Below are 72,089 nucleotides of genomic sequence, written 5' to 3'. Positions count from 1 at the left end.
ACTTCCACTCATTAATTTGTAGAAATCTAACTCTAATCTAATGCTTACAAATAGGAACCTAGATAACAACGAAAATCCCCAAAACAAATATAACCATCATCTTACAAATTAAAAAAGGCTTCTAGCATATATAGTGCACTTGCACTTCATAAGTTTACCAACTCCGGTCGATAATTTATGCTTGCAATTTAAGAACATTAAATTGACCAAACAATTTGCTTAACAGTTTACTTACTTCCAAAGTCTAGCTTTAGGTCTTCCTTCCATGAGACATTCTAGATATAAAATATTTTAATGTGGGGTGAATGGGACAATGAAGAAGAAACATGCAAGAACCATAAATTGTAAATGCACTATTTTTATAGATATGAATTCATATTAAAAAAGGATGTTCACCACAAGTATAGAAATTTTACTTATAAGTTACAGGAATTTGCATGGATGATTAAGTGTGATGCTTTCAGTTGTAGACACGAATTTTAAGAACAACCTACATGCTATCATTTTTTTGTTGAGGTTACAATGCACATTGTTATCACACAACCATGGGAACCCATTCATAGAAAATTCTTCTAAACAAGTATCAATTAAAGCATTGGAATTAGTTGAATATACATACTTGTAAAGAGTTTTCAAGATCATCACGTGCTTCATTAATATTTTGGTTTATGAGATTTGAATTATGATTGGGGAAAGGCAACGATTTTGCCAAATTGTAACCATTTTCACTTTTAAAAGAATCAAGATAAAAATTCATAATAACATCATTTGTACCTGGATATATTCCATCGTGTATTTTAGATTTCTCTTTGGAACTAATGACATGAGAATATGACACAACCATCACTATAGAGTGAATTGTCTGACTATGATCAACATTCAAAAGTTCATCGAAAATAACTCATTTCTCTTCCCTAATACAATATAGGTAACCAAATGATATATATATATATATATATATATATATGATTTTCCAAAGTTATCCATGAAATGATCATTTGTTATTTGATTATTCTAAACATGGCTAATTGAAAGTTCATGATTATGTTGATTCAAAATAGTTCCTTCATCTTCAAAAATTGAATGAGTGCATAATGGAACCTCTAAATGCAATGATTCAAAAACATTTGAATTGTAATCAATAGATACATCAGGGTATAGAGAAAATTCACTATTAAAACAAATGTAATTAAATGTCTCCCTATTCTTGAAATAGTCATTAGTATTAATGTTTAGTATCTAGGTTTCAAGTTTTGATTATAAATAATTCTCTTTAAGACAAACAAGGAGTTCATGAAAATTTAAAATTATTCTAGGGGTGGGACTAATTTGAGCAAATACACCTTCACATCCCTGAAATTAAGCATTAATATTGTCTAAATCATGGGAGTGTTCTAAAGAATCAACATCAATAGTTGTTGTAGCATTCATCTCAACATTGTCTCTATATCCATCATGATTATTATATAATTGTATACAAGGAAGAAAGCAAAGGTATAGAAACCATTTCATTGTCTATATCAGATGGTTTGTCATCAATGTGAAATTTAAAACAATTAATCTAAATTTGATAAGAAAAATTTCTGCAAAATCACCTTCATACCTGCGTAAATCGACAAGTTCCAAATACAATTCATCATAATTATAATTTCAAAAAGAATATAAGAATTTATTCACAAAATGTTCCCAAATGTGAATTGATGAAGTCAATATTTTTATCACATCACTTTCTTTCTCAGCCTACAAAAACCAAAATGAATATCTTGCACATGATATCTTCGTGAAACATATTATGAGAAATACAATTATGGACAGATTGGGAAGCATGTTTAGATGCGATAATTTTACTTTCGCCATCAAACTTAATTTTTGACAATAGATTGACTATCTTTAATGGAGTGTATAATGGTCGTCTAGATATACATCTCAAAATATGAAGTTGGGGAGGAGCCATTAAAAATGAAACTGTTAAAGTGTAAAGCTCCATAGGGTCAACTTATCACTCGACCATTCTTCTAGTGCCAATTCGTGACAGAACAAGAAAAATTTTCACCTGCAACTAGGAGATACCACTCGATCAGGGCCTCTATTAGACCCCTACTCATTTGGTGTGTCAGTACTCATCGATATAAAGGAAAAGTTTCTTCTACCTAACCTAACTTGCACTAATTACCTAAACTTATTTAAATGATTAAACTAATATAATCATAAATATTTATTCCTAACCAAAACTACTATAATTATTGGTGTATGGAATGTTTGTTGGTATCAACAATAAGGAGGAGAACTATCAAATTGCATATTCAAAATGGAATTACAGATGTTCAAGATGGCAATTATGTGTGACTGAAATGTGGGCTCATCCAAGCCACTGAAAGTTTATGCTCCAAAGAGATAGTTGACAGAAAATGCGTGCTTTTATGATTTTGAAATATATTTATATGCAATTATAATCTAAGATTCAATGAACAAAATAATTTATCTTAATAATGAGAATCAATCATATGAATATCAGATAAAAGATAATTAATCTAAGGACTTAGAAATAATCTGAAATTTTAATAAATTATGAAGACATAACTCAATTATAAAAATGAAATAAATACTTTGATATTTATAATAGGAAACCATTCATTGAATTTGTATCTCGCATCAAATAAATACATGAATGTAAATAATATACCACATACACACTTTATTACACAAGAGGGGCTATGTGACAAGCTTCCAGATCCTCTAAAATTAATCAAAATGACTGGTAAGAAATACCAATTTCTTTTGAATTATATCAGATCAACAAACACTCTGATAGAAAATTCCACTTTGAAGCATGAATATTAGGCAGAAATACAATTGATTTAATTACTTATAAATAATTCAAAACTCAAATAAATCTTATTCATGAATACTCATTTCAATTGTAAAATCAAAACAAGAATGCTAACATTCATATCTAGAAATATAATTCATTAAAATCAATTCTTCCTTTCAATGAAAAACAAAAATGTACATAACAATATATCACATACCGAGATCCATTGCACAAAAATGAGATTACTTGAAAAATTCCTTCAGATCTTCAAAATGATCAAAATAGCTAATAGGAACTAATAGCTTCCTTCAATACATATTCCTCTGCCTAAAGACCCTTTGGCCGATTGACCGAACCCCCTCTCTGCTTGAGGAAAGACATATATATAGACAAAAGTCTTTAAAAATGATACACAAATGTTTACAACTATGTACTTAAAATAAAACATGGAAGTGTTGACGGTGTTGGACCTGCCAACATGTTAGGGGATCTCCCCGGTAAGAAGTCCCAATTAGACCTCAGACTGTTTGGTGTAGGAGTCCCAGCAGTGGGTCGTACGGTAATGCCTTGACCGTGATTTCGCATAGAGATAAGTAAGATAACTTTGTTGGTAGCAAGGGTGTGACAGTTGCAGTGAGCCAAGGAAGGTGCATGAGAGGTTCTAACACACGGGGTTGAGATGAGTGTGCCCTTGGAAACCTGTGATAGCATGGAGTTAAGAAGGGAACACACGAGCGAAGATGCATCACAACATGGAAGGAAAGTTAGCTAGCAATCCAAAGTGATGTTTAAACCAATAGCACATTTCAGAAAGATTCATACATACATACATAGATAGCTATACATGCATGCGTAAGAAAACAAATACATATATCATTTAGAGTAAACAGATAGCTGAAATACAATACAACATATGCATGAAACGTGTTGGCTCTTATTATATTAAGAAGTGTAAGTTCCAGTCATACAATACATCCATGTCCAACCACTAGTTCCGACAGCAGAACATTACAGCCACAACCGCCTGCTCCTCCAAAGAGATGTACTAGCTCTACGTAGTGGAGAAGCCAAGGCTCATTACAATATTGTCCAAGCTCTCTCTAAGATAGTCCTATCGGAAGCTTGGCTGACCAAAAGCCTTTACAATGAGTTATGAGGGACTATTTATAGCAAAGGGTGGGGTGACCCTTGACATTCCCCTTTGTGATAGTTCACCTACCCTCATGACTCTTCATCTACTCTATGATTGTTACATCCAACTATCGACACTTGACTTACACTTGACATGACGTTACATTACAATGCACATGTACCCATGTGAGACAAAATGGCTTGAGCAAGCCATGCTAGACATCACTATGACTCGGACAACTGTTGGAAGACCAACTCTTCAACATCTTCATTATGGTTGACAGTAGCGAACTGATGCCAAGATCGGTAGTCCGCGATGGTGTCTTTGTGCTCCAAGGTGACATCTTTCTGGAACCTGACTCTTGCCTCCATAGCATCTGGGTACACTGCTCGGCTCCTCTGTCCAACTCGTTTGAAAGCATGTGCATCATTGTCTTCAATGCGGTCGGACTAGCAACATACTTGTGCATGGTGTCTACACTGATTGGAAAGTCTGGGCTGGTGGCTATGCACATCAACTTGTCAAAGTACGAGTCAAGCTCTAGTGGACCTGTGCCTTTGTCTTCGCTTGGGTGAGAGTCCCAATAGATGGGATTGCATGTGCGCACACCACAACATCCATACTCTTGAATACACGTGCATGGGAAGCCTGTAGACTAGTGATGAGCTACGGGAGCTCTTCATAGTTCCGGATCTAACTCCGAATGCGTGCCTTCAACTCGACCGCTTTGGGCTTCATCATCTTAGGCAAGTGAAGTAGGGCTCCCTTGTATCTCATCGTCCATGTTTGCATGTAATCAACAGTAGCATGCACGTTCAACAAGATATGTGCTCTTCTAGCACATCGTTGTTGCCATCTGTTGAGATGGACGACTGCCTTATGCATGGTACCAAACTTGGAATACAATGCCCACATAATTGTGTCAAGGGACAATACTTCATCTAGTATTTCCTTCTTCAGTTCAGCTCGGGTGGATGTTGTAACCAACTCTCCTCCTTTCTTGGTCATCTGAAGCTCCTTAGCCATTCGCTCATTCTCAGCTATCAGAAAGTGAACACTTGAGCTAGTGGCTTCGGCATATGCTCTAGTAGCATCAGCCAAGGCTGCTGGATGTTTGCGCATGTAGACACGATCACTCGTTCCTCAACTTGCGCAGGAGATGTATGATCATCCGGAGTCGACACTCTCTGAGACTGCCCAACTCTATGTTGAGACTCGTTGAATCAGATGTTGTGCATCTCTCCTTCCAGCAAACCTCCAAGGATCTGAGTGTCTCCTTGGTCGCTTGGGACTTGCTCCTCTTCTGGATGCGGTGAAGTTGGTAGGTAGACCTCTTGGTGATGAGCATGGGGTCAATGTCTTGCTCTAACTCTTGTTGCTCCAAATTCATATCCATCTGTTCAAGTGCTTGCTCTATCTCCGAGCAAAGTCCTGCTCCTACAATGGTTCAACATGTCTGCCTAATGCCAGATGCTCTGATTAGGACACTACCTGTACGGGTGTTGTTTCATCTATTTGCACATGTTGTGCCCCCTTCTATATCTATTTTTGCTGTGCTTCCCTCTCCTATTTGCGCAACTCCTGTTCCTTATGGAGTTGCTCCTTCAACTCATGCAACTCCTTTTCTGTCTCTTCCATCCTTCATTTCTCCTTTGCCTTCCCTTTGCCTTTGCATGATTCGCTTGTCACGTTGTTTCCTCTTTGCCTCTATAGCCATAGCTTCTTTCTCCACAAGTGGATCTTCTTAGAACTTGCAGCTTTTCTCTTCCTCCATGCGATCGAAAATCTTCCTCTTGCCCTTGTCATGCACTGGTATGCTTACCTTTGTTGTTGTTGCTGCTTCTGGTGCTCTTCGGGATGCTGCTTCACGTTGCTTCGCTAACCACTCCACAACGAAGCCAACCTGTTCATTGGGTCTGGAGAAACTGTAGCAATATCTCCATGGGTCCTCCTCTGCCCAATGACATGCCCCGTGGATCCAGTTGAACTGTACTCTCACGCAGTGATCTTTCACAAGGCAATGCGGGTCATATGGATTGTAACTCCGAAGGTCGAATTCATAATTCTTCATCTACTCTACTTTGACATTAGTATGCTTGAAACTTTGTGTCTCGTATAACCTGATGTGCAGCGAAAGAGTAGGCCAAGGTGTCTTCTTCTTCCGGTGGAGCCTAGTTCTTAATCCTACCGAGATGTGATATGCTACTACCTGCATGACAAGTACGTCCAAGGCAAACTTCGGTAGAACATGCAGAGGTTTCTTCACGTTGTACATTCATATGAAGGTGTCAGACGGTGAGGCGTGCCAATCAGCTATGTTTATCAGTGCCTCCATTGCTTCCTTCGACATGCAGATTGGATCCTGTTCGAATATCATCTTGTAAACTGGAGTGACAAAATGGTTGGAAAGTCGTGTGATAACTCCTCTGAAGTTGTATTTCGAACAACACTTTGCAATAAGTGTTCACAACAATCTTCGTTGGTGACCATGCCCACTTCAAGCTCGGGAACTCCTTTCAGGCACAGATTGCATCTAAGATATAGGCTAACATGTAGATTTCTTCTTGCATACGTTTGGGAAACTGTCGATCCCTTGATACCTATTCCTTCAGCTGATGAGCCAACATGTCGAACTAGTTACATGGTTTTCCTTCTCTGGCCAGTTGGTCTAGTGCAATCACCCAACTCTATGGGAAGGTTTCCATGATTTCTTGGCCATATAGTCGACATGCAAAGATGACCAAGTATTGATACACCTTCTGCAGTATCTTCATCTTGTAGATCTGGTTGGGTGTCATCCTGAATCTAGTCGGCTCCTTCACCCAGTTCTTCAAGATTTCTCTGGAGTTGGCACTGCTGTTGGGTATGCTGAAGGGAATCTTCGTGATGGTCACGAGCTCTGACATCTAATACATCTCATCATAATCCTCTTCCCTAAAGCTTGCAATCTTCGTCTCGCTGACACTTCTCAAGTCATTGTCTCAAGGTCTGTGTGCGAGATGATCCAATGTATCATGTCCACGCATTGGAACGCAGGGTATTTGCATGCAATCCAGTACAAGTTGGACTTGTGAATGTTCACATAATTCTGGTGGTCTTCGAGGTCTTCCCAAAATGTTCTTGAAAATGCATCATTAACCTCTTGCCATTTCAACTTGATGTCCTTGTCTAGAAACATCTTGGTATCTTCATAGATCAGTAGACTTAAGGACACTTGCTCAATTGCTGCTCCAGTTGCACTTCCGTCAGTGTCCTTTGATCCTGCTCTCTTAGAGGCCATTGATCCTATACTGCTAAGAGGTGGATGAACACCTAAAAGATCTGGAGACAAAGTGACATGCATGGAAAGAAATCTGTCAGTGAAAACCAAAGCAAACTTGAGGAACAATACAACACATACCTGGGGAATGTCTGGCAAGGATTGCGCAATTTCTTCTGGGAGGCTGGGTGACAGGTTGCCAGAACTATGCAAAATGCAGTCTGGGCTGTCTGGGAGGCATGACAGGCTACTGGAATTTCACAATGTGCAATCCAAGTTGACTGCTGACTACTGGAATCGCACAACGCACAATTCCAGTTGGCAATGACTGCAGGCTCAGTGACTGCATTGCACAATTTTCTAGGCCAGCAATCATTTTCCCTAATATTTATGCAAAGCAAGCCTAGAGGACAGTCACTACATAGAAATGCACATTTCCTAAGAGGAAGATAGAGCCTTCCTTCTCCAGATTACATAATGTTGTCTTGGTGAGGTAGAGCCCGGGTCAAGGCTGCCCAGACCCGCCAACGGGCAACTAAAAGAAAATGTGAAAGTGAATGCATGGCAACACTGAGTGTAAGTAGAAGTGATTGATCATGCATAAAACATTGAATGAAAGATTCAGAAAATGGAACAACATGCATGTGGGTGAAGTGAGTTGTTGAATCAACAATCGTTCATGTAAAACAATTTCATGCATGCGAAAGCAGTGAGATGCTAACGAAAACTAAAATGGTGCTAGTACAAGCTAGTATGCATGTAAACGGTAGTAAGAGTTCAAATAAATCAAGAAAACAGCACTCACACAAGCGAAAACACAAAAAACAATAGAAATATTGAAAAAGACAAGTTGAGACCACTTACCCGCGAATAGCTGAGCTGGATGTGTCAAAGAGTCCTGGATGTTTTGTGGGATGTCAGAGCTCCAAGTTTGATGTAAATGAGTGAAATTTGAAGCATCTAATAAATAATTTTGATGCTCATGACGTGCATGCCACAAATCTAGGAAAAAGCGACACTTGGAGGAAAGATTTTAAACGATCTTTGCATGTAACCTCCAGCTACTAAAAGTAGCTCCCTAAATCATGGGATGCCTTTTGCATGTTTCCTTTTGCTATTCTGGGAAAAATCAAGTCATGCATGAAAGTCAAGTTTCCTTGGTCTCGGGTGGAACTGGTCAACCCAACTGCACATGCAATAGCCCACTCAACTGTTGGGAGAAAATGTGCATTTATGAAAGGGAGTTGGGCTGGTTGCCCAGAATATTTGCACAATTTCTGGGCAGAGCAGTTAACTGCTACCCAGGATTGCACAAATTCTGGGCTGAGCAACCCTGCTGGGAGGAATTGCGTAATTTTCTGGATGAAGCCTGACTGGCATATTTATGCAATTCTAGAGCCCAGCAAGCCGTCAAACAGAATTGTGCAATTTCTGGAGGGAAGGCTGGTTTCCCTCCAAAATTGCACAATTTCTTGAGGGAGTTGCTCAGCCTGTAGTTGGACCAAGTCCAAAAGAACAACCTGTGAGGGGAGTGCAACAAGCTCTGATGAACATGTTGTCTTTCTGCAAGAAAATCACTAAAGCTTGTGTACTTGACGAAGAAAGACATACTGTTGTGAAAGGTTGGTAGGGAGGCTCGAAAACGAAGCTAAGGAAAAATTTTGGAGGGTGGTTGTAGTCGCTACAACACTTGGCGACACATTGGTAGAACTCCAGCTCTCTAAATGGACCTTGTTCGTGAAAAGCAAGTCTAACACCTCTGGAAGTATTGTTCAATTCTCAGTTCATCTTAGTTTCCACACTTGCTTTATTGTAGGATGTAGCATCTGTCAAGCTCTTAGTCGATTCACACACATTCCAAGACAAGGAAACACAGTTGTTTCGATTAGGGTTGAGGGTTATATTGATGCACAAGTAGTATAGTCGTCAGAGTCTTAGTTTCATATCTGGTGTTGCTTCGCTGCCAGCAAGCCTAGACAATACCCTGGCGGAGTCACATAGGAACAAGCATGGCTCCACTGCCAGTGAGCCTGGTCAGGACCCCGACAAAGTTACTTGCATCACCTATCTATGTAGGAAGCCTTTCTCTTCCTTCACAGTAGTATTCATTTTGAAATTTTGAAAATTTTCACTTTTTTTCATTTTCATTTTTATAACTGTGCATAGCACTTATTCATTTAGAGGCGGAAGAGGGATCCCAACTTATTTAGAGCAGAAGAGGTTGTTCCTACAGAGAAGTAGTTTATTATACCTCTGACATGCTTTTTAATGTTTTCCCACTCACCTTACTCTACTTGACTGAGCTGACAAGGGTTAACCCAAAAAAAACTAGCTAGAGTGGGTGACACTAGTTAGTGCGCAAGCGTTGTGTTTTCACGAAGGTTCACTTCGAACAGTATGTATTTTCCATCGACGTATCATGGACTAAAAGTAACAAGTTCTTCATATGGAGGTAGGATGACAGATAACCAAGTAGTGATAGTTACACAAGGCCTCTTGTACTTTACCCAGCTTGTTTCAAGAGTCATAATGGTTTCATGTGAAACTAACCTACAAACGAAACAAGAAAAATGACAAACAACAAAGCAAAGCAAAGGTAGAAGTAAAAGTGAAAGCAAAGCGAGTAAGAAAGAAAGCAAGCGAACAAACAAACAAACAAAGCAAGTAAGCAAACAAGCATGCAAGAAAACACTACTCCTACTCCTAAGCTAATGGTGCATGGGCCTGATCACGTGAAGTGATATTTCCAATGCAGCCACCAGCACATTGGTTGACCCATGTTGGCGAAGGCTTGGTCCGCGAGTAACCTAGTTGTGTGAACCAGCAAACAAGAAAGATATAACAATGAAGACAAACGCACTTTATGTTTCAAAGTGCCCACAGGACATAAGGGAGGGCGAGTACATGACAAGCATTCCATGGACTTATCATGCTATTGTGAGACATTGCGTCTAACTATGAAGCATACACACATTCTTGATTTTGACATGCAAGCAAACGAAAGAAACAAAGACAACTTGCATTGTGCACATGTGCTTTCAATGTAAGATTTCTCCAATGCATGAGCGATAGGATCGTGTAGTTCAAGTGGAGGAAGCATTATCTTTGTGTGATATTGATCTTCAATGCAAACATATGAGTGATGAGGAGCCTCAGGTGATTGAATAATTTCTTGATTGGAAGTGAAACCGGACTCTGGATAGTGAGGGCCTAACATAACCATCAGCTCGGGCTAAAGTGCCTCGATAGTATGGGATGTTTCGACTTCATCGTCAGATAAATCATCATAAAATGGTGGCTTCGAAAAGATTAGTTGTGATATAATCATGATATTGCTCGAATATGGGAGTAAATGGATCACAATAGCCATGATCAAAAAAATTGATGATTTCATCGGCATCCTCATGATCTGATGAATCAAACAGAGGGGTAGATGAGAAGCGAACAAATTCATCCTCTGTGTTTCCGGAAAAGGCAGATGAAATATCAAGTGGATTTTCAATGAATAACTTATCCTCTTCGTTGTCAGATGATGGACTGACATCCAGTGTATCCTACGAGTGATCAACAATGGGTGCATCCGTAGATGAAGATACACATGTGAAATCATGGATGGAAGTTCACCAAAGATGTCAGGAAAGAATGGAGTAGGCTCGAACAGAAGGGAGTCATCATTCGCTAAGTGTTGATACTCAAGCTCCCAATCATATTCTTCATGAATGACAACGCATGTTGGTTGTGCAACACCAACTCCATCAGTGGCTTGATCCTTGTTCACAACAAGTGTAGAGTCTGGAATGGAAGAACACAAGATAGTATCATCCGGAGGATTAGCTGAGTATGAAGACGGAGGTTGTGGTACAAAATTCATATGACAACTCGATGGACTCACAACCAAATTTGTTCGAAAATTAAGCGAAGTGATGTTGGGAGGATGTGACAGCTGAACTAATGTGTGAGCATGATCTCCCGCATCACTCTGCAATGGTGAAGATGTTTGATGAGGGGACGACAGACAATCACTTGTGACAGTGGCGTCTCTATCTAAGATTGCACAACTCCATCATTGAAGAATGTTGAGTGAGGCTTGAGTTCAAACTTATTCTTGGGAGGAGCGGATATCTTAAGACAGTACTAGAATTTGTCCCAAAGATAGAAAAATTTCATCTGGCTCTTCAGAGCTTGAAACTGCAAATCACAGAAGTGCTACCAAAAATCCATAGGAAATTCATGCGGAGCCTTCCGTTGTTGTATCAATTTTTTATCAAGATGTTATGGATGAAAATGATAGAAAGTGTCTTCAATGAGATCACAGAAGTGCTCAAGTGAGTGCACGCTGCCAACCAGTAGGCTGCATAGCCACCGATGTAGAGGTTCGCGAAGTGTGTATGCAAGCAGAAAACTGGCTTGTTCATCAAACCATCCATATTCCTCATGAAGCATGGAAATAAATTCATGTAAGAACTCAAGCCAGGGCACTCCGCCTTCACCATCATACGTGTAAGTGGACAAGAGATCAAAAAACTCCCTCGTGATGGTGACATCTTCAGGATTCGAAAAACATTGCGGAGGGAGAAGAGTGAAAGACTCCATGATAGATATGCAAAGGTTCAAAACAGGATGAGAGGACATAGCTTGTCATCTGGCCCTCCTTCTAGCGCCAGAAATGTTGACGGTGCTGGACCCGCCAACATGTCAGGGGATCTCCCCGGTAAGAAGTCCCAATTAGACCTCAGACCGTTTGGTGTAGGAGTCCCAGCAGTGGGTCGTACAGTAATGCCTTGACCACGATTTCACACAGAGACAAGTAAGATAACTCTATTGGTAGCAAGGGTGTGACAGTTGCAGTGAGCCAAGGAAGGTGCATGAGAGGTTCTAACACACGAGGGTTGAGATGAGTGTGCCCCTTGGAAACCTATGATAGCACGGAGTTAAGAATGGAACACACAAGCGAAGATGCATCACAACATGGAAGGCAAGTTAGCTAGCAATCCAAATTGATGTTTAAACCAACAGCACATTTCAGAAATATTCAGACATACATACACAGATAGCTATACATGCATGCATAAGCAAATGAATACATATATAATTTAGAGTAAATAGATAGCTGAAATACAATACAACATATGCATGAAACGGCTCTTATTATATTAAGAAGTGTAAGTTCCAATCATACAATACATCCATGTCCAACCACTAGTTCTGATAGCGGAACGTTACAGCCACAACTGCCTGCTCCTCCAAAGAGATATACTAGCTCTGCATAGTGGAGAAGCCAAGGCTCGTTACAATATTGTCCAAGCTCTCTCTAAAATAGCCCTATCGAAATCTTGTCTGACAAAAAGCCTTTACAATGAGTTATGAGGGACTATTTATAACAAAGGGTGGGGTGACTCTTGACATTCCCCTTTGTGACAGTTCACCTACACTCATGACTCTTCATCTACTCTATGACTGTTACATCCAACTATCGACACTTGATTTACACTTGACATGATGTTACATTACAATGCACATGTACCCATGTGAGACAAAATGGCTTGAGCAAGCCATGCTAGACATCACTATGACTTGGACAACTGTTGGAAGACCAACTCTTCGACATCTTCATTGTGGTTGACAGTAGCAAATTGATGCCAAGATCGGTAGTCTGCGATGGTGTCCTTGTGCTCCAAGGTGACATCTTTCTAGAACCTAACTCTTGCCTCCATAGCATCCAGGTACACTTCTCGGGCTCCTTTATCCAACTCATCTGAAAGAATGTGCATCATTGTCTTCAATGCGGCCAAACCAGCAACATACTTGTGCATGGTGTCTGCACTGATTAGCAAGTCTGGGTTGGTGGCTATGCGCATCAACTCATCAAAGTACGAGTCAAGCTCTAGTCGGACTTGTGCCTTTGTCTTCGCCTGGGTGAGAATCCCAATAGATGGGATCGCATGTGCGCGCACCACAACATCCATACTCTTGAATACACGTGCATGGGAAGCCTGTAGACTAGTGATGAGTTGTGGGATCTCTTCATAGTTCTGGATCTGACTCCAAATGTGTGCCTTCAGCTCGACCGCTCTGGGCTTCATCATCTTAGGCAAGTGAAGCGGGGATCCCTTGTATCTCATCGTCCATGTTTGCATGTAATCAATAGCAGCATGCACGTTCGACAAGATACATGCTCTTCTAGCACATTGTTGCTGCCATCTGTTGAGATGGACGACTACCTTATGCACGTACCAAAATTGGAATACAATGCCCGCATAACTGTGTCAAGGGACAATACTTCATCTAGTATTTCCTTCTTCAATTCTACTCAGACGAATGTCGTTACCAACTCTCCTCCTTGCTTGGTCGTCTAAATCTCCTTAGCCATTCACTCATTCTTAGCTATAAGAAAGCGAACACTTGAGCTAGTGCCTTCGACATATGCTCTGGTAGCATTAGCCAAGGCTCCTGGATGTTTGTGCACGTCAGACACGATCACTCATTCTTCAACTTGCACAGGAGATGTATGATCATCCGGAGTCGACACTCTCCGAGACTGCACAATTCTATGTTGAGACTTGTCGAATGAGATGTTGTGCATCTCTCCTTCCGGCTGACCTCCAAGGACCTCAATGTCTCCTTGGTCGCCTGGTACTTTCTTCTCTTCTGGATGTGGTGAAGCTGGTAGGTCGACCTCTTGGTGATGAGGCATGAGTTCGATGTCTTGCTCTAACTCTTGTGGCTCCAAATCCATATCCATATGTTCAAGTGCTTTCTTTATCTCCCAAGCGAAGTCCTACTCCTATGATCGTTCAACATGTCTGCCTGATGCCAGTTTTTCTGATGAGGACACTACCTGTACGGGCGTTGTTTCATCTATTTTCACATGTTGCACCCCCTGTTGTATATGTTGCTATGTGCTTCCCTCTCATGTTTTCACAGCTCTTATTCCTTCCAGAGTTGCTCCTTCAACTCATGCAACTCCTTCTTCGTCTCTTCCATCCTTCTCAGATGAGTCTACTACCTGTACAGGCACAGTTTCATCAATCTGTGTATGTTGCACCCCCTTCTGTATATATCCTTATTATGCTTCCTTCTCTTGTATGCGCAACTCCTATTCCTTCCAAAGCTTCTCCTTCAACTCATGAAACTCCTTCACTATTTCCTCCATCCTCTAGTTTTCTCTCTGCCTTTGCGCGGTCCTCCTGTCTCATTGTTGCCTCTTTGCCTCTATTTCCAAAGTTACTTTTTGCACAAGTGGATTTTCTTTGAACTTGCAACTTTGTTCTACCTCTACGCTATTAACAATATTTCTCTTGCCTTTGTCGTGTGTCGATATTTTTACCTCTATTGTTGTTGGTGCTCTCCTGTATGTTGCTTCACGCTGCTTGGCTAACCATTCCATAGCAATGCCAACCGATTCATTGGGCCTGGAGAAGTTGTGACAATATCTCCATGGGTCTTCCTTAGCCCAATGACATGCCCTGTGGATCCACGAAAATTGTACTCTCGTGCAGTGATCCTTCACAAAACAATGTGGGTCATATGGATTAAAGCTCCTGGTGCCGAAAGGATATTTCTTGAACTCTTCTGTTTTGGCATCTGCATGCTTGAGATTCCATATCTCGTACAACTCGATCCACAACAAAAGAGTGGGCCAAGGTGCCTTCTTCTTCTAGTGTAGCCTAGCTGACAGTCCTGTCGAGATGTGGTATGACACTTCTTGCATGACGAGCTTGTCCATGGAAAACTTCGGCAAAACATGCAGAGGCTTCTCCGCGTTGTACATCCATATGAAGGTGCCAAGAGGTGAGGCATACCAATCCGCTATGTCGATCAGTGCCTCCATTGTTGCCTTCGACATGCAAGGTGGATCCTTCTCAAATATCATCTTGTACACCAGGGTGACAAAATGATCTGACAGTTGTGTGATGACTCCTCGAAAGTTGCATTCAGAAAACAATTTACAATAAGTATTGACAGAGGTTTCCATTGGTGTCCATGCCCACTTCAAGCCCGGGAACTCTTGACGGGCACAGATTGCATCCAAGATGTATGCAAACATGTAGATTTCTACTTGCTGACCTTTGGGTGACTGTCAAGCTCCTGTTACCTGTTCCTTCAGCCTGTGATCCAACATGTTGGACCAGTTGCATGCTTTTCCTTCACTGGTTAGTTGGTCCAACACGATCACCCAACTTTGCGGGAAGGTCTCCATGCTCTCTTGGCCATACAAGTGACATGAAAAGATGACCAAGTACTGATACACCTTTCACAGTATCTTCATCTTGTAAATCTGGTTGGGTGTCATCCTGAATTTGGCTGGCTCCTTCACCTAGTTCTTCAAGATATCCCTGGAGTTGGCATTGTTGTTGGGTATGTTGAAGGGTGTCTCCATGGTGATCATTGGCTTCGGAAAGTGGTACATTTGTTGATAGTCCTATGCCCTGAAGCGAGTAATATTTTTCCTGCTGAAGCTGCTCAATATCATCGTCTCAGGGTCAGTGTGCGAGATGATCCAATGTATCATGTTCGCGCATGGGAACGCAGGATACCTGCATGCAATCCGGTACAAGCCAGACTTGTGAATGTTCACATAGACTTGGCAGTCTTCAAGATCTTCCCCAAACGTGCATGAGAATGCATCATTGACCTCTTTCCATTTCATTTTGATGTATTTTTCTACGATCAGCTTGGTGTCTTCATATATTGGAAAACTCATAGACACTTGCTCAACTACTACTCTAGTTGCTCTTCCATCGGTGTCCTTCGACCCTACTCTCTTGGAGGTGATTGATCATGAACTACTGAGAGACGGGTGAACACTTGCAATATCTGGAGACATGGTGACATGTATGGCAAGAAATTTGTTAGTTAAAACCAAAGAAAACTAGAGTACTGACATGCAACATACCCAAGGAACTGTTAGCAAGGATTGCGCAATTTTCACTAGGAGGCCAGGAGACTAACTGTTGGAACTGTGAAAGAGGAAGCCTAGATTGTCGGGAGGTTGGTTGACTGCAGGAGTTGCGCAATGTGCAATCCAGACTGGCCTGTTGGGTGCTAAGATTGCGCAATGCGCAATTTCAGTTGGCAAGTGATGCAGACCCAGGGACTACATTGTGCAATTTTTTGGGCCAATAGTCATTGCCTCTCATAATTGCGCAAAGAAATACTGGAGGGCACTGACTGGCCATATTTGCACATTTTCTGGGAGGAAGGCAGAGCCTTCCCTCTCAGAATTGCGCAATGTTGTCTGGGCAAGGCAGAGTTTGGGCCAAGGTTGCCCAGACCCGCTAACGGGCAACTGAAAGCATATGAAGATGTGAATGCATGGCGATACTGAGTGTAAGCAGGAGTGAATGATCATGCATGCAAACAACAAATGCAAGATTCAAAAAATGGAACAACATGCATGTGTGTGAAATGAATCATCGAATCAGCGATTGTTCGTGCAAAATAGTGTCATGCATGCGACAGCAATGAGATGCAAATGAAAACTAAAACGATGCTTGTACAGGCTAACATGCATGCAAACGATAGAAATTATTCATAGAAATCAAGCAGACAGCACTCACACAAGCCAAAACACAAAAAGCGACAAAAATGTTGCAAAAGACAAGTAAAGCGGACTTACCCAGAAATAGTTGAGTTGGATGTGCCGAAGACTCCTAGATGTGTTGTGGGATGTCAGAGCTCCAAGATCGATGTGAAGAATGAGCTCTAAAGTAGTTTGAGGCTTATGATGCGCACATGCCACAAATCTAGGAAAAAGCGACACTTGGAGGAAAGTTTCTAAAACAATCTTTGCATGTAACCTCCAGCTGCTAAAAATAGATCCCTAAAATATAGGGATGATTTTTTCATGTATATTTTTTCTATTTCAGGAAAAATCATCCCATGCATGCAAGTCAATTTTTTTCAGTCCCGAAGGGAATCGGTCAAGTTGAAGGCACATGCAACAACCTTCTTGACCGAGAGGGATTTTTGTGCAAATTCTGGGAAGAGCTAGGTTGGTTGTTCAGAGGGATTATGAAATTTTTGGGAGGAGTAGCTAACTGTTGCCCAGAATTGTGAAATTTCTCTACTAAGTTGCACTGTTGGGCCAGATTGCGCAATTTTCTTGAGGAAGGTTGTTTGACAGGATTGTGCAATTTCTGGGCCCAATAGGCTTCCAGTCAGATTTGTGCAATTTATGGAGGGAAGGTTGGTTCCCCTCTAGAATTGCACAATTTTCTGAGGGAGTTGCTCAGCCAGTAGCTGGCCCAAGTCTGGAGTGGCAGCCTATGAGGGGAGTGAAGCAAACAATCATGCACAGGCTGGCAAGCTGCTAAAAAACCAATGAAGCTTATGTACTTGATAGTACAAGACATGCTGCTAAGGATGGTTGGTAGGGAGGCTCCAAAATGAAGCTAAGGAAAAATTTTGGAGGGTGGTTGTAGCCGCTACAACACTTGGCAACACACTGGTAGAACTCCAGCTCTCTGAATGGACCTTTTTCGTGAAAATAAATTCTAACACCTCCGGAATTATTGTTATGTTCTTTGTTCATCTTGGTTTCCACATTTTCTTGATTGTAAGATGTATCATTTGCCAAGCTCTTGGTCGGTCGGCACACATCCCAAGCCAAGTCAACACAGTTGTTTTGATTGGGGATGAGGGTTATATTGGTGCTGGTCATCAGAGTTTTAGTTTCATACCTAGTGTTTCTCCGCTGCCAGCAAGCCTGGACAGTACCCCGGCAGAGTCACACAAGAACACAAGCATCACTCTACTACCAGCGAGCCTGGTCAGTACCCCGGCAGAGTTACTTGCATCACCTATTTGCGTAGGAAGCCTTTCTCTTCTTTCACCTTATTCATTTTTTTTTTTTCAAAAATTTTCACATTTTCATTTTTTCAATTTTCATAACTGTGCATAACACTTATTCATTTCAGAGGCAGAAGAGGGATCCCAAATTATTGAGAGAAGAAGAGGTTGTTCCTTCAAAGAAGTATTTTATATATACCTCTGACATTCTTGTTAAGGTTTTCCCCCTCACCTTACTCTACTTGACTGAGCTGACAAGGATTAACCCAAAAACAACCGACTAGAGTAGGTGATACTAGTTAGTGTGCAAGCGTTGTGTTTTCACCAAGGTTCACTTCGAACAGTACGTATTTTCCATTGATGTATCATGGACTAAAGATAAAAAGTTCTTCATACAAAGGTAGGATGACAGATAACCAAGTATTGATAACTGCACAAGTCCTCTTGTACTTTACCCAGCTTGTTTCAAGAGTCGCGCACGGTTTCATGCAAAACTAACCTACAAACATAAACAAGAAAACAAACAAAAAAACAAAGAAAAAAGTAGAAGTGAATGCGTAAGCAGAGTGAGTAAGAAAACAAACAAACATACAAAGTAAGAAGAAAACATGCATGCAAGAAAAAAAACCAAAAGCAAACACTACTCCTACTCCTAAGCTAACAGTGCATGGGTCTGCTCACATGAAGTGATACTTCCAATGCAGCCACCAGCGCATTGGTTGACCCATGTTGGTGAAGGCATGGTTCGCAAACAACACAGTTGTGTGAACCAGCAAACATGAAAGATATAATGACACAGACAAACACGCTCCGAGTTTAAATGTGTCCATAGAACATAAGTGAGTGAAAGTACATGACATGCAACCTGTGGACTTACCATGGTGTTGTGTGACACTACGTGCAGCTATTAAGCATACGCATACTCTTGACTGTGACATGCAAGCAAACAAAAGAAACAAAGACAACTTGCATCATGATCCTGTGCTTGCTAGTAAGATTCCTCCAATGCATGAGCGATGGGATCGTGTAGTTCGAGTGGAGGAAGCAAAATCTGTGAAATTGGTCTTCAATGCATACAGATGAGTGATGAGGAGCCTTGGGTGTTTCAACAATTTCCTGATCAAAAGTGAAACCAACCTCAGCGCAGCGAGGGCCTGATATAACCATCATCTCAGGCTAAAGTGCCTCGACATTCTGCGGGGTTTTGACTTCGTCGACGGATAGATAATTATAAACAGGTGGCTTGGCAAAATCAACTGCTTTAGAATGATCATCGTGATCAGAAAAATCGATGATTTCATCGGCCTCCGCATGATCTGATGAATCAAATAGAGGGGCAGATGAGAAGCGGAAAACTTCACCCTCTGTGTTTCTGGAAAAGGTAGACGAAAAATCAAGTGGATTTTCAATGAATAATTTGTTCTCTCTGATGTCAAATGATGGACTGACATCCGGTGTGTTCTGTGAATGATCAACAATGGGTGCATCCATAGACGGAGATACGCATGCGAAATCAAGGATGGAAGGATCACCAAAGATATCAGGAAAGAAAGGAGGAGGATCGGACAGAAGGGAACCATCCTTCGTTGAGGGTTGATGTTCAAGATCCCAGTCATACTCTTCAAGAATGATAGCGTGGGTTGGTTGTGAAACAGCAACTCCATCAATGGCTTAATCCTCGTTCACAACAAGTGTAGAGTCCGAAATGGAAGAACACAAGACAGTACAATCTGTAGTATCATCAGAGCACAAAGACGGAGGTTGAGGTAAACAAACAAGTGACAACCCATGGGATTCGCAACCATATCTGCGCGAAAAATTGAGAGAATTGATGTTGGGAGGATGTGACAATTGAACGGATGTGTGCGCATGTTCTCCCACATCACTCTATGATGGTGGAGTTGTTTGATGAGGAGATGACGGGCAGCCAATTGTGACAGCGACCGTGTCCGTCTGTGATTGCACAGCTCTAGCACCAAAGTATGTTGAGCAGGGCTTGGGCTTAAACTTTCTTTTAGGATTAACAGATTTGGTAAGACAGTACTCAAATATTTCCATGAGATACTGGAATTTCATCTGACTTTTCGGAGCTTGAAACTGCAACACACGGAAGCGGTCCCAAAATTCCATAGGCGATTCATGCGGGGCCTTCCGTTGTTGTAACAATTTTTTTCAAGAGGTTCTGGATCAAAATGATGGAAAGTAGATTCAATGAGATCATAGAACTGCTCAAGTGAGTGCACGCTGCCGGGAGGCAGACTCCAGCACCACCGTTGTGGGGATTCATGAAGTGTGTATGCAAGCAGCAGGCTGACCTCTTCTGCATAGAACTCGTCTACATCCTCAAGGAATGCATAGAAGTCTTCTAAGTACTTAGGCTAAGCTACTTCGCCTTCACCATCATATGTGAATTTAGACAAGAGATCAAAAAACTCCCTCGTGATGTTGAGAGGTTCAGCATGCGAAAAAAATCACGGAGGGATGAGTGTGACAAAATCCATGATAGATGTGCAAAGGTTCAAAACAGGATGAGAGGACACATATTTTCATCTGTCCCTCCTTCTAGCACCAGAAATGTTGATGGTGTTGGACCCGCCAACATGTTAGGGGATCTCCCTGGTAAGAAGTCCCAACTAGACCTCAGATTATTTGGTGTAGGAGTCCCAGCAGTGGGTCGTATGGTATCGCCTTGACCGTGGTTGCACACAAAGGCAAGTAAGATGTCCATGTTGGTAGCAAGGGTGTGACATGTGCAGCAAGCTAAGGAAGGTGCATGAATGGTTCTAACACATGAAAAGTGAGGTGAGTGCACCCCTTGGAAACCTGTGAAAGCACGCGGCTAAGAAGGGAACACATGAGCAAAGATGCATCACAAACTGGAAAGCAAGTAAGCTAACAATCCAAAGTGATGGTTAAACCAATAACACATCTCAATAAGATTCATACATACTTATACAGAAAGAGTCCATACATGCATGCATAAGAAAATAGATACATATATCATTAGAGTAAACAAGATAGCTGAAATACAATAACAACATGAAACGTGTTGGCTCTATTATATTAAGAAGTGAAAGTTCCAATCATATAGTACAACCATGATTGACCACTAGTCCCGATAGCGGAATGTTACAGTCATTGTCGCCTACTCCTCCAAAGAGATGTACTAGCTCTGCACTATGGAGAAGCCAAGGCTCGTTACAATACTCTCCAATCTTTCTCTAAGATACTCCTATTGGAAGCTTCGATGACCAAAATCCTATACAATGAGTTATGAGGTACTATATATAGCAAAGGGTGGGGTGACCCTTGACATTCCCCTTTGTGACTGTTCATCTACCCTCATGACTCTTCAACTACTCTATGACTGTTACATTCAGTTATTGACACTTGAACTTCCACTTGACAAGACATTACATACAATCTGCACATGTACCCATGTGAGACAAAATAGGCTTCAGCAAGCCATGCAAGACATCACTATGACTTGGAAAACTATGGGAAGACCAACTCTTTGACATCCTCATGATGGTCGATGGTGGTGAACTGATGCCAAGCTCAGTAGTCCGCGATGGTGTCTGTGTACTCTATGGTGACATCTTTCTAGAAATGAACTCTTGCCTCTGTTGCATCCGGGTACACTACTCTGGCTCCTCTGTCCAACTCATCTAATAACATGCACATCATTGTCTTGAGTGTGGCCGAACCAGCGACATACTGATGCATGGTGTCTGCACTGATTGCCAAGTTTGTGTTGGTGGCTATGCGCATCAACTCATCAAAGTATGAGTCAAGCTCTAGTCGGACTTGTGCCTTTGCCTTTGCCTCAGTGAGTGTCCCAATAGATGGGATCGCATGTGCGTGCACAACAACATCCATGCTTCTGAATACTCGTGCATGGGAAGCCTACAAACTAGTGATGAGTTGCGGGAGTTCTTCATAGTTCTGGATCTGACTCCAGATGCGTGCCTTCAGCTCAACCACTCTAGGCTTCATCATCTTGGGCAAGTGTAACAGGGCTCCCTTGTATCTCATTGTCCATGTTTTCATGTGATTGACAACAACATGCAAGTTTGACAAGATACGTGCTCTCCTAGCACATCGCTGCTGCCAACCGTTGAGATGGACAACTGCCTTATGCACGGTACCAAACTTGGAATACAATGCCTGCATGACTGTCTCAAGGGACGATACTTCATCCAGTATCGCCTTCTTCAACTCTACTTGGGCAGATGCTGTAACCAGTTCTCCTCCCTGCTTGGTAGCAGCGGCCAATTTCATTGGATTCTTGTGCACATCACATACGATCACTCATTCCTCAAACTATGCAGGAGATGTGTGGTCATCCAAAGTAGACACTCTACGTGATTGCACAACTCTATGATGTGACTCATCGAATGATATGTTGTGCATCTCTTCTTCTGGATTGTCTCCAAGGATCTCAGTATCTCCTTGGTCGTTTTGGACCTACTCTGCATCTAGATACAGTGAAGCTAGTGGGTCGACCTCTTGGTGGTAAGGCATGAGGTCGATGTCTTGCTCTAACTCTAGCTACTCCATCTCCATATCCATCTACTCAAGTACTCATTCAATCTCTTGAGTGAAGTCCTGCTCCTGTGACTACTCACCCTGTCTGCTTTGCGCCAACTGCTCGAATGAGTCTACTACCTGTACAGGTGCAGTTTCATCAATCTATGTATGTTGTGCCCCTTATTGTATCTATCCTTGTTGTGCTTCCTTCTCCTATCTATGCAGCTCCTATTCCTTCCTGAAGTTTCTCCTTCAACTCATGCAACTCCTTCATTGTTTCCTCCATCCTCTGTTTTTCTCTCTGCCTTTGTGCGGTCCTCTTGTCGCATTGTTGCCTCTTCGCCTCTATTTCCAAAGCTTCTTTATGCACAAGTGGGTCTGCTCTGAACTTGCAGCTTTGTTCTGCCTCTGCGTTATCAACAATCTTTCTCTTTCCTTTGTCGCACATTGGTATGTTTACCTTTATTGTTGGTGCTCTCCTGGATGCTGCTTTGCTAACCATTCCATAGCGATGTTGACCGGTTCATTGGGCCTGGAGAAGCTGTGAAAATATCTCCATGGGTCTTCCTCAGCCCAATGACATGCCCCGTGGATCCATAGAAATTGTACTCTCGTGTAGTGATCCTTCATAAAACAATGTGGGTCATATGGATTAAAGCTCCTGGTGCCGAAAGGATATTTCTTGAACTCTTTTGTTTCGGCATCTACATGCTTGAGATTTCGTATCTCGTACAACCTGATCCGCAATGGAAGAGTGGGCCAAGGTGCCTTCTTCTTCTGGTGCATCCTAGCTGACAGTCCTGCCGAGATGTGGTATGACACTTCTTGCATGACAAGCTTGTCCATGGAAAACTTTGGCAAAACATGCGGAGGCTTCTCCGCACTGTACATCCGTATGAAGGTGCCAAGAGGTGAGGCATACCAATCTGCTATGTCAATCAGTGCCTCCATTGTTGCCTTCGACATGCAAGGTGGATCCTACTCAAATATCATCTTGTACACTAGGGTGAAAAAATGATCTGACAATTGTGTGATGACTCCTTGAAAGCTGCATTTGGAAAAAAGCTTATAATCAATATTGACAGAGGTTTTCGCTGGTGTTGAAGCCCACTTCAAGCCCAGGAACTCTTGACGGGCACAAATTTCATCCAAGATGTATGCAGACATGTAGATTTCTACTTGTTGACCTTTGGGCAGTTGTCGAGCTCCTGTTACCTATTCCTTCAACCTATGAGCCAACATGTCGGACCAGTTGCATGCTTTGCCTTCACTGGCTAGTTGGTCCAACGTGATCACCCAACTCTACAAGAAGGTCTCCGTGCTCTCTTGGCCATACAAGCGACATGCAAAGATGACCAAGTACTGATATGCCTTCCACAGTATCTTCATCTTGTAAATCTGGTTGGGTGTCATCCTAAATTTAGCTAGCTCCTTCACCCAGTTCTTCAAGATATCCCTAGAGTTGGCATTATTGTTGGGTATGTTGAAGGGTGTTTCTGTGGTGATCACCGGCTTCGGAAACTGGTACATTTGCTGACAGTCCCATGCCCTGAAGGTAGCAATATTTGTCCTGCTAACACTTCTCATTATCATCGTCTCGAGGTCAAGTTGCGAGATGATCCAATGTATCATGTCCACACATGGGAACGCGGGATACCTGCATGCAATCCAGTACAAGCCAGACTTTTGAATGTTCACATAGACTTGGCAGTCTTCAAGATATTCCCCAAATGTTCTTGAGAATGCATCATTGACCTCTTGCCATTTCATCTTGATGTCTTTGTCTACGATCAACTTGGTGTCTTCGTATATTGGCAAACTCATAGACACTCGCTCAATTGTTGCTCCAGTTGTGCTTCCATTAGTGTCCTTTGACCCTACTCTCTTGGAGGCCATTGATCTTGAACTGTTGAGCCATGGGTGAACACCTGCTATATCTAGAGACATGGCAACATGCATGGAAATAAATCTGTTAGTTAAAACCAAAGCAAACTTGAGGACTGACATGTAACATACCCGGGGAACTGCTGGCAAGGATTGCGCAATTTTCACTAGGAGGTTGGGACACTCGCTATCAAAACTATGAAAAAGGTAGCCCAGACTGTCAGAAGGCTGGTTGACTACTGGAATTGCGCAATACGCAATCCAGACAAGACTGCTGGAATTGCACAATGCGCAATCCAGAGTGGACTGTTGGATGCTGAGATTGTGCAATGCGCAATTTCATCTGGCAAGTGATGCAGGCCCAGGGACTGCATTGTGCAATTTTCAGGGCCAGCAGTCACTACTTCTCATAATTGTGAAAAGAAATACTAGAGGGCATTTACTTGCCAGATTTGGCATTTTTTGGGAAGAAGGCAAAGCCTTCCCTCTCATAATTGTGCAATGTTGTCCGAGCAAGGCAGAGTTTGGACCAAAGTTTCCCAGACCCACCGACGGGAAACTAAAAGGATATGAAGATGTGAATTCATGGTGATACTGAGTGTAATCAGGATTGAATGATCATGCATGCAAATAACGAATGCAAGATTTAGAAAACGGAACAACATGCATGTGTGTGAAACAAGTCGCCGAATCGACGATCGTTCATGCAAAACAGTGTCATGCAGGCTACAGTAGTGAGATGCAAACGAAAACTGAAACGATGGCAAGCATTCACAAAAATCAAGTGGACATCACTCAAACAAGCCAAAACACAAAAGGTGATAGAAATGTTGCAAAATACAAGTAAAGCGGACTTACCCGGAAACAGCTGAGTTGGATGTGCCAAATACTCTTGGATGTGTTGTGTTATGTCATAGCTCCTTGATCTATGTGAAGAATGAGCTTTGAAGCATCAAATAAATAAGTTTGAGGCTTATGATGCACATGCCACAAATCTAGGAAAAAGTGACACTTGGAGGAAAGTTTCTAAAATGATCTTTGCATGTAACCTCCAACTGCTAAAAATAGATCCCTAAAATCTAGGGATGATTTTTGCATGTAGCTTTTTGCTATTTCGGGAAAAAGCAACCCATGCATGCAAGTCAATTTTTCTCAGTCCCAGAGGGAATCAGTCAACCTGAAGGCACATGCAACAGCCTGCTTGACTGAGAGGGATTTTTGCGCAATTTCTGGGAGGAGCTGGGCTGGTTGTCTAGAGGGATTGCCCAATTTCTCAGACGATCAGCTGACTGCTGCCCAAAATTGTGCAATTTCTAGGCTGAGCTGCACTGCTGGGCCAAATTGCGCAATTTTCTTGAGGAAGGTTGTTTGACAGGATTGCGCAATTTCTGGGCCCAACAAGCTGCCAGTCATATTTGCGCAATTTTTGGAGGGAAGGTTGGTTCCCCTCCAGAATTGCACAATTTTCTGAGGGATTTTCTCAACCATCAGCTGGCCAAAGTCTAGAGTGGCAGCCTGAGAGGGGAGTGAAGAAAACAATCATGCACAGGCTGGCAAGTTGTTGCAAAAGCAATGAAGCTTATGTACTTGACAGTACAAGACATGCTGCTAGGATGGTTGGTAGGGAGGCTCCAAAAATAAGTTAAGGCAAAATTTTGGAGGGTGGTTATAGCTGCTACAACATGTCCTGAAAAAATGACCCATCCCAACACTCCAAGCCAAAAATGTCATAAAGCTCATAAATTTTTACAAAGAAAATATGAACTTTTGAAAAAAATGATTTTTACATGTCAACCTATATAAAGACCTTTTGACTTACAATTTTTCATTTGTATTGTGAACAAGTGAGTGAAGGAGCTCTGGAGAAAAAACTCAAGCAACCTCAATCCATCTGATTTATCCATCAGTTCAGCCTTCAACTATCCAGGTAATCTCCTAAATGATTCTTAAATCAATTTTATTTCTTTTCAAATGTATTTTTCGAAAATTTCACCATAGAAAAATAGTTTAAAAATTTGTTCCCTGCACGCATGCGGGTTGGACACGATAGACTCGCATGTAAAATGGCCCTATACATGACTGTGTATATAGTGAACCCACGTGTGTGCAGTTTGAAAATTTAAAGCATGATTTCTAATGATCCAAAAACATTTGATTTGCAGGATGTCTATCACATGGAGAGAAAGGGAACATAGTGCAATTGATAATGAAGTGATGGATGATCAAATGGCATTAGATGCCTTAAAAGGATGTGGTTTATTAAAAAATTTCAAGATGCCAAACATGAAGGCAAACACTAGATTACTAGAGATGTTGATCCATTATTGGGATCCAGAAGAAGATGATGCCTCTAAGAATAGAAATAGAGGATGTCTATTTTATCACTAGTCTTTCCCGAAGAGGAGAGAAGGTCAATTCGACGGGAAGAACTAGAGGGAGCCTCAGTGTAGAGGACTATGTACATATCTACTGCCCAGGGAACACAGAGAAGATTGGAACTCAAATTCCAATTAAACATGTAGAGAGATTAGCCTTGAGAATCCTTCTCTTTACCATTGCTAGAGTGAATGGGTCAGCCTCTCTACACCAAGCTTCTCGAGTTTCGATGAGTCTAGCAATAGAGTGTCTTACAACAGTTTTTGATTGGTGTACACCCCTCTTGAATAACATGAAAAAGCAACTTACATCCATCAGAAAAGGTCAAACAAAAAACTTCGGATATGGAACCATTTTGTGCTCCTTTTTCTTTGAGAGAGTACCAGGGCTTTGACCCAAGGTATTTTCCACCATTAGCAGCCTGAGGGATCCTCGAATGGGCAAATGGGCTGATCTGATGAAGAGACTAGGGGCGGTGAGGTCCCTAGAAACACTTTCGATGACGAGTTCTTCTCCTGGTGGGAACAACAAGTCATAGTTGTTGAGGACTACCCCTACGCTGGCATGGATTTCAAAGGAGACCCAGATCTGGTGTTGCCACCAGATGCAGTGTGGGGAGCCATAGGTAAAAATGTTTTTAATTTTTGAAATGTTTTTAAATTTTTTTAGATTTTAAGTATAAATAAACTGAAAATCTTTTTTATGAGACAAATACTTACAAAATTATTTTGATCATGACACAGATATTGGACCAATAAGACCTGCAAGTCTACCTAGGCACAGGCGTCACGGAAGAGATGTGGAGGGGGCTGCAGCTGAGACCAAAAGGACCCTTCATGTTGTACAGAGAAACTTGGTGAGACTGACTCACCAGGTACCTATGGCAGCCATAGAAGACCTCCTGGAAGAGATGCAAAGGCGCGTGGTAGGAGTGCCACGTGATCAGGTGCGATTATTCCGACGGGTGGAAAATGCCATCATCTTCTTCCATGATGCTCACCCTGAGCAGGACCCATAGATATAAACTTATGGATGATTAGATCTTTTGATTAGACATGATTATGGGCATAAGCCCTAATTTTGTAGGATGATTTTGTCCCAATTTTGTATATTATTTTGAACATAAAACTTCTATCTATGTACCGACAGTTTCACTGTGATGATCATATATATATAGATGACTCTTCGATTATTTTTTATTTTTAATGTGATGAATGATTTATGTGCCAATCTAATGCTTGATTAGCGATAGAATCTGCAAATGAATTTTTTGATCATGGAATATGAATAAATGTGATATAAATAAATGATCTCTGTAATAAACACACTCTCAGAAATTGGCGATATAAATAAGGATCTCTCACATGATAGATGTTGTTTAATTGAGATACCACCAGTTGTGAATCCAAGTATACTACTAATGAATCAATACCAAGAGATATTGCCTCAGATAGTAAATTAATGACAACAGTATATTCGACAACATTGTTTGAAGCAAGACCGATACATATGCCTCTTGAAACCAACAACTGGCCGGATGGATAATAAATCACCCAAGTCGCGGAAGCAAGGTTCTGGGTGTGTCTACTAGCACCATCAGCGAACCCTAGATATATCAAATCATCCATCAATACCTTCCAAAGAAAATCAAAAATATCGACATCACTACGAAACCGATAGATAGATATGCACAAATATACAATATTTACAACCAAGCAAATGCTAGGCCGAAGCCTAAGAAAAATACTTTTTAAGATAGAGCCCATTTCTGAGCTCCGCCAATTCGTTTCCCTCAAAATCAACCAACTCATAAGCTCCCTTTTTCAAGACCTTTTTAACAATGAAGGGACCGTACCACATAGATTTGAACTTGCCTGCCCCCAAGGTGTCTTTGTCTTGGTCATAAACCAAGACAAGGTCGCCTTCAGAGAAAACCCTAGGACGAACAGTGATCCAAGTGAATATGGTGGCCACCCGCCAATTCCGCTTAGACCCCCACCATTGTTTCTTTTAGTTTTTCAGTTTCCTTAATTGTAGCATAGTTTACTATTTTTTGCAGTTTTTCGGGTCCTAAACTTCCAGAGCCGTATTGAGGTCCTAAACGACGTTTTTTTGGAAATCTACCGCCAGTGATTTAATTTTTCTAATCGTCTTTTTCGTCGTAGTCCTCACAGAGATCTTTCCAACGGGTTTTCATGCGGGTCAAACAAAGATGATATGACCAAGTCGTGACCCCGGGAAGTTGGTTGTCCAACTCACCCCAATGGGGCCCATAAACTCTTGGTGTTACATCTCCTCGAGTTAGGGTTTTGGTTGTTTAGGGTTTGCTCTTATTGTTCAATAATAAAAAGGCCCTTGAGCCTCATAATGCAGTTCAGAGGCATGTAACTGCCACATCTCTTCTCAAAGATAAGCTACCATCGCCCTAACTAGTTTATTTTCATTTCTGTTTGCAAGCATATTTCAGTATTTTACAATAATGAAATGAATTATTATTTCTATTGCATCTTGGTATGTATGGTTATATCGGTAATTTGTTGCATTCTTGTTTAAATATGGATCAGAAAGCCTTATCATATTGAGCTTTTACTCTCTTTTTATGAGCTTCATTGATTATGGCTGCATCTCGACGCTGCTCATCGAGATGTTCCAAATGAACGAGGTGTTCTTCAATACTAGAAGTATCTCGAAGAAGTTCAACAGCTAATTTAAGGGAAGTAATTTCACATTCAACAGGAAAAATTGATTCCAACCCATAAACTAGTTGAAAAGGAGTAAAACCTGTAGCAGTCTTGACTGACATTTGGTATGCCCAAAGTGCCAGATATAACATAATGTGCCAATTAGATCAAGCTTTGTTAATCATCCTTTGTAGGATGATTTTTAGGGATTTATTCACGGCTTCAACTTGCCCATTGGCCTGAGGATAATAAGGAGATGAATTCTCTTGTCGGAAACCCAACTTAAGAGCTAATTCAAACATCATTTGGTTCTGGAAATGACTGCCATGGTCAGTGACAATCTCTTTGGGAATACCAAACCGGGAAATGACTTGGTTGAAGAGAAATAGGGTTGTTGTTTCACCATCGTTCTTGAAAGTGGGCATAGCCTCGGCCCACTTAGTAAAGTAGTCGAAAACTATGATGATATACTTATGATTTCCCGCCAAAGGCAGATTTCAAGTAGTAAAATCAATACCCCACTTCGTGAATGGATCGATGGTAATCACAGGAAAGAGCGGAGCTGGATGCACGCACATTTTCCGAGTATAAACTTGACAAGGGTGGCATCTCTTGACCACTTCAACACAATCCTTGAAGATCAAGGGCCAAAAGTAGCCTGCACGCAAAAAAAATTGGGTTGTTGCAAGCCCAGATAGATGACCACCACAAGCTCCACTGTGGCAATCATTTAGCACAGACTCAGCTTCTTCTAAGGTTAAACAACGTCTAAGGATTGAATCAACCCCGCGATGATATAAAGTGTCACCTATAATAATATAGCTTTTATCCAAGTGACGTAACTTTCTACATTCATCCTTCGAAAAAGTGAGAGGAAACTTCGAAGTTTGGAGATATATAATGATATCTCCATACCAAGGATCTTGTGAGGAAATAAGGAAAAGATGTTCATCAGGAAAAGATTCCTCATAAACTATTTCTTCCTCACAAGGCAACTCTGAGATCAATTCTGCAAATACTAATGATTTCTTAGACTTGGCTGACATGAATTCGAGATTGAACTCTTGTAAAATGACAATCCATATATTGTATTTGCCCCCAATCACTCGCCTACTGAGAACAAATTGAAATGGATTGACAGCTACTAAGGCAAAAAAAAAAAAAAAAAAAATCTAAGAAGAATATAATGTCTAAGTCATTGGACAGCATGGACAGTTGCCAAAGCTAATTTCTCAATGGGAGAATATCGTAGTTCAGGGCCCACTAAGCCTCGGCTCAAATAATAGATTATGTGCTCAGTGAAAGCATCATCTTCCTGAACCAAAACCATACCAATAGTTGATTCTACTACAGCGAGATATAAAAGGAAGTCTCTGCTATAATCAGGTGGACTCAATAAAGGAGCAGAGGTTAATGCTTTTTTCAAAGCATCAAATGAGCATTGCATGAAATTGTCCCATAGAAATGGGACCCCTTTCTTGAGCAGTCTCATAAATCCTTTAGTAATCTCGACATAATTAGCGATAAATCTCCTTAAGAAATTGGCTTTTCCTTGAAGACTCTGAAGTTGACGAATAGTGGACGGGGGAGGCAACTGAAGTATTTCCTCAACCTTGAAGGGATCTACACGAATCCCTTCAGTAGAAATGATGAATCCCAACAACCGACCGGACGTGACGGCGAAAACACACTTATTCGGATTCAACCGGATTTTGTAGAAATGACATCATTCAAAAATTAATCAAAGATGCTTGGGATGATCAATTCTCTTTCGAGAACGAGCAGCTAAATCATCCAAGTAGGCTTCGATAATATGTTTGATATCGTGGAAAGCATATGACATGGCCCACTGAAAGGTAGCTCCAACATTCTTAAGGCCAAAAGGCATATTCTTATATGCAAATGTACCCCAAGGGAAAATAAAAGTTGTCTTATGTTGATCTTCCGAACGAATAGTGATTTGATTATAACCGGAAAATTTGTCCATAAAAGAGAAAATCTCATTACTCGCACACTCATCGATAATCTAATCAATAAATGGTGTGGGGTAATTATCTTTAGGACAAGCCTTATTCAAGTCCCTAAAGTCAATGCATACACGGATCGTTCCTTGCTTCTTGTCAACCGGGACTAGATTCGAGACCCACTCAGTTAAAGGAACAGGATATATTAAACCTGCCTTAAGCAAATTTTCAACCTCATCTTTGATAGCTGCTTCTTTCCTAGGGTTTCTCGGTCGAAGCTTCTGGAAAATAGGTTTTGAATTTTCATATGTCTTGATCTCATGTTGGACTATAAATGGATCTATCCCAGGCATTTCCTCATAAGACCAAGAAAACACTTCTCTAAACTCCTTAAAGAGATCGTCGAATTTATTCAGAGGAACAATAAACTCCAATGAAGACATTCTCGATAATGTTGGGATTCCTAGAGATGTTCACTAGAATAATTTTGGAAATGACAGACATGTTACCTTCGACCGAAAACTGCACTAGAGCCAAAGGATTTAAAACTGCGTGAACATCACTAGTAGATGAAGGATTGGACAAGCTTGATTCTACTTCTCACAAATCAGGGAGGAAATATGACCGATGATGCAAATCATCCCATGGCCTCTCAATACCCAGCATTGCTTCTAGAATTGCTTATTCGGATGGAAAAACAGTGTCTAGGAAATCCATAGCAGAGGTTGAATCTAGAGTCCAGACCAGAGCCACATCCCCATCCAATTCCTCCAGTGAAAAAGGAGTAGGATCAGATTCTGCAGTGTTAACTATATATTGATAAGCAATTTCAGTTGTAGACATAGGAAATTCCATTCCACCCACTTTCCCCTCATCTAATGTGGTGGTAGAAGAGGGCAAGGGAAAAGGATCCAAAAAATAATGAGTTCTAAAGAACTCTCTTTGAGAAGGTGCCTTGGAAGATGAAACAACATTAATTCGAGCAATAGGAGAATGAATATCAAAGGTACCCATTAAGGGAGAATACATCCCAACTCCTAAATTCTCAATAGGCTACTTAAGGTTGTTCACTAAGGTAATAGTAGATTCAGAAGCTGCAATGGATTCACCGGGAGAATAATCCATCTGATTAACAGTTACAATTTTCCCTTCATGAGGAAAATAGAGGATGCAGAATAATTTATTCCCAAAAGGAGATTATAATCCAAATTTGCATCAACTATTTCTACTTCAATATTTACAACCTTACCCCCAACACAGACGGGAAAGGCTGGAATAATCCCATGTGGCCTATGAGAATGACCATCAAATGTTGTTAAGAGAGTAGGTGATGGAACAACCTGAGGTGATCCAATAGCCTTCCAACATGATATAGACATTACACATGTGGAAGCTCCCTCATCAACTACGGTTCGAAAGATATTGGTCTTTCGGTATGTAGACTTGATTTGAAAATCCATATGATGTGGGAGTCTCTTCTTGATATTCGACATGTCGAATGTAAGGATAAGAGAGTTCTTTGGATCTACCACTCTGATCGCAGTGAGAAATGCACTCCTTTGTGCTGGGCATGACTAGAGTACCTCTAATGCTAACATGGCACAAGGACTCTGAGCCAGATCTTCTACAATGGAGTAGTTCTAAGCTGCCTTGGCATTGGGGTTAACTACGGGCCTCTCGATATGGAGTGGCTCTGAAACATCAGGAGTACTCTTGGCCTTAGATGATTCTAGTTCACCATAATCACGTGACCATGTAGAAACGTCAACATCTGAACTCATTGTATAAAAATTTGATGGATTTCCCCCTCTTGGTTGCCCCTAGTGTGGGTACCAGTACTAGCATTCGCGCTAGCTAACAACTACTTCCCTTGGGGAAAAGGGTTAGTTAGCATAGCCTGGGAGCTAGAAGACCCTTGCTGAACCAACAAGCATTGAGCATCCTGAATCTTTGGGAAAAGATGAGTCAAATGGTCACCATTGCATAACTTGCATGGAAACTTCACTTTCTTCTTGGACTCTTTTTTACCCTCCCTAGCATCACTGTCGGGCTTATTTGCATTACCCTTCCCATCCTGATTCTTTTTCTTACCATGTCCTTTCTTCTTCCCATTGGATTGTTGATTTCCTTTGGGGTTAGAAGTTTGAACGGCGTTGATAGATGAAGGTTGAGAAGGCATGGGCACTGATGGCGATGCCTGAATAGAAGAAGAAGTTTGCAAAGACAACTGTTGCAATTGGTTTAGCAAGTTAGCCGTGCTATTATCAATTGATCTTACTAGCCCATTGGCATGGGGACCCGGCTTCGGCTTGGCAAGATCAACCTTAGATCTAGGAGAATCAAGCAAAATTTTCTCAAGAATCCCAAATTGAGAATATATGAGTTCTAGTTGATGGGCTCTAAAAATAACCTGTTCTTTGGTGAATACACTGAAGAGCGATACATCCTTAGAAATTTTAGGCTACAAATATTTGAGAAACCATTCAAGAAGGAATTCTTGGGGAATATTAGCTTTAATGAGCCTCTTCCTTCTCCTCCATTCCTGGATGTGATCAGAAATGTGGGTTGCCTGGTCTTGGTGGAAATTAGCTAAGAGCTCAGTTCCAGCATCATAATGAACAGGCAACTGAAAATGGTTTAAAAATATGGTGGCCAAGTCACCAAACGAAGCGAAGGTGCCCCCTGGAAGCTCAATATACCATTTAGCCACATTCCCAGTTAGGGTGCATTGAAATAGTCTCAACCTGATTGAATCATCAATCAGGGAGTTCGACGAACACCATAAATGGAAAGTGGTTATATGGTCACCCAGATCTTCACTAGTCTTCCCTTCGAATTTGGGTATGTCTGATGGAATTTTCGTTGGAACCGGAGGCCAAACTGGGTTGTATCAGATAGGATCATTAGTCAACTTTGATAGATCTGGCAAGTTTAAAGTTGCCAGGAAAGGTAAGCGCAGAGGACCTTGAGGATTCCACCCACTCTAGGCAGAATTCCCAATGTTCTGAAAAGAATATCTTGGATTTGTGAAGGCACCAGGTTGCCTAAGGTGATTCATAGAAGTGCCTAAACCATAAGCAAAACTGTGTGGCCTAGAAAAATTTGGATTTTGTCTAACTCCTGCCGAAAAATTGCCATATCCAGTGAAATTTCCCCCTACTGAGGTTTTAAATGGAGTAGAGAGCCCTTGGTAAGGGTTCCATGCATTAAAAAAGGGAGAAAAACTCTTAAATGAACTCATAAAGGAGTATGGCATGTTCCCATGTTCGCCGAAAGAGGACTGATTCCCAAATCCCAAGCTGCTAACAGCTCGATTAGTTCATCCTTGGAAAGGATTATAACCTTGACCTCTAGAGGGAAAAGGTATTGATCATAGAGACGTGTTAGAATTTGGTATATGACCACTCCCAAAAGGGAAACCCTAAAAAGAAGATGACCCACTCGCCATGGACGTCATAGATGTGGAAGCAGCATATGGAAAAGTTAAGGGAACTGAAGGAATTGCGTTGGAAGGCATTCCAAAGGGGAAAGAACCAGCGTTAGAGGAAAAAGCTTGGGTGCCCCCATTCAAAGATGGAATGGAGGTAGAGCCAAAGATTTCAATGCTAAGAATGATTGAAGGTATGGAAATTGTACCTCCTCTTGTACTGAGAAAGGAGTATGTACTCTAGTAGCACTCATAGTTGAAACCATGCTCCTAGCAGTGGCCATCGAAGGCAAAACAGATATAGACCAGGGCTCGAAGGCCTGTGGGTCGAGGTCCCGACGTATAATAGAATGCCTGGATAATCGGGAGGGAAAGGAGAAGGAGTCACAAGAGACTCAGGGAGTTCTTCAACCTCTCCAATTGGAAGAGGACTCTAGAAAGGACTGGAGTGTTCCTCTCCAAATATCGACTTACACTAGGTCTATTATGTGAAACAATAGCTTGAACTAGAGGATCAATCTCCATTATGTCTGTTGCCAACAATTGGAAATCACTAGCAGAATTGATCCTATGCCTTCTGGAAGAAGGCTTTGCACTCATAGGTGAAATCCCACGAAGCCTCCTAGACTAATGAACTGGTCGATCAACCACTTTTAATTATTTAAGAGAACTAATTAAAGACTCAAAAAAATTTATAAAGTAATGGCCAACTAGGAGCAAAGAGCACTCTCTAACAAAGTCGCTAGAAGATACAGCCAATCAAGAAACTTCCAAGTGTTTTCATTGCGGGTGATGAGGACTAGAAACCAAAATAAACGAAAGTGAAATCAAGGACCTTCTGAAGATAGTTTGGGATAATGACAGCCCAAACCTACCAAGGAAGGTGACATAAACAGTTACGTTGATCCCTAGACAAAAGCCTTTTCCGGTGCAAGTACCCAAGATTAGCAAGGGTACCCTCCAGAAGTATTAATGAACGTGATGCAACATCTACTTCAGGTGTCGCGGGATTCCCCTCCATTGTGACCTATGCGGTCCCTAGGAATAACAACCATGGACACCAGTTCGTATCAAAAGTCGGGAAGAATAGTCTGGAGGGCAGGATCCAACAAGTAGGAGAGGGGGTATCTCTCTTTCCTTGTCTTCACTCTCCCTCGTGCTTGACTCCCAGTAGAAAGGAGCTTTCCCAGTCTTTCTAACAACACTGGATTTCACTCATTATTCAACATCTATGTTTAACAATTTGAGTGGCCTTGGAGATTTAACACTCCACTCACCTATTCCAAGGCCCTAAAGAGCTATACTTGTTGATGTAATTAATGACAAATCAAAAAATATTCTAGTTCTTTTTAATTAAGCGCTTGATTTTAAAAGGTTGTTCTTTAGGTCACAGAGTAAAATGAGAGTGCAACTTGTGGTGTTTTGACGCAAAAGAAATCAATAGAAACTTAGCTATATGAAAATGCAACTATTTTTCTTCGATGAAAAGAGATTTCTATAAGGTTCTATGAATAAACTTGTAAAAGCAAAAAAAAAAAAAAAAAAAAAACTTTTTCAGAAAACATGCTCCACACACTCAAAATCTAACAAAAAGACTAAAATGCCTATAGTGCAAACTAACTTAATGCAAACTATAATGATGGTGAAAGATTCTATGGATGCTCATACAATAATAAAATGTGTTCCTTCACAAGATCAATAGGCCAACTTGACTACAAGGAGGGCACAAATTCAATGACAAACTTCCCTCGAAACCAAGCAAAACCAATCGAAAAAAGTTCACAATTTCTCAAAAATAATGAAGAAACCAAAAACAAAAAACTAAAAAGAAAAGGAAAGGCAAGAATGATGTTTTTGTCTCTTTCCTTTTTAAAGAACCCAAAGAATTTTTTGAGGACACAAAGACTACTAAAATTCCAAGACCAGAAATAAGCATAAAGAATCCCAAAATTCACAATGTATGCACATCATTAATATAATAAAACTTGAAATGACAAAGGACTACAGACTTGCATAGATTGATCTGAACAGCAGTATAAAGGACTTCAGCAAACCAAAAGAACATCAAGAAATACTTTCAAGATCGCCAAAGAGGCACTCAAAAACCATGAAAAACAAAATAGGTCAACCAAAAAAGGAAAGGAAAGCAAAGAAATCTGAAAGATGGATTATAAACAAAACTGCAACCAATTTCTTGTTCCGCAAAGTTAGAATAACTAAGAACTTCTACAAGAAGACTTGAACCCAAAGCCCAAACTAAAACCTTACTCAAAAAAAAAACCCTAGGTTGACTAGGCTTTGCAAAAAGAAGAATATTAGAAACTAAATACTTGCATGAAAGCAGAGCTTTACTGACAATGAATGACCAAAAAACAACAAAAACCACTAGGCAACAATCTTAACTGGGTCCAAGATTTTGAAAAAATTATTCAAAATAATGTATACGCAATTGTTCAAAGATAAAGGAGTGTGTATACATGACTGAAACAAAGGAAACTCGCGTATACACGAGTTTCTTTGAAGAAACTAGCGTGTATACGCTATTGTATCCTTTGAAAAGCGCGTATATAAAGCTCAATAAAGAAAAAAACAAAAAATCCAGGCCTGATCCAAAAGATCAGACTTGATGCCCAGGAAGCAAACAGGTCACAGACACTGTAAAAACAAGAAATCAATCAAGCAAGCCCTGATCAAGAAGAAACAACCCAATCTAGGAAAAACAAGAATGTTTTCCCCAGTGGAGTCGCCAATTCTATTTCGGGTAGAATCACCCTAGGGTCTTGGGTTGGGAACCCCAACAGAGCGGAGGGCATACAGCATAAAGAGACACACAAACAAGTAGTCCTAATACTTAAATAATTAAACTTGGTACAGAAGGTCTTACCCATAGGTCCTACATTTGAGGTCGTTCTTGTAGGGTTCAAACCCTCTACTTCTTCCTTGCGCTTTAAGACCTACAATTCATTCAAGGCAAAGCATATACACCAAAAATAACTGAAATCATGTTCATGATATCAAGGTTATATCATATAAGCATTAACATGAGATTTTATAAGCAAATCATGACATAAATTAATGCATAAAGACCATAATCATCACGAACAAGACAACGCCTCTTTATTAATGTAAGCTAAAGAAAATATGAAAGAACTACAACCTGAGTCATCCACCGGCTCTAAGAGAAACCATCCTCTGGATCCGTCCTGCCCAGGCCTCAACAATCCTCCTCCATAAGTATACACAAGGATGTCATGAAGGGATGATGAACATATCAAGAAGGAAATAGGGGTTTCCTATAACTTGGGAGTGCCAAAGGCACATGGATATCTTCATGCTTGATCAGGAGTGAAATCAACTATAATATCAATATCTAATCCTTCCTCCTCCCTTAGGCCTTCCCATGGAGATGTATTTATACTTCTCCAAATTAGTTTTTTCAGTTGGGAAATAGTTGGGCCACAGGCTATAGTAGGTGGGTATCAGGTCAAACCTGTAAACCCCACCCGAATTAAGGGAGATTATATATTTTTTAATGTTTTAACACATATACGCGGGTTGGGTATAGGCTGACCCATGTGTACACGCGCTTTAGATAGGGCATAATCGCATATGGGATTTAAAACATTGTTTTTTAGAAAATGGACCAAGTCTAGTAGGGAAGGGTTGACCTAGGCCATATCATAGAGCATCAAATCTACCAAGGGTGGTATATGGTGCTATAACGGTTCCTCCTTAATTGCTTGTATATTTGAGTTAGCGCGCTCCTCCATATAGTCTAGGTGACATGAAAATAGCTCCTTTATATGCCAATATAGATCCAAAGTTAATGAATACATGTTATTGTTGCTTCAAGATAATCATGAATTTTGAATAATACATGCCAATTCATTATCAATATTGGTGTTATTTGCAGGTCCCCTTCTTTCCATAACTCTAGCTTCTAGATTTTATAGTGGTTTGACAATAATGACTTGATGATCACCCCCAAAGCTTCTTATAAGAATATGAGGTTCTATGCATTTTCCTTGACTTGGCATATCACTTTCTTTGCTCCTAGTGAGTCTTGCAAGTCAGGGGAAAACCTTCATGAGTGAGGAACAGGGGACAAGAGATGACACATGCATGGATGTGTTGATCAACTCCATCTCAAGATGTATGCCCTCTCCCACCTGCATGTTGAACTTGTCATGTGCCACTACTTGTTTCCATGTGATTACGATGAATGATAATGAGTGCTAGTAGGGGTGGGTCACATCACCTTCCAAACACCTTATTTGAATGAATGGTGTCATATCTTACCACTATCCTAACTTAGATATTAGCCTATATACTGACTCAAATATTAAAACTACTAACTCGTATATTTAATTCATATGTTAACTTGTACACTAATACTAAGGAACACTACTACTAATTAGTAAATAATTATATAATATAACTTAAGATATTTATAAAATAATTTGTAAGACATAGGTTTATAGTTAACACAAGAAGAAAATGACAATTGTTTTACACATGATATTATAATAACCAAAAGCACCTCACAAGCTATAAAAGTCACATTTTGACAATTGAAATATCTAAGTGCAGTATCAATTTCACCAAAGTCTCCAAGATTTGTACTCTTGTGGAGGAAATAACATATAACTATAAGCTTTAGTAATTTATATTGTTCAAGATAATATTAAGGTGTAAGAATATGAATCCAAGAGGAAATTAGGCTTATTGGTGATCAAAAGTAAAATGGTTACCAAGAATGCACTATTTTGATTATAATGGCTATAATTAAAGTGATTGTTAATGTAATTAGTCTTTTTATCTTAGTAATGCATTGTTTGGATATTCACTTTGACAGCTACACATAATCTTTTATGATTGTACAATTAGTAAACTTGACCATTTATTTTCAAAAAAAAGATGTGGTTCTTATTATTATTATTATTTTTTGAGTTATTCAACATCTAGTTAATCTTTCACGCTAATGACAATAAATTTTGTGAAAGTCATAACATGCAACTTCTTTCCCATTTATGATTCACTTATAGCTATATAAAAATCAATATGTACCCATTTTGATATAGCCTTATTGTGCAACACCTTCCTTTTGAAAAATGTTTTCTTCTTTAAAACTCATGCCTCATAAAGCTTTGATGATTTTGTGTTCGTAGTAATTTAAGAATAATATCTAATTTATTATCCCTGCCGCACAGGATATAACGCATTCAAAAATTCGTTGACCGTTCAATTAAATCTGCGTTGAACAAAATTCAAATAACACATTATAATGTTAACTTTATAAAACAAAATTATTTTATTTTTTTTATTATTTTAATTTTATTTTTCTTATTTGTGATTGGTTGAGTGCTTTGGAGTCTTATTATGTTATGATGATTCCGCCATCACTTTCTACGCCTACCAATGATTCCACTCTTATTATGTCATGATAATTTCGTTGTCACTTAGTACGAGCGCAGTGATTTAACTCGAATTGAGTTATGTAAATAGGCAAGTCCTATTTCATACCCTATAGCATCATTAATGCACCTACCTGACACCAGATTGACGTCACCCGGAGAGCCGATCATGGGGATGCATCCATGCATCCACATCTCATCACTCAGCTCCGGCAATGCATGTTCCTGCCCGCGTCCGGCGCCGGTGTCCCTGCCCGCCTCCGGTTTGAGGACTTAATGAGGTTCACCAACCTACGCATTAATGTTCATAAACTCTCCTACTGATCGACCTGCTCCCTTCAGAATGCAATTAAAGCTTTCTATTCTCATTTGAAATTTGAATTTTGAATTTTGAACAACTGACGCGCCACATGAATATCTGGCAAGCTAGCCCCACATGAATACCGGGCAAGCTAGCCTTTTAGTAGTATGTTTCTTCCTTTTTGAGGAGCCCTCTTTTTTGATCGTAGCTTTTTACAGGTTGAAGATGTTTTTGAGCGTAGCTTTTTATAGGTTGAAAATGTTTTTGGATGATTTTGAGCGTAGCTTTTTACAGGTTGAAAATGTTTTGGATGTTTTTGAGCGTAGCTTTTTACAAGTTGAAGATGTTTTCGGATTTTATTGCAGAAACTTGGGCAAACTCTATCATTATAGCGCTTCTTCATATCCCAAGAATACCCCAAGAATGTATATGGTGGAAGCATATTTGAGAAATTGGCGTTTCCATTGTCGAAAGCTCTAGCTATGTATCAGGCATCCCCCAGACAATTTCAGTACAAATATTATTCTCACCCTCTGGACCTACAAAGATGCGTGCAAGGATTGAGGATCATCGCAAAAGTACTCAATATAGAGTCTATGAGGAAATCTGCATATACAACCAGGAGTCCTCTCATGGCGGGACCGCTAATGGATTTCAGAGTTGCCACTGAACACGTGGGATGATGCAGCCGTGGCAAAATGTTTCATTCTCATGAAGAAGGTCAGGTTTGGTCTGTGTTAACAAGAACCATATGGAGTTGAAAAGTCTCAGGACGGTGGATGGCTGAATATTTAAGGGCGGCCCTGGAACCAACACACAGGCCACCACCGTGATGCTTGCATTTATAATTTTAATACTAATTTTTTTATACATATAACAAGGTTAACCATAACATTTTATTTTTATGGTTATCAAAATGTTATTTTGCATATATATGGGAATGAATATTTTCCGAGGAAGATTCTGAAGTAATAGACATTCCCACTGTTTCATGTAATATTAATGTGGTTGCTTTATTTAAGCTTTTGAAAAGTTTGTTTGGTAGTAGGTTGAGTTGTAAAGTCAGTGACTATAAATAGCATTACCATGTATTAACGTGTATAAATAGCATTACCATGTATTAACGTGTATTGCAGTGGCAAACCTATGCAAAAGTGTGTATTTTTGAAGATCTTATCAAGCAATCCTGAGATTGCATAACTTTATTCCACTGTGGGAAGTTATTTGTAATCTTGAAGTTATGGAATTTTTATGTTGTTTTTTTTTTTTTTTTTTTTTTTTCCGTAATCTTTTCTAATTTTTCATAAATTATGGTTGAGGTTATCAAAATTTGACCATATGTGTTTGAAGAGATTGTTAGTTTTAGTTTTCTGCATATTTAGAAAGGTTAGTGAAATTACCTAAATATTATAAATTATTATATTATATCATTATTTCATTTTTAATAATTTGTTATATATATATATATATATATATTAAATTTTTAAAAATTATTTTTATGAAATATTAACTTTTTAAGAAAAAAAAATATAATGTAATTTTTTTAATATTATTTTTATGGTTAATAAAAATGTAGCTATTTAAATAAAAGTAACAAAAAGGAGAAATCTAAATTTTCAATTCGTTTTTAGCATGAGGTTAAATGTTATTTTAAAATTAGATGACTTTAATATATTATGGTAAGATAAAATTGTGTTTTCAGAATAAGATGGACCTATTACTTAAGGCTTATGTGTGGAATAACACATGGTTCCATTACTTAAATAAAGATAAAGTTAGTTTTTGGTTTTTGGGATAAGATTTAAAATTACTTTGAACTAAAAGTTTAGCTTTCCTAAATAAATAAATTAAAATAATTTAATTAATTTATTTATTTATTTATTTAAATTTTGGAATAAATAACATTTAGAATTACTTTTAATTGATTAAAACTTTGGATTTTAAGAAGGTAAATAAATAATTTATTACTAGAAACATAAGAAAGTGTAAATATTTACTTCTCATAAATGAATAATATTTTCCATATATATATATATATATTTTAACTAGCTCAAAGAAGAAAATTAATATAGCAAAGATTAGAACGAATTCTCATGAGCTCCATAGTGAAACAGGTAGTTGGGCAGTGCCTAAAACGCCATGGATGGAAAGGATCTGCCATATATGTGAGAATAGGAACATTGAGGATGAAAACTACTTCCTCTTAGAGTGCCCAGCATACAACCACAGTAGATCTTAGTTTCACAATCTTTGTTACAACACTGACCTTCCTAGCCTTTTACAATGTCAAAATTATAGTGAGCTCGGAAGGCTTCTCTCCAAGCTTTTTGAGCATAGGAATAAAATCTTAAATCAAATTAAATAATTTGTTTTTAGGTCCAATAGACCAATGTTTGGTCTCAGGGGACGTTAACCACCATCATCATCATAACTGTTTTTATTGTTAATTAATAAATTAAATATGTAAATGAAAAATGTAAAAAAAATTATAAATAAATATTTTTATAAAACCTTAAATAATATATTTATGTACATAAATTGAAAATTATATATAATATATTTATAAATAAAATTTTACAAGGTTGCCATTTTACTTCACTATTGCAAAGTGGTGAAGAGAGGTGTGTCAAGATGTGTGGATAGGTGTAAAATTTGATTCTTTAATTTAAAAAGGGAATATTTTTAGTTAGATTGATATTTTTAAATAGATATGAGATATTTAATATTTTTAAAATCAATTTATATAAGTACATTTGGTGTAGAATACACAGTCATGGGGTGTACTCTTAAGACATTCCTTGATGTGAAGGTCATGGGTTCAAAATTTAATGGGCAACAATCCACTCATGTTAAGGGTTGGTGTGGCCAAGGCTGAGTGCCATCCTTGAGTGATTTTGACAACTTATATTGCCCCAGGGTTGTGATTTCTCAACCCAAAAGTCTAGTGTGTGGTCATTTTAGGACTCACACAATTTAGCAAACAAAGCAAATATATAAATTTAATAATCTAAATTTATTTTTTTAATAGTTGTTGAACTAAATTTAATAAATAAATAAATGAATATTTATGTTTGAGTAAAATAAAAATATAAAATATTTACATTGGATTATTTATCAAGGTTGTAGAAATTTTTGTGTTTTTGAGAATGTGATATACAATTTTTGGTAAAATTATCAATTTTATTTATTTGTTTAAAATATGTTTTTAGATATATAAAAATATTTAACACCCTAAAATACTTATAAAACATTCGAATTATACAAATTATATAGATTACGAAAATAGAACTTAGCATTTCAAAAAACTCCGAAAAGTTCACAAAATTGAAAGAAAAGACTACAAAAGACAAAATGAAATAGATGATCCATGTAATGGTATTGGTTTATACTTCAAGCTTGGATTTCAAGATTATTTTCCATATATTCCTACTAAATCATTAGCTTTTGACGTGCTTTGGAACAAGGCTTTTTGGGATCAACACACATAGAATTACTCCTCATGAATAAGTTCGTTTTTCTAACCTTTATATACAAGCCTAGTGAATAAAAGGTGCTTTGATGTATTGAATGGTAGTAAACTAAAGGTAGTAGAGATACAATTATTAATATGTTTTTAAGAAAAATCAACTAATAAAGATTTTGAATTTTTATTTATAAATATCATTTTGCTAGATTAATGCAATTGTATTTTGGATTTTCAATATGTATTTTTCATAAATTAGGGTTGTTTTACATTTTTTTTTAAAGAAACAAAGTAATATGTATTTATCATGTTTGATTGAGATTAAAATATAATTATGTTAGGGAAATGATTTAATTTTAAGTTATTTATAATTTATATAATTATTATATAAAATTATATTAAAAAATTAAAGTTTAAAATTTTTATTTTATAAAAAATAAAATAAACTAAAATTAATATACATTTAAATTATTGAAATTGACTAAGTAATATGTATTTTAAATAATAATATAAGTTTAAATGATTTCTAATTAATGATACAAAATTTAAAAATATTTATATTTTTTCAAATTAATTTTTATATTGTATTAAAAATTCTTAGCTTTGGTAAATTTGAGATGAAAATGAAATCCAAGGATTTGTAGATAATTCCTAAATGCAAGTGGGTGCATCCAATATCTCCATAAAGATGTCAAAATTATGAAAAATGTTGCATATGAAAAAATATTATAGATGTCGCCAGTTGCGAGAGGGAAAAATCCGAAATCTAGGGTTCAGAGTAGTCGCAGAGGCAGCGATCCATGGAGGGGCGCAAAGGAGGGAGCTCCACTCCCTCCTTCAAGCAGGCCGTGATCAGCAAGGGGAAAAAACCTATGGAATATGATAGAGGACCTGCAAAGGGAAGGAATAAGAACTGTGAAAAGGAACAAGATGGACAGGAATCCAAGGAGAACAGTATTATTAAAGAAAATGAGGAAGAAGACAAGGAACAGGGAACAAAAAACAAAGCACACATGGGCCCATGTAAGCCCAGAGCTGCTGTTACTCCCAAAGTCACGTTAAATGTGCCTGCTCTACAGGAGTACAGGGACCATATGCAAACCTACGCAATCATTTGCAAATTCATGGGTGTATGGCCCACTGAAAAAGCCTTACAAATGTGGATAAAATACCACTGGAAGCCAAAAGGAAGTATTGATCTACACTTGGGTTCGAAAGGTTTCTTCACCGTAGTTTTTGCGAACATTGAAGACAAGGACAGAGTTTTTGAAGGTGGGCCTTACTTCTTTGCTGCTGCAGGTCTCTATATGAGACCTTGGATCATGAACTTTGTTCCCGAACGTGAGACCTTTACTTCAGTCCCGGTTTGGGTAAGGCTCTACTCTCTTCCACTTGATTATTGGCAAACAGAATCCTTAACAGCCATAGGAAATAAGCTAGGACGGTTTGTTAAAGCCTCTGAAGCCACCAGGAGGGGAAAGTATACTTCCTTTGCTCGAATATGTGTGGAGATGGACCTCTCTGGAGCTCTTCCAGATGAGATAATTTTGGAAGTTTATGATGAAGAATGGGTTCAAACCATAGACTACGAACATATTCCGTTTAGATGCCGCAAATGTCATGAACATGGGCACCTATTCAGGAACTGCCCTCTCACTAAAATAGAGAATCAGAGTAAAGCGAAAGCTGTGACAGACTCCGAAAGCTTTCACAAAGTGGCACACAAAGGAAAAGGAAGCAAGAGGGGATCAAAGGCTCAGAAATTTGAAGAGATACAAACCAGCCAAAACAAGTTCCAAGTCTTGGAAGTGGAAGAAGAAGTTGACACAGCAGAACAGACGAAGGGGGAGGAATTAATGGAAGAAGAGAAAGAAGAGGAAAAGGAGCAAACACCAGATAAAATCTTGCAAACAGAAACGACAGGGAGAGATACAGAAATAGAAATGGATCATGAGATGACCCATAGTGAGATGGAAACAGAGGACCAAGAACTTCAGGCGATTCTTGAGAAAGAGAATCTTAATCTGGAAGATTTCTTGTCTCAAGGAACTAAAGGAGGGATAGACTCTCTACCTCCAGAGGAGTTCAATAAGGTCCAACAACTATATCTATGGAAAACCCAAAACATAGGACCGGAGAGGCAAAGAAGCAAGGAAAAGCAGAGCAATGAAGGGGTAAAAACGTCAAAACCCATACCTGGATTAGCACCCAAAAACCCAGGAAGAAAAAGAGGTCAAAAAAAGCTGAACGAGTTATTAATGGAATGTGGAAAGCTCATGATAGACTCAGGTAAGATGAAAGACCTAACCAGCTACTCCTTTACAAATCTTTAATAATGAAGTTTACTTCTTGGAATATTAGAGGTCTTAATAGTAAAAGAAAGCAGAGATTGATTAGTAACAGAATGAAACAAACAGCTCCAGATGTGATCTTCATGCAGGAAACCAAATTTTCCTTTCATAGATTAAAAGAGTTCAATAGCAGATGGCTCAATAGTTATGAGTTCCTGGAAGTCAAAGCGGAGAATGCAGCAGGAGGTATACTCACCTTTTGGAATCCTAAGAAAATAGAAATTTTAGATGCAGAGGCATCTCGAGACTATCTTTCTGTGGTCATCCAGCCGGTAGGAGACAAGGAAACATACCTAATCACAAATGTGTATGGACCTCAAAGACTGGAAGGAAAGCTAAAATTTCTTGATTCTCTGGAGGAACTCAAGGACAGACATGCAGGCATGCCTTGGATACTGGGAGGAGATTTTAACATGATTAAATCGCTTTCAGAGAAAAAAGGTGGAATAAGAATTCAAAGTAAAGACTCTCTGAAGTTTCAGTCTTTTACAGATACTATGAAGTTAGTAGACATGGTAACTAGCAATGGAATGTTTACTTGGAACAAAAAAAGAGGAGGGGAATCTCAGGTGGCTTCAAAATTAGATAGATTCATGATATCGGAAGACCTTATGCTCTATAATAAGGAAATTTCAGCACGAATCCTACCCTTTGGAGGATCTGACCACTGGCCCATTCTTTTGGAGGTGCAGAGTATTGGCACTCCAAGGAATAGACCTTTTCGATTTGAGAACATCTGGATTTCTCATCCAGATTTCAACAGTAATATTGCTAAATGGTGGTCAGAAGATTTGAACATTCAGGGCACCAGAATGTTCCTTCTTCAAAAAATGCTAAAACACATCAAGCTTAGGCTCAAGGAATGGAACAAGAATGAATATGGCAACGTTTTTGTAGCCAAAAAAGCAATAGAGGGTAAAATGCAGGATCTCAACCAAGTCCTTATCACAGACGAATTTGATGAAACCAACAATGTTCAGGCAACCAAATACCAGTAAGAATGGGAAGAATTATGCAAACAAGAGGAAATATTTTGGAGGCAAAAATCAAGAGTTCAATAGCTCAAAGAGGGAGAAAGAAACACAAGTTTCTTCCATAGATCCACAATGGCAAACAGAGTTCACAACAGAATCTCAGTGATCAAAGAATAGAATGGCATTCTTCACAACTCTCATGCTGATATAGAAAAAGCTCTGGTCAATCACTTCCAAGGTATCGCCAAAGAAACTAGTTATGACAGAGAGAACTCCATTAGAAACTTCACAAGACACATTCCTAGGCTAGTGTCCAGTGAGGACAATTTCAACCTCAACAAGCCAGTAACCGAGGAGGAAGTCAGCAAAGTGCTCAAAGAAATGCAAAATGGTAAAGCACCGGGCCCAAACGATTTCAACGTTGATTTCTTCAAGGCATGCTGGAGTACTGTTAAACAGGATGTTCTAAATGTGGTTGAAGACTCCAGGATGAATAAAACCATTCTGAAAGCTCTGAACACTTCTTTCATTGTACTTATCCCCAAGCAGGAGTCTGCTCAGACTCCGGACAAGTTTAGACCAATAACTTTATGTAATGTAGTATACAAGATAATATCAAAAGTGATAGCCAACAGACTCAAACCTCTCCTCCCTTCTCTAATTTCGGAGGAACAAGCTGGTTATGTGGAAGGAAGACAAATTCTTAACAACATCATTCAAGCTCACGAGGTGGTTCATTCTCTGACTAGCAACCGAAAAGCTGGTATGATCATACAATTGGACATTGCTAAGGCCTATGATAAAATAAGCTAGACTTATATCAGGAAAATACTCATAGCTTTTGGGTTTAATCACAATTGGGTAAGATGGATCTTGGCCCTGGTTTCCTCATCAAGTTTTTCTATTTTGGTCAATGGATCTCCCTTTGAAACTTTTCTTCCCTCTAGAGGCCTCAGACAGGGGGATCCACTCTCTCCCTTTCTCTTCATCCTCATGATGGAAGGACTAGGTCGGTCTATCAATCATGCCAAAGAAGTTGGCAAGATCAAAGGTCTCCAACTCTCTGACAGAGGTCAAGCTTGGACTCATCAACAGTTTGTGGATGACACCATGCTGCAAGGAATCCCCACAGTCAAAGAAGCTCATGCTTTCAAACAGATTCTCAATGAATTTGCCACGGCTTCAGGTATGGAAGTTAATCTTACCAAATCCATACTTTAGATCGATCATGATGTTGTTTTTCCATTATGTCATTTATGGGCATGAGATTCCATTATTTATGTTGGAAATGAGGTTCTATTTTGTAAAAAAGAAACATGTATAGTTGGACTTATTTTGAATAAAAATACATAAATTTATACTTGTGTTGATGACAACATCTTCATTGAATTTTAAATCCTTATGTGGATGCGATGTTATATTCTATCAATGTTACATTACTTTTGATGAATAGTTGTAATAGATTTTTCTTTTATTATTTACAAATTATCAAGTTTATAAGTTAAGTTACTTATATATTTATATCTTATTTGATGTTTAAAATGTAATCTTAAGACTTATACCTCGCACCTCAAGATTAATCTGTCTAAAAATATATATGCCTTTCTAACTTGATACTAGATAAAAAACAATAACCACACATTACAATCCAATATCACTTTAAAAATATTCCTACAAAGTCTCTTAACAAATATGTAACCATAGATATTTTTATCATAAGCTACCATACAATAACGACTCTTAAGTATAAACAAAATATATATCGAAAAAAATATGACAGCTTAAATATATTTTCACATCCTCGACCCTAGAATATTCATTTATTTCTTTACATATGAATTATAGTTTATAGTTTATGTTCATATTCCATAGATTTTACATGTGAGAATCAACCCATTTAATAAACATGTACTTGTTATTTAACCTCTTTAACCTTTATTGAAACTGTGCATATACGGAAACTGTGCATATACGGAAGATGTGCGCATATACGGAAACTGGGCATATATGGAAGATATGCGCGTGTCTTCCGTGTATGCATAGTTTCCGTATATGCGCAAATTCTGTATATGGAATTTGCGCATCTGCGATGCAGATACATGAACGACGTGCATATACTGAAGATATGCATATACAGGAAAGTTAGGGATATACAGAAGACATGCACATATCTTCCGTATATGCCAAGTTTCCGTATATGCCCAGTTTCTGTATATACGCACATATTCCGTAGATGCCCAGTTTCCGTATATGCGCATAGTTTCCTTATATGCGCAATTTATGTATATGGAATTTGCACATATTCGATGCAGAAGCATAAACAAAGATGTGTACAAATTCCATATACAGAAATTGCGCATAAACGGAAATGGTGCATATACGGAAGACACACGCACATCTTCCGTATATGCACAGTTTTCGTATATGAGCAGTTTCTATAACATAAACGAAGATGTGTACAAATTCCATATACAGAAATTGCGCATATACGGAAACTGTGCATATAGGGAAGATGTGCGCATATACGGAAACTGGGCATATACGGAAGACATGCCCATGTCTTCCGTATATCCCTAACTTTCCTGTATGTGCATACCTTCTGTATATGCACGTCGTTCGTGTATCTGCATCGCAGATGCGCAAATTCCATATACAGAAATTGGGCATATACGGAAATTGTGCATATACGGAAGACACGCGCATAGCTTCCGTATATGCACAGTTTCCGTACATGCGCAATTTCTGTATATTGAATTTGCGCGTATACAATGCAGATACACGAACGACGTGCATAATCGAAAGGCATGCACATATCTTCCGTATATGCCCAGTTTCCGTATATGCGCACATCTTCCGTATATGCCCAGTTTCCGTATATGCGCACATCTTCCGTATATGCCCAGTTTCCGTATATGCGCACATCTTCCGTATATGCCCAGTTTCCGTATATGCGCACATCTTCCGTATATGCACACATCTTCCGTATATGCCCAGTTTCCGTATATGCGCACATCTTCCGTATATGCCCAGTTTCCGTATATGCACACATCTTCCGTATATGCCCAGTTTCCATATATGCGCACATCTTCCGTATATGCACAGTTTCCCAGTTTCCGTATATGCACACATCTTCCGTATATGCCCAATTTCCGTATATGCGCACATCTTCCGTATATGCCCAGTTTCCGTATATGCACACATCTTCTGTATATGCCCAGTTTCCGTATATGCGCACTTCTTCCGTATATGCCTAGTTTCCGTATATGCACACATCTTCCGTATATGCCCAGTTTCTGTATATGCGCACATCTTCCGTATATGCCCAGTTTCAGTATATGCGCACATCTTCCGTATATGCACATCTTCCGTATATGCCCAGTTTTCGTATATGCGCACATCTTCCGTATATGCCCAGTTTCCGTATATGCGCACATCTTCCGTATATGCACAGTTTCTCAGTTTTCGTATATGCACACATCTTCCGTATATGCCCAGTTTCCGTATATGCGCACATCTTCCGTATATGCCCAGTTTTCGTATATGCGCACATCTTCCGTATATGCCCAGTTTCCGTATATGCGTAGTTTTTGTATATGCACACATCTTCCGTATATGCCCAGTTTCCGTATATGCGCAATTTCTGTATATGCGCATAGTTTCCATATATGCACAATTTCTGTATATGCACATAGTTTCCATATATGCGCAATTTCTGTATATGCACAGTTTCCGTATATGCGCACATCTTCCGTATATGCCCAGTTTCCGTATCTGCGCACATCTTCCGTATATGCCCAGTTTCCGTATATGCGTAGTTTTTGTATATGCACACATCTTCCGTATATGCCCAGTTTCCGTATATGCGCACATCTTCCGTATATGCCCAGTTTCCGTATATGCGCATAGTTTCCATATATGCGTAATTTCTGTATATGCACATAGTTTCCATATATGCGCAATTTCTGTATATGCTCAGTTTCCGTATATGCGCACATCTTTCATATATGCCCAGTTTCTGTATATGCGCACATCTTCCGTATATGCCCAGTTTCCGTATATGCGCACATCTTCCGTATATGCCTAGTTTCCGTATATGCACAGTTTCCATATATGCGCAATTTCTGTATATGCCCAGTTTCCATATATGCGCATAGTTTCCGTATATGAGCACATCTTCCGTATATGCCCATTTTCCGTATATGCGCACATCTTCCGTATATGCACAGTTTCTTAGTTTCTGTATATGCACACATCTTCCGTATATGTCAAGTTTCCGTATATGCGCACATCTTCCGTATATGCCCAGTTTCTGTATATGCGTAGTTTTTGTATATGCACACATCTTCCGTATATGCCCAGTTTCCGTATATGCGCACATCTTCCGTATATGCCTAGTTTCCGTATATGCGCATAGTTTCCATATATGCGCAATTTTTGTATATGCGCATAGTTTCCATATATGCGCACATCTTCCGTATATGCCCAGTTTCCGTATATGCGCACATCTTCTGTATATGCCCAATTTCCGTATATGCGCACATCTTCCGTATATGCCCAGTTTCCGTATATGCGCACATCTTCCGTATATGCCCAGTTTCCGTATATGCACACATCTTCCGTATATGCCCAGTTTCCGTATATGCACACATATTTCGTATATGCCCAGTTTCCGTATATGCGCACATCTTCCGTATATGCTCAGTTTCCGTATATGCGCACATCTTCCGTATATGTCCAATTTCCGTATATACGCACATCTTCCGTATATGCCCAGTTTCCGTATATGCGCACATCTTCCGTATATGCCCAGTTTCCGTATATGCGCACATCTTCCGTATATGCCCAGTTTCCGTATATGCATAGTTTTTGTATATGCACACATCTTCCGTATATGCCCAGTTTCCGTATATGCGCACATCTTCCGTATATGCCCAGTTTCCATATATGTGCATAGTTTCCATATATGCGCAATTTCTGTATATGCCCAGTTTCCGTATATGCGCACATCTTCCGTATATGTCCAGTTTCCGTATATGCGCACATCTTCCGTATATGCCCAGTTTCCGTATATGCGCAATTTCTGTATATGCCCAGTTTCCATATATGCGCACATCTTCCGTATATGCCCAGTTTCCGTATATGCGCACATCTTCCGTATATGCCCAATTTCCGTATATGCGTAGTTTTTGTATATGCACACATCTTCCGTATATGCCCAGTTTCCGTATATGTGCACATCTTCCGTATATGCCCAGTTTCCGTATATGCACATAGTTTCCATATATGCGCAATTTCTGTATATGCGCATAGTTTCCATATATGCGCAATTTCTGTATATGCACAGTTTCCGTATATGCGCACATCTTTCGTATATGCACAGTTTCCGTATATGCCCAGTTTCCGTATATGCGCACATCTTCCGTATATGCCCAGTTTCCGTATATGCGCACATATTCCGTATATGCCCAGTTTCCGTATATGCGCACATCTTCCGTATATGCGCAATTTCTGTATATGCCCAGTTTCCATATATGCGCATAGTTTCCGTATATGCGCACATCTTCCGTATATGCCCAGTTTTTGTATATGCGCACATCTTCCGTATATGCACAGTTTCTCAGTTTCCGTATATGCGCATAGTTTCCATATATGCGCAATTTCTGTATATACGCATAGTTTCCATATATGCGCAATTTTTGTATATGCCCAGTTTCCGTATATGCGCACATCTTCCGTATATGCCCAATTTCCGTATATGCACACATCTTCCGTATATGCGCACATCTTCCGTATATGCCCAGTTTCCGTATATGCGCACATCTTCCGTATATGCCCATCTTCCGTATATGCACACATCTTCCGTATATGCCCAGTTTCCGTATATGCGCACATCTTCCGTATATGCCCAGTTTCCGTATATGCGCACATCTTCCGTATATGCCCAGTTTCCGTATATGCGCACATCTTCCGTATATGCCCAGTTTCCGCATCTTCCGTATATGCCCAGTTTCCGTATATGCACACATCTTCCGTATATGCCCAGTTTCCGTATATGCGCACATCTTCTGTATATGCCCAGTTTCCATATGTGCGCACATCTTCCGTATATGCACATCTTCCGTATATGCGCACATCTTCCGTATATGCCCAGTTTCCGTATATGCGCACATCTTCCGTATATGCATAGTTTCCCAGTTTCCGTATATGCACAGTTTCCCAGTTTCCGTATATACTTAAGAGTCGTTATTGTATGGTAGCTTATGATAAAAATATCTATGGTTACATATTTGTTAAGAGACTTTGTAAGAATATTTTTAAAGTGATATTGGATTGTAATGTGTGGTTATTGTTTTTTATCTAGTATCAAGTTAGAAAGGCATATGTATTTTTAGATAGATTAATCTTGAGGTGCGAGGTATAAGTCTTAAGATTACATTTTAAACATCAAATAAGATATAAATATATAAGTAACTTAACTTATAAACTTGATAATTTGTAAATAATAAAAGAAAAATCTATTACAACTATTCATCAAAAGTAATGTAACATTGATAGAATATAACATCGCATCCACATAAGGATTTAAAATTCAATGAAGATGTTGTCATCAACACAAGTATAAATTTATGTATTTTTATTCAAAATAGGTCCAACTATACATGTTTCTTTTTTACAAAATAGAACCTCATTTCCAACATAAATAATGGAATCTCATGCCCATAAATGACATAATGGAAAAACAACATCATGATCGATCTAAAGTATGGATTTGGTAAAATTAACTTCCATACCTGAAGCCGTGGCAAATTCATTGAGAATCTGTTTGAAAGCATGAGCTTCTTTGACTGTGGGGATTCCTTGCAGCATGGTGTCATCCACAAACTGTTGATGAGTCCAAGCTTGACCTCTGTCAGAGAGTTGGAGACCTTTGATCTTGCCAACTTCTGTGGCATGATTGATAGACCGACCTATTCCTCCCATCATGAGGATGAAGAGAAAGGGAGAGAGTGGATCCCCCTGTCTGAGGCCTCTAGAGGGAAGAAAAGTTTCAAAGGGAGATCCATTGACAAAAATAGAAAAACTTGATGAGGAAACCAGGGCCAAGATCCATCTTACCCAATTGTGATTAAACCCAAAAGCTATGAGTATTTTCCTGATATAAGTCCAGCTTATTTTATCATAGGCCTTAGCAATGTCCAATTGCATGATCATACCAGCTTTTCGGTTGCTAGTCAGAGAATGAACCACCTCGTGAGCTTGAATGATGTTGTTAAGAATTTGTCTTCCTTCCACATAACCAGCTTGTTCCTCCGAAATTAGAGAAGGGAGGAGAGGTTTGAGTCTGTTGGCTATCACTTTTGATATTATCTTGTATACTACATTACATAAAGCTATTGGTCTAAACTTGTCCGGAGTCTGAGCAGACTCCTACTTGGGGATAAGTACAATGAAAGAAGTGTTCAGAGCTTTCAGAATGGTTTTATTCATCCTGGAGTCTTCAACCACATTTAGAACATCATGTTTAACAGTACTCCAGCATGCCTTGAAGAAATCAACGTTGAAATCGTTTGGGCCCGGTGCTTTACCATTTTGCATTTCTTTGAGCACTTCGCTGACTTCCTCCTCGGTTACTGGCTTGTTGAGGTTGAAATTGTCCTCACTGGACACTAGCCTAGGAATGTGTCTTGTGAAGTTTCTAATGGAGTTCTCTCTGTCATAACAAGTTTCTTTGGCGATACCTTGGAAGTGCTTGACCAGAGCTTTTTCTATATCAGCATGAGAGTTGTGAAGAATGCCATTCTCATCTTTGATCACTGAGATTCTGTTGTGAACTCTGTTCGCCATTGTGGATCTATGGAAGAAACTTGTGTTTCTTTCTCCCTCTTTGAGCCATTGAACTCTTGATTTTTGCCTCCAAAATATTTCCTCTTGTTTGCATAATTCTTCCCATTCTTGCTGGTATTTGGTTGCCTGAACATTGTTGGTTTCATCAAATTCGTCTGTGATAAGGACTTGGTTGAGATCCTGCATTTTACCCTCTATTGCTTTTTTGGCTACAAAAATGTTGCCATATTCATTCTTGTTCCATTCCTTGAGCCTAAGCTTGATGTGTTTTAGTCTTTTTTGAAGAAGGAACATTCTGGTGCCCTGAATGTTCAAATCTTCTGACCACCATTTAGCAATATTACTGTTGAAATCTGGATGAGAAATCCAGATGTTCTCAAATCGAAAAGGTCTATTCCTTGGAGTGCCAATACTCTGCACCTCCAAAAGAATGGGCCAGTGGTCAGATCCTCCAAAGGGTAGGATTCGTGCTGAAATTTCCTTATTATAGAGCATAAGGTCTTCCGATATCATGAATCTATCTAATTTTGAAGCCACCTGAGATTCCCCTCCTCTTTTTTTGTTCCAAGTAAACATTCCATTGCTAGTTACCATGTCTACTAACTTCATAGTATCTGTAAAAGACTGAAACTTCAGAGAGTCTTTACTTTGAATTCTTATTCCACCTTTTTTCTCTGAAAGCGATTTAATCATGTTAAAATCTCCTCCAGTATCCAAGGCATGCCTGCATGTCTGTCCTTGAGTTCCTCCAGAGAATCAAGAAATTTTAGCTTTCCTTCCAGTCTTTGAGGTCCATACACATTTGTGATTAGGTATGTTTCCTTGTCTCCTACCGGCTGGATGACCACAGAAAGATAGTCTCGAGATGCCTCTGCATCTAAAATTTCTATTTTCTTAGGATTCCAAAAGGTGAGTATACCTCCTGCTGCATTCTCCGCTTTGACTTCCAGGAACTCATAACTATTGAGCCATCTGCTATTGAACTCTTTTAATCTATGAAAGGAACATTTGGTTTCCTGGATGAAGATCACATCTGGAGCTGTTTGTTTCATTCTGTTACTAATCAATCTCTGCTTTCTTTTACTATTAAGACCTCTAATATTCCAAGAAGTAAACTTCATTATTAAAGATTTGTAAAGGAGTAGCTGGTTAGGTCTTTCATCTTACCTGAGTCTATCATGAGCTTTCCACATTCCATTAATAACTCGTTCAGCTTTTTCTGACCTCTTTTTCTTCCTGGGTTTCTGGGTGCTAATCCAGGTATGGGTTTTGCCGTTTTTACCCCTTCATTGCTCTGCTTTTCCTTGCTTCTTTGCCTCTCCGGTCCTATGTTTTGGGTTTTCCATAGATATAGTTGCTGGACTTTATTGAACTCCTCTGGAGGTAGAGAGTCTATCCCTCCTTTAGTTCCTTGAGACAAGAAATCTTCCAGATTAAGATTCTCTTTCTCAAGAATCGCCTGAAGTTCTTGGTCCTCTGTTTCCATCTCACTATGGGTCATCTCATGATCCATTTCTATTTCTGTATCTCTCCCTGTCGTTTCTGTCTGCAGGATTTTATCTGGTGTTTGCTCCTTGTCCTCTTCTTTCTCTTCTTCCATTAATTCCTCCCCCTTCGTCTGTTCTGCTGTGTCAACTTCTTCTTCCACTTCCAAGACTTGGAACTTGCTTTGGCTGGTTTGTATCTCCTCAAATTTCTGAGCCTTTGATCCCCTCTTGCTTCCTTTTCCTTTGTGTGCCACTTTGTGAAAGCTTTCGGAGTCTGTCACAACTTTCGCTTTACTCTGATTCTCTATTTTAGTGAGAGGGCAGTTCCTGAATAGGTGCCCATGTTCATGACATTTGCGGCATCTAAACGGAATATGTTCGTAGTCTATGGTTTGAACCCATTCTTCATCATAAACTTCCAAAATTATCTCATCTGGAAGAGCTCCAGAGAGGTCCATCTCCACACATATTCGAGCAAAGGAAGTATACTTTCCCCTCCTGGTGGCATCAGAGGCTTTAACAAACCGTCCTAGCTTATTTCCTATGGCTGTTAAGGATTCTGTTTGCCAATAATCAAGTGGAAGAGAATAGAGCCTTACCCAAACCGGGACTGAAGTAAAGGTCTCACGTTCAGGAACAAAGTTCATGATCCAAGGTCTCATATAGAGACCTGCAGCAGCAAAGAAGTAAGGCCCACCTTCAAAAACTCTGTCCTTGTCTTCAATGTTCGCAAAAACTACGGTGAAGAAACCTTTCGAACCCAAGTATAGATCAATACTTCCTTTTGGCTTCCAGTGGTATTTTATCCACATTTGTAAGGCTTTTTCAGTGGGCCATACACCCATGAATTTGCGAATGATTGCGTAGGTTTGCATATGGTCCCTGTACTCCTGTAGAGCAGGCACATTTAACGTGACTTTGGGAGTAACAGCAGCTCTGGGCTTACATGGGCCCATGTGTGCTTTGTTTTTTGTTCCCTGTTCCTTGTCTTCTTCCTCATTTTCTTTAATAATACTGTTCTCCTTGGATTCCTGTCCATCTTGTTCCTTCCCTTTGCAGGTCCTCTATCATATTCCATAGGTTTTTTCCCCTTGCTGATCACGGCCCGCTTGAAGGAGGGAGTGGAGCTCCCTCCTTTGCGCCCCTCCATGGATCGCTGCCTCTGCGACTACTCTGAACCCTAGATTTCGGATTTTTCCCTCTCGCAACTGGGGACATCTATAATATTTTTTCATATGCAACATTTTTCATAATTTTGACATCTTTATGGAGATATTGAATGCACCCACTTGCATTTAGGAATTATCTACAAATCCTTGGATTTCATTTTCATCTCAAATTTACCAAAGCTAAGAATTTTTAATACAATATAAAAGCTAATTTGAAAAAATATAAATATTTTTAAATTTTGAATCATTAATTAGAAATCATTTAAACTTATATTATTATTTAAAATACATATGACTAAGTCAATTTCAATAATTTAAATGTATATTAATTTTAGTTTATTTTATTTTTTATAAAATAAAAATTTTAAACTTTAATTTTTTAATATAATTTTATATAATAATTATATAAATTATAAATAACTTAAAATTAAATCATTTCCCTAACATAATTATATTTTAATCTCAATCAAACATGATAAATACATATTACTTTGTTTCTTTTAAAAAAAATGTAAAACAACCCTAATTTATGAAAAATACAAATTGAAAATCCAAAATACAATTGCATTAATCTAGCAAATTGATATTTATAAATAAAAATTCAAAATCTTTATTAGTTGATTTTTCTTAAAAACATATTAATAATTGTATCTCTACTACCTTTAGTTTACTACCATTCAATACATCAAAGCACCTTTTATTCACTAGGCTTGTATATAAAGGTTAGAAAAACGAACTTATTCATGAGGAGTAATTCTATGTGTGTTGATCCCAAAAAGCCTTGTTCCAAAGCACGTCAAAAGCTAATGATTTAGTAGAAATATATAGAAAATAATCTTGAAATCCAAGATTGAAGTATAAACCAATACCATTACATGGATCATCTATTTCATTTTGTCTTTTGTAGTCTTTTCTTTCAATTTTGTGAACTTTTCGGAGTTTTTTGAAATGCTAAGTTCTATTTTCGTAATCTATATAATTTGTATAATTCGAATGTTTTATAAGTATTTTAGGGTGTTAAATATTTTTATATATCTAAAAACATATTTTAAACAAATAAATAAAATTGATAATTTTACCAAAAATTGTATATCACATTCTCAAAAACACAAAAATTTCTACAACCTTGATAAATAATCCAATGTAAATATTTTATATTTTTATTTTACTCAAACATAAATATTCATTTATTTATCTATTAAATTTAGTTCAACAACTATTAAAAAAATAAATTTAGATTATTAAATTTATATATTTGTTTTGTTTGCTAAATTGTGTGAGTCCTAAAATGACCACACACTAGACCTTTGGCTTGAGAAATCACAACCCTGGGGCAATATAAGTTGTCAAAATCACTCAGGGATGGCACTCAGCCTTGGCCACACCAACCCTTAACATGGGTGGATTGTTGCCCATTAAATTTTGAACCCATGACCTTCACATCAAGGAATGTCTTAAGAGCACACCCCATCACTGTGTATTCTACAACAAATGTACTTATATAAATTGATTTTAAAAATATTAAATATCTCATATCTATTTAAAATATCAATCTAACTAAAAATATTCTCTTTTTAAATTAAAGAATCAAATTTTACACCTATCCACACATGTTGACACACCTCTCTTCACCACTTTGCAATAGTGAAGTAAAATGGCAACCTTGTAAAATTTTATTTATAAATATATCATATATAATTTTCAATTTATGTACATAAATATATTATTTAAGGTTTTATAAAAATATTTATTTATAATTTTTTTTACATTTTTCATTTACATATTTAATTTATTAATTAACAATAAAAACAGTTATGATGATGATGGTGGTTAACGTCCCCTGAGACCAAACATTGGTCTATTGGACCTAAAAACAAATTATTTAATTTGATTTAAGATTTTATTCCTATGCTCAAAAAGCTTGGAGAGAAGCCTTCCGAGCTCACTATAATTTTGACATTGTAAAAGGCTAGGAAGGTCAGTGTTGTAACAAAGATTGTGAAACTAAGATCTACTGTGGTTGTACGCGGGGCACTCTAAGAGGAAGTAGTTTTTATCCTCAATGTTCCTATTCTCACATATATGGCAGATCCTTTCCATCCATGGCGTTTTAGGCACTGCCCAACTACCTGTTTCACTATGGAGCTCATGAGAATTCGTTCTAATCTTTGCTATATTAATTTTCTTCTTTGAGCTAGTTAAAATATATATATATATATATGGAAAATATTATTCATTTATGAGAAGTAAATATTTACACTTTCTTATGTTTCTAGTAATAAATTATTTATTTACCTTCTTAAAATCCAAAGTTTTAATCAATTAAAAGTAATTCTAAATGTTATTTATTCCAAAATTTAAATAAATAAATAAATTAATTAATTAAATTATTTTAATTTATTTATTTACATTTTGGAAAGCTAAACTTTTAGTTAAAAGTAATTTTAAATCTTATCCCAAAAACCAAAAACTAACTTTATCTTTATTTAAGTAATGGAACCATGTGTTATTCCACACATAAGCCTTAAGTAATAGGTCCATCTTATTCTGAAAACACAATTTTATCTTACCATAATATATTAAAGTCATCTAATTTTAAAATAACATTTAACCTCATGCTAAAAACGAATTGAAAATTTAGATTTCTCCTTTTTGTTACTTTTATTTAAATAGCTACATTTTTATTAACCATAAAAATAATATTAAAAAAATTACATTATATTTTTTTTCTTAAAAAGTTAATATTTCATAAAAATAATTTTTAAAAATTTAATATATATATATATATAACAAATTATTAAAAATGAAATAATAATATATCACTAACCTTTCTAAATATGCAGAAAACTAAAACTAACAATCTCTTCAAACACATATGGTCAAATTTTGATAACCTGAACCATAATTTATGAAAAATTAGAAAAGATTACAGAAAAAACATAAACATATGAAAAAATAGAAAACAACATAAAAATTCCATAACTTCAAGATTACAAATAACTTCCCACAGTGGAATAAAGTTATGCAATCTCAGGATTGCTTGATAAGATCTTCAAAAACACACACTTTTGCATAGGTTTGCCACTGCAATACACGTTAATACATGGTAATGCTATTTATAGTCACTGACTTTACAACTCAACCTACTACCAAACAAACTTTTCAAAAGCTTAAATAAAGCAACCACATTAATATTACATGAAACAGTGGGAATGTCTATTCCTTCAGAATCTTCCTCGAAAAATATTCATTCCCATATATATGCAAAATAACATTTTGATAACCATAAAAATAAAATGTTATGGTTAACCTTGTTATATATATAAAAAAATAGTATTAAAATTATAAATGCAAGGATCACGGTGGTGGCCTGTGTGTTGGTTCCAGGGCCGCCCTTAAATATTCAGCCATCCACCGTCCTGAGACTTTTCAACTCCATATGGTTCTTGTTAACACAGACCAAACCTGACCACCTTCATGAGAATGAAACATTTTGCCACGGCTGCATCATCCCACGTGTTTAGTGGCAACTCTGAAATCCATTAGCGGTCCCGCCATGAGAGGACTCCTGGTTGTATATGCAGATTTCCTCATAGACTCTATATTGAGTACTTTTGCGATGATCCTCAATCCTTGCACGCATCTTTGTAGGTCCAGAGGGTGAGAATAATATTTGTACTGAAATTGTCTGGGGGATGCCTAATACATAGCTAGAGCTTTCGACAATGGAAACGCCAATTTCTCAAATATGCTTCCACCATATACATTCTTGGGGTATTCTTGGGATATGAAGAAGCGCTATAATGAAAGAGTTTGCCCAAGTTTCTGCAATAAAATCCAAAACATCTTCAACTTGTAAAAAGCTACGCTCAAAAACATCCAAAACATTTTCAACCTGTAAAAAGCTACGCTCAAAATCATCCAAAAACATTTTCAACCTGTAAAAAGCTACGCTCAAAAACATCTTCAACCTGTAAAAAGCTACGATCAAAAAAGAGGGCTCGCTCAAAAAGGAAGAAACATACTGCTAAAAGGCTAGCTTGCCCGGTATTCATTTGGCGCTAGCTTGCCAGGTATTCATGTGGCGCGTCAGTTGTTCAAAATTCAAATTTCAAATGAGAATAGAAAGCTTTAATTGCATTCTGAAGGGAGCAGGTCGATCAGTAGGAGAGTTTATGAACATTAATGCGTAGGTTGGTGAACCTCATTAAGTCCTCAAACCGGAGGCGGGCAGGGACACCGGCGCCGGACGCGGGCAGGAACATGCATTGCCGAAGCTGAGTGATGAGATGTGGATACATGGATGCATGCCCATGATCGGCTCTCCGGGTGACGTCAATCTGGTGTCAGGGAGGTGCATTAATGATGCTATAGGGTATGAAATAGGATTTGCCGGTTTTGAGGATCCCCATTCATGTGCCAAAGAATTATAGTCAGCCACACCGAGTAGCTTTCCTCGTACATATGCCACGTTTGCACAAGTTCAATTCCCAGATAATAAGCCAAATAAATACTCTATCATCTAGGAACACCAAAAAGGTAAATAATATCGTATATTAACATTTATTTATGGCCATATATTATACAAACATCTCAGATTATGCCCACATGACAATGGAAACTTTCTTTCTCGGTTCTGTTTTTTTTTCCTAAGGATTTTTTTTCGGTTCTGTTTTTTTTTCCATGGATTTCTTTTTCTCGGTTCTGTTGTAACTATAATGCTCTCACAATCAAAGGTCCGGGAACCTTCCATTTATTGACTGATAACCATTAATTGACATGACATGTATTGCCAAACTAGTGATTTCAGTGTACGCATATTTGTGTTAAATATATGTTATAGATATGTTTTTTTTGCAACTTCATAGCAATTTACACAACAATTTCTACCATCATTTATATGGAAAAATCAATAGGCATTTGATGCAGAAAATTTTCATAGGTATATGTGTAACAAATAAGAACGTGCAAAAGATTTTGTGAATAAAATTTTTAAAAGGTGTCATACATAAAGATGGTTGTAAAATCGTACATAAATTCGGACTTTATTCCTTACCATTAAAATTTTTACGATGATAATCCTGAGTTTGAAGTCGATTGTCTGTGAAAGTAAAACGTTATAATTTATGATTCGGCATTTCATAAGTTTTTATTTTTATTATTATTATTTTTAATAAGCTTCTAATATTAAGATATAAGTCAAATCATATTAACATTTTTAAAATATAAACCAAACCATATAACATTTTTAATGTTTTAAATAATTACAATATCTTACATTTAACTATATATGATAATTGTACAACACAAAGTGAGCTTGACAACATATGGCAGATCTGACTTCGCCAAAGCCATGGATTTATGATTGAAGTATAAAACATTAGTATTATAATAAAGTTGTCTTTTCTTTAAAATGATGGCTTTAATAAAGTTGTGAAAGTGTATATCATACATAAATATACATGGGTTTTAGAAAGGAAGAATGTGAGACAAAATTGATAGAAACTTTATTTCCTTCCATCACCATGGGCATGTAATTGTATACTAACCATGATCATTAATTGGGAAACAAACCCTATAAATGTCATATTATAAAATTTTGGTATAAAGGGAACCGCGCTTTTATTTTGTTTGAAATATATATATAGTCATCAATAGTAAATAAGAAAATATATATTACAACAGTGTTTCATCAATAGTAAATAAGAAACTTTTCAACTCAATAATGCATGCAATTAGATTGGTGAATTTGTCATTTCTTTTTGAGTTGATTTCTCATTCACTCTCACTAATCTTACTACAAGACATTTTGTGAAAGTCAAATGAATACTTCAAAGTAAAAATTGAATAGTAAAAATTTATTTAATTAACTTTGAATATTAAATATTTATTCTATTAAAAAAAAAATTAAGAAAACAATAAATAAGTATTTTAACTACTTTTTAATAATTATTTGTTTAAATTGGTTAAAATCATAAATAGGTATGGTAAATTTATGAATGAATAGATCATTTATATTACTAAATTATTTTTTATAAGTAATTATTGATATACAATTTAGTGTTTAATTCTTATTATTCAAATGGTTTTGGAAATAAAATACAAGATGTTGCAACATAATGTTAGAATTAAGTTTATACTAGTGGAAGTGAAATGAAAAGAGGCGGTGATAAATATCATTTCCATAAATATAATAAGTGTGTATTTACATAATAAAATAATTGTGTATCTTTACAACAATTATCCATCTTTCCTAGAAACTTATAGTTAGGTTATGGAATAATATATGCATGTTCTTTCGAGAGCTTACTATTGCTTACAATAAAGCAAAGTAGTCAAAATTATTGTAGCTTGTTCTTGTCATATAATTCAATGGACAAGGGTGTCAGTATTTACTAGACGACATTTGATGTTGAAAATTATTTACCTTCCATCTATTATGTTATTTTCCTTAGCTTTCTCATTTTTGTTCCCTTTTATCAAATAAGAGAAAAAAAACCAAGAAAATTAAAATATATACCTAACCATGCCCATGGCTTCTTCTATTAACTAATGAAGAAATGTTTTAGAGGTATTTTATTGATGAAATATATATAATATAAATGATCTATATCACATTCACGCTCCTATTGTGGTTCATCTAACACTTCCTCCACAACCTTCTTTCAACTTCCAAGAAAAATTCTCTCAACCATTGCTTGGATTTCTATCCCCTTTTCCATATATTCAATTTGTCCATTCATGCTTTAGTCCTTCCCTTCTGTTCATTAACTCCACTCACCACTTCATCTTTTTAAAAGAATCTCCCACACCTTGTCCTTCCACCACTTTTCAAATATTACACCTCACTTCTTATACTGCTCTTCTCTCCCTTGATCTTATGCCTCGTAAATAGTACTATTTGAGTTTAACTATTCATTCTTTTGGATTCACCATAGACTACTACCAAGCACAAGTTCTTATGCTACCATGATTGGTGCGTTAAAAAGAACATAGTCTCGTTTCACCAAAACCATCTCTGCATAAGTTACAATTTCTTTTACCATCCTACTAAAAGCTCCCTTTTTGAACTCCTCCTCTACTTGTGAAAAATAATGGCTAAATTTAGTTTCAAATTCAGTGATGTATCCTTATATTATGATTTTAACATGAAAATCAACAATCTTACAACTTCAAGATTGACTATATACAATAAGGCACATTGACAACCTTGGCATATTGATTCAAAAATAGGTTTATTTTTCTAGACTAATGATGCTCCACATAGCGCTACGTTAACACGAAAATAATACTTCCAAAACCATACAAACTTCATGATAATATCCCATGATGAAACCTATTTTTTTATCAATTTGAGGCCTAGATACAAATCGATGTCCAATAAAAGGTTCATTGTTATCTAGGTGCTAGAATTTTCAATCCCCTTGATGGGAGTTGTTTCACCCGCATTATACCCAACCATGAATGGTTGTCTATGGATTTAATTAATATAGCAAACATGATCAATGTCCATCCCAAAACCGCATCCTTATCAAACAATCAATATTATAGACCATTGATCACCATACCAAAATCACCACATAAAGAGTTAATTGATAACCATTATCTCTAATAATATCATTCTAACCAATAGGTGAAATAACTTATCCAATCAAAGAATAGTCATTTTATAGAATAAATAAACAACAAAATTAAATATATCATAACCATAAACTAGAATTTGAAAGGAGAGCCTTATTCCATTGATTTGAATTATAATCTAGTACATACATCATGACCTAGTCTTGATCAATGTGTAATGTGGAATAGCATTATAGAATAGTTTTTAAATCCAACACATTCAATTATTTAACCTTTAAACTTTATTTAATCATTATCTAAACAATATTTATCTAATTACTTAGTATAATAAAACCGCATATACACATTCACTTGAAGTTGGAAAGGTTAATTCAAAACCATGTATTTGTTGGAGTAATTCAAGCTCCCTTAGTCGTGAACAAGATGATATTTGTCTCACATTTGGCTAGGTAGACCCAATTTTCCACCACTCTCTTAACATATATTTTAATTTAACTATATTTAAACTAAGTTAATTTAACTATATTTTAATCTAACACCACACATATGTTTTTTTTCCCATGAGAGAGTTTCTAGAAGGTAGTTGTACCTTTTGTTGAAAAAATAAAATTTCCATACAAATCTATACAAATAATATATTAAAATGAACAAATATGATAATATACCTTGAACAAAGAATGAAAGCAAATAATTCGATGGTTTTGTGTAAATAAACAGCCAGTGCATAAAGAGTTAAGAATCAAACAAACACCACAAATACACATACGAATTCATGGTTCAGAGGATTATGTCATTCTATTTAGATGCAGCAAGTAAGATAGGATCAGATTATATAATTTTATGAATGGGATGGGACTAGAAGGTACAATCAGCAACAATAGCTTGTGGGAGTGCACAAAGCTACTCCAAAAGCATAAAGTAAGATGATCTAACAAAATACATGAAAAATATAACAAGCATTTGTGGAAAGAAATGAAACAAAGCAAGGGCTAGAAGCGTAGAAGCAGTAGGCCGTAGCTCAATATCAGCATTAAAAATCAAAATAAGAGTATAGGCAGCATGTTTTTTTTTTTTTAGTTTATAGAACATAACAGAAAATAGGAAAATGCAGATAACTATTATTTATAGACACCAAATTGGAAGTGCAAATTTTCAAAACATATATGTAATGAAGAAGTTATAGATGTTGTTGTAGTAATATCAATGTCAAAAAAAGTAAATCTTTTTTATTGACATAGCATCAGTAAAATCATTTCTATTGTTTTATCATGTTTGGAACAAAAAAAGTTGAAATTGTTCACTATCATGTTCATTTTCCTTTTAGCATTGGGCTCTTAAGTTCTGTGATATCACAGACTCTTCTTTTTGAACAATGGCCAACCCTAAAATAAGAGAGATAATACAAAATTTTTATTATGCTTGTATAAATAAAAAACTAAAGAATTTTGTTATATGACTAAACACTCAAAGTCAAAGAATGAAGTTGTTACCTAGGGAGACAAGACAAACTTACTAATTGAGATTTTCTTTTGCTTGTTGTTGTGGTCGGTATCTAAAATCTCATTGTCGCCATTTAGAGTGAAGATACCTTGAACTTGGATATTTCACAGCATATAAATTGTTGTTGTTTTTTTTTGCAAATATTCTTGGTGAGACATTTGAGCTAATGTTAGAAACAAATGCTTTAAAACTAGTCTGTTTCTAAGGCAACATCATAATGTGTTGTTATCAGGAGTTCTTATAATGTTGTTGATACAATGCAAAATGAGAAGTGGAGTATTTTATTTGCATTTAGTGCAAACTATTGACATGTCTTCTATCATTACAATTGATGTGATTGGGAAACTGCAAAGTGCACACACAGGTTCAAATGGTGTGGAATATGCATTTGCAACCAGAAGTGTTCCTTGCACCTGCTAGAAAAGAAAACTAGTGAGTATATGTATAATGGAAAATAAGTAATTGTGTAATTAAAAATAAGCAGATTATTGAATCTGTCTTATGCTACTATGATTGGTGAGTTAAAAAGAATATAGTCTCATTTCAGCAAAACCATCTTCGCGTAGGTTACAATTTATTTTACCATCCTTCCAAAAGCTCCCTTCTTGAACTCCTCCTCTACTTGTGAAAAATAATGGCTAAATTTAGTTGCAAATTCAGTGATGTATCCTTCTATTATGATTTTAACATGAAAATCAACAACTCTTACAACTTCAAGATTGACTATATACAATACAATTAGGTTCGAAACATTTCACTAAATCCCTCTCCTCACTTTCTAGGCTAGTCAAGGATGCTTCCCTACTTTACTCATCTAGTCAAAAAACACCACTAGCAATTATACTGAGATGACATCATAGTTGTCATGGTAATCATGAAATAATGCACATTGACAACCTTGGCATTTTGACTCAAAAATAGGTTTATTTTTCTAAACTAATGATGCTCCACATAATGTTAGGTTAACAAGAAAATAATACTTCAAAAACCATACAAACTTCATGATAATATCCGATGATGAAACCATTTTTTTTATCAATTTGAGGCCTAGATACAAATTGATGTCCAATAAGAGGTTCATTGTTATCTAGGTGCTAACATTTTCAATCCCCTTGATGGGAGATGTTTCACTTGCATTATACCCAACCATCAATGGTTGTCTATAGATTTAATTAATATAGCTAACATGATCAATGTCCATCCTAAAACGCAACCTTACCAAACAATCAATATTATAGACCATTGATCTCCATACCAAAATCACCACATAAAGAGTTAATTGATAATCATTATCTCTAATAATATCATTCTAACCAATAGGAGAAATAACTTATCCAATCAAAGAATAGTCATTTTATATAATAGATAAACAACAAAATTAAATATATCATAACCATAAACTAGAATTTGAAAGGAGAGCCTTATTCCATTGATTTGAATTATAATCTAGTACGTACATCATGACCTAGTCTTGATCAATGTGTAATGTGGAATAACATTATTGAATAGTTTTTAAATCCAACGCATTCAATTATTTAACATTTAAACTTTATTTAACCATTATCTAAACAACATTTATCTAATTATTTAATATAATAAAATCACATATACACATTCACTTGAAGTTGGAAAGGTTAATTCAAAACCATGTATTTGTTGGAGTAATTCAAGTTCCCTTAGTCACGAACAAGGTGATATTTGTCTCACATTTGGCTAGGTAGACTCAATTTTCCAACACTTTCGTAACATATATTTTAATTTAACTATATTTAAACTAAGTTAATTTAACTATATTTTAATCTAACACCACACATCTGTTTTTTCCCATGAGAACGTTTTCTAGAAGGTAGTTGTACCTTTTGTCGAAAAAATAAATTTTCCATACAAATCTATACAAATAATAGATTAAAATTAACAAATATGATAATAAAGTTTATAAAAAACCATCTACAAATAGAGTTCTTATTATCTTTGTCTAGCCAAAGATAATGCAATCATGAATTATCTTTCTATTTTAATTGTAATTTTTATTAATATAAATTATTTTGTTTTTATTGTTTTTTTACTCTAATTTAACTATGTTTAAACTAAGTGAAAGTAGCTACTCTCTAACCCTTATTCAAATGTGGGAGCTGGTTCATGCCTTTCAAAATTCAATAATTAAATTAAGTGACAAGGAACGCTAACTATGTGGCCTTATTATGTCCAAACTTCAATATTTTATTAAACCTTCAATATAATATTAAAATTTTATGTTTAATTTAAATAGTTTTTACATGTGGTTATGAAGAGGAAACTATCAACATTGATGTGAAGTAGAATTGTTGACTCATAATTATACAAATTAAAAACTTGTCTATATTAAATTATGTATGGAGAGATATAGATATAATTTAGAATGTTCTATGATTTCCTTGTCTTATACCACCTTCCCCATTTGGAACCTTTTTAATATAGGTTTTCTTTTTCTTTTTCTTTTTTTCTTTTTTTTCGAAGGTGGCAAAACCTATCAAACTCAGGTGTCAAACCAACAGTTAGGACAACCATCTCTGGCTGCTATCCGCGAATGTCGATTTGACTCATCACCGTTATCAAGGAAAACCACGCCACCTGTAATAACCCGCTGGTGGTCCGTAAGGGAGCAGGCTTTCACTCCTGCCAGATGCCTCTGGGTCTTGGGCCGTTAACCTGTTTCCTTACGTCCGAGGAAGACGAGCTCTTAGCCAAGCAGAAGCAATTTTACGGCATACTCCAGGCCGAATATAGGTTATGTTAAGTAAGAATCGGAAAAAAACAAAAAACAAATATATATATATATATATATATATAACACTTCATGATAAGAGGAAGGAGAGGTTGAACGTAGGGATGCAAGTGTATTAGCACTACATGCAAAAAGGGATTATACATATATTATATATATAACAAAATCATGGTGAGAAGAAGTATGAACATCCAAATATTGGGATTCAAGTGTATGGAAGCTACATGCAAAAGGGATTATTTAAATTTAAAGGGTGTATTACATTGCTCTATTGGAGTGCCTAGAATTCCATATGCAAAAATTAGAAGGAGAAACATGTGTTTAATGTGTAGGTGAAGAGTTTGTGTAGTGCGAAGTTCATAAGAACGAAAAACAAATTTTAAGTAATTCTTTATGAATGACTTGATTAATTTTGAGAAATTAATTACATTTTAAACAATTTTTAGGTGATATCTTTGAAAGTATAAATATCATATAATTAAGTTTTGAACAATGGTAAATCCAATTTCTATAAGCAAACTAAATATATTAACTAAGATAGTATTGAAACATTATACGACTTATAATTTTCTAGGTGTAGACAATGTAAGGTGAATCTAATCTTTTGGTAGGAGTTTAGCTAAATCACAATATGTTACTTTTAGTTGGTGTTTATGGCTAAGTTAAGCATTATGTTACTTTTAGTTGGTGTTTATGGCTAAGTTAAGCATTGTTTTCTTTAACATTTGTGGATGGTTGACTCTTTGTGAAGATTGGCCAACCACTAACCTAGTATAAGAAGAAACTAAATAGACTCATTTTCTAAAGAATATATTGTTTTAAAAAGTCATAATTATGCATTTTTTTAACTTGAAATTGACAATTCATTAGTATACATGAACATAAATTGAAGGAAAATAAAAATATTAAAACATCATGAATCTTTTGTTTAACAAGAAAGGGTGAGCATTAAATTTCAACACTACTTAGGTGCTAGAATATGTTATAGTCAATTGTTGATGCATCATGCACTCATTACCCATTGCTAGTTCTTTTTCTCTTTTTTTATTAAGTGTCTGCCATTGCTAAGTTATAATTTTTTATATTGATAATTCATCTCACACTTAACGAGTAAGAAACACTCTCCATATCTCTTACTTCATTATTGTTGTGTTAAACCAAAATCTTTCCATATCATTCGATCTTCTTTTAATGACATCTTCAAACTTAATGTCTTCATAATAATGGTACTTGATGTGTTATAATTCTAATGATATGTTATCTCCAAACTTGATGTCTTCGTAGTAAGGGTGTATTTGATGTGTTATATATGAATGAATTCATGCTTGATAGAGTATTAGCAATTAACCCTAGTGGTGCAAATACATGTTGTAAAAAAAGAAATGTGCTAGAATTGATGCATGGCAGATGATTTTAAGAACCCATATAACATTTGTGTTAACCCATTCATTTTCTCCCATCAATAATTGATAATTGGGTGCCTATTTTGTAATTCTATGTGAAAAAGAGGGTTAACACCATGTTATGTTGTTCATTGGAGATTCATGACAAGAATGATATACCTCCCTATATAAAGGTTTCATTTCAAATTAGTTTTATTATAAGGTATGTTTATTATATGCCTTATACTACACTTTGATTGCTTTCCCTTTCTGCTCTCCTTTCTTATGTTTATATTTCTACCTGTCATGTAAATATGTAGTAGGTTTGGACACTAGTAATACAAATATTACACTAAGCAGGAAATAAAATTATATTTTTAGTCGACCTAATTACATTTGAAATCCTATGCTCATTATGAGAAACCAATAATCTACTGACAACTAAAAACACAAATATTTATCATTATTTCTTACCTAATGTCCAAACATTATGTTTCAAATCTCAAGATGTATCTAAATGTATTTACAACAATGGCAATCCTTATCTCATAGATCAAGCCTAAATTATGTGAATAATCCTAATTTGATCTCCCCCCATAAATGTGACAACTTCATCTATCACAGCAACTGCAAATTATTTTTCTAATTGTCAATTTATTTAGCAATTTATCTATTGTCTACTAGGCAAATATCAAATAATTCACACTGTGATTTTCACAAACAAACAACGGAAGAAAATAGCGCTAGAAACTAAGAAAATGTAGCACACACACACACACATAAATTTTACACAGTTATTTTTGAACAAATCTTCCCAGAAAAAACCCAATGTGGGAAAATTGGTGCATTAGTGACAGTTTTTATTGTTATGCTGTTGTGAAATTCTAAGTACAATCTGGATGCCAAAAATTGTCAATCCACGACAAGAAAATTTAGGAAATATATTCCCTAGGTAACCCCATACTCGTGTTGCCTGCACTTGTGTTCCTGCACTCACGCATT

The sequence above is a fragment of the Pinus tabuliformis genome, chromosome X, assembly GCF_031772625.1.
Source record: "Pinus tabuliformis cultivar Carrire ecotype Pingquan chromosome X, CPIR1, whole genome shotgun sequence".
NCBI lineage: Eukaryota > Viridiplantae > Streptophyta > Pinopsida > Pinales > Pinaceae > Pinus > Pinus tabuliformis.
Note: the sequence above shows the minus strand (reverse complement) of the source record.